This window comes from Eptesicus fuscus, chromosome 15, assembly GCF_027574615.1.
Source record: "Eptesicus fuscus isolate TK198812 chromosome 15, DD_ASM_mEF_20220401, whole genome shotgun sequence".
Classification (NCBI taxonomy): domain Eukaryota; kingdom Metazoa; phylum Chordata; class Mammalia; order Chiroptera; family Vespertilionidae; genus Eptesicus; species Eptesicus fuscus.
In genome coordinates this window covers 70,033,573-70,103,471 of record NC_072487.1, presented here as the reverse complement: position 1 = coordinate 70,103,471, position 69,899 = coordinate 70,033,573, and the positions used below count along the sequence as shown (strand labels likewise).

At 52.3% G+C, this 69,899-nt stretch overlaps 1 protein-coding gene across 1 annotated transcript; it reads left to right on the top strand.

Annotated features, from left to right (window-relative positions):
- The first annotated feature begins 25,138 nt into the window (after positions 1-25,138).
- LOC103298492 (regulator of G protein signaling 3) lies at positions 25,139-62,209 on the top strand. The gene is made up of 11 exons (XM_028130757.2): positions 25,139-25,235; positions 29,018-29,099; positions 29,928-30,033; positions 30,774-31,125; positions 31,969-32,008; positions 37,190-37,386; positions 39,919-40,002; positions 46,911-47,022; positions 51,821-51,864; positions 57,053-57,175; positions 61,529-62,209. Exons 1-11 carry the CDS (start codon positions 25,182-25,184, stop codon positions 61,634-61,636), a joined length of 1,302 nt encoding a protein of 433 aa, XP_027986558.2. The 5' UTR covers positions 25,139-25,181; the 3' UTR covers positions 61,637-62,209.
- The last annotated feature ends 7,690 nt before the right edge of the window (positions 62,210-69,899 follow it).

The window sequence follows — 69,899 nt, the reverse complement described above, 5'->3', positions numbered from 1 at the left end:
TGAGTGGAAAGAATCACCTGTAACCTGACCTCCCAGAAAAGACCATTGTTAATGTGCTGGGTTGTATCCTTCCTGACTTCTTTCTCTGTGTGTATGGGGGAAGCTGTGTCTAATTTTAACAAAATTGAGATCATATTGTAAATACAGTTTTGCAACCCATTTCTTTTTCTTACTGGCATGCCGTAACTAAAAGTGACTGGCATCCGTTCCCATGCTTCTATGGAACGAATCTCCCAGCAGATCTAGGCAGTTGGGCAGGGTCTAGCCCAGCAGGGAGGGGTGCCCTGCCCAGCCATGGCCTCAGGGCTGGGTCAGATGGGTACCAGGGAAGGTTCCTATTAACGAGTGACTGATCTGAGTGTGCATGGGGCAGGCAGGAACCTGTGGGGGGGGGGAGGGAAGGGCGGGGAGCCTCCTGCTCTTATGTATGTGTGCAGTCTCCTCTCAAATCTCTCCAAGGACACGGAGTGACACTGGAGAAGTTCTCTCCTGTTTCCTGAAGTAATGACTCTGTTTCCATGACAAAAGCCACCCATTTTCCAGGCGGCTGGCTTTCTTCATGATCTTGGCTTGAGTACTCATGAATGAAGATTCAGATCAGTGGGTACTAACCTGGCCAATTATCAGAAGCAACTGGGGAGCCTGTTCAAATAACACAGATTCCTAGGATCTTCTCCCAGAAATCCCGGTGCACTAGGTCTGGGGTGGAGCCTGAGAATCTAAAATTTAAAAAAGCCACAGAAGTACGCGGGCGATCAGGCAGGTTTGGAAGCTATGGATCCAGGGTCAGTTTGAGTCGCCAACGTGGACTCCCTTAACGGGAAAACTTGGCTAAGTTTTCCTCTGTTCACCGGCCTTTACCCAGCCTGGCAGGTAGCCTGGCTCTGTCCTGAACGAACCAGATGAAGGTACCGCCTCGCTGGTAGTTTCCTGAGCAAAAATATGTAAAGGGAACTACATTTCCAGCTTCTCTGGAATCATAGAGACAAACTGTTTTGACCAGAATTCTTTTCAGGGAGAGTCCTTTGTGGCATACGTGGTGTGTGTGTGTGTGTGTGTGTGTGTGTGTGTGTGTATATATATATATATATATATATATATATATATATATATATATATATTATTGATTTCAGAGAGGAAGGGAGAGGGAAAGAGAGATAGAAACATCAATGATGAGAGAGAATCATTGATTGGCTGCCTCCTGCACACCCCCTACTGGGGATCGAGCCTGCAATCTGGGCATGTGCCCTTGACCGGCTAGGGCTGTGGTATAAGTGGTTTTTATACTGTGTGTGCACCCTCATGAGTATAAACCCTTGTCCCCGAATAAGGTCATGTGCAGGTAACGTTCATTGGCCCTTCACGGCCTTCTCAGGAGGTGACCTGGCTTCGGGTAGGGGAAGAACCCATCTACTCCAGAGGGATTTTTATTTATGAGAAATAATGTAATTTGAAGAAGCCATTCTAGGTGTTCATCAGTTTTTTTCCCCTCCAGGATTATATCTTTTAATATTATTAATATATTTGCTAACATGCTCTTAAAAATCTCAATAACTTAATTGATATATAACTTACATACAATTAACTCATTTGAAGTGTACAATAAATGGTTTTTGGTATATTCGCAGAGTTCTGTAACCATTACCACAGTCAAGTTTAGGGCATTTTTATCACTCCAAAAAGAAACATTGTACCCTTCAGCTTATTACCCCTAATTTCCAGTTCCCCCCTCTTGGACAATCCTAAACAATCAGTAATCTACTTTCTGTCTCGACAAATGAGCCAATTCCAGACATTTCATATAAATAGAATTGTATATAGTTTTTTTGTGACTGCCTTCTTTCATTCAGCATAATATTTTTAAGATCCACTCATGTTATAGCATGTGTCAGCACTTTTTGCTGCAAAAAGCTTTATTGTGTCATTTGATCTCATGCATGGAAGAGGGCTTCAGGGTGGTTAAAGAATGGCTAGTAGTTTTGGGAAGAGGCTCGGGTAAAAGCCAGACACCAGGGGATGCAGAGGGGGCTCCAAAGGCTCCTAGTCGTGCTTGAGGGTGAGCCTTAGAAGAGATACTCGCCCAGCCCAGCCTGGGGGCCGGCCAGCCCGTGGATGGTAGTCAGGTGGTTGCCCATCTTCTTGATGAGTTTCACCTGCTCACCCCGGAAGTGGTTCTCCAGGAAGTCACAGGGATGGGGTGGAACCAGGGCCCGCAGCTCTAAAAGGGCCTGGTTCGGGCTCCTCTCCAAGGCCAGGGCGGCCTCCGTGGCGTCCTGAGTTTTGCCCACTCACCTTGGGGAGGCTTCAGCACGTCCTGGAAGAGAATGCGGCCACCGCGCTTGTTTTGCAACTTTAAGAGATGCTCAGCGCCCTCGCCCTTCTTCTCCACCAACTCGAGGAAGAAGTGGCCCATACCCTCGAGAGCCACATCTTCTGGGTCAAAACAGAAGCCTAGAGAGAGGTAGGTGTGGGAGGCCCGCAGATGCAGGTTGGCCAGGCGGTTGACCGCAGCCTCCACCTCGGTAGAATAATTCTGACGAATTGGGGAGCTCATGTTTGTTCGGCAATAAGGAGTTAAGGTAGAAAAAAAAAAACACTGGTGTGTTGGCTGGTCCTAGAGGTGGTTCTGAAGGTGGTGACTGGATGAGGCACAGGAGAGTGGCCGGAAGCTGGAAGGGGCGTCCCTGGGTCTGTTCTGTCCAAACACTGTTAAAGCAAGAGACAGATCCGAGGGCACTCACATTCATTTTTTTATGTCTGAATAATATTCCGTTGTATAGGTAGACCACATTTTGTTTATTCATTCATTAGTTGGTGGACATTTGGATTACTTCTGTCTTTTGGCTGTTATGAATAATGCTCTTTTTATAACTGTACACGATTTTGTGTGGACAAATGTTTTCAGTTCTTTTGGGTACATACCTAGGAGTAGGATTGCTGGGTCAAATGGTAACTCTAGGTTTAACTGTTTGAGGAACTGCCAAACTCGTTTCCAAAGTGGATGCACCAGTTGACATTCTCATCAGCAGTGTCTGAGGTCTTTGATTTCTCCAACCTCACCAACACCTGCTATTAACTGACTTTGATTCTAGCAATCCTGTGGGTGTAAAGTGGTATCTCCTTGTGGTTTTGATTTGCATTTCCCTGACGATCAGTGATATTGAACAGCTTTCATATACTTATTGGCTATTTGTATGTCTTCTTTGGAGAAAAGTTTAATTAGATCCTTTGCCCATTTTTTAAATTGGGCTATTTGCCTTCTAATTGTTGAGTTTTGAGAGTTCTTTATATATTCTAGATACAAGTTCCTTTTCCAGAAGCCTCATTTTTGATGAGATATAGCTTTCTTTCTTTTTTAAAATATATATTTTATTGATTTTTTACAGAGAGGAAGGGAGAGGGATAGAGAGTTAGAAACACCGATGAGAGAGAAACATCGATCAGCTGCCTCCTGCACACCTCCCACTGGGGATGTGCCTGCAACCAAGGTACATGCCCTTGACCGGAATCGAACCTGGGACCCTTCAGTCTGTAGGCCGATGCTCTAGCCACTGAGCCAAACCAGTTAGGGCGATATGTAGCTTTCTTTTCTTTTTATTCTGTTCAAAATATTTTCCAGTTTTCATAGTCATTTCTTCTTGAACCCATGGGTTATTGAGAAGTATATTTCTTAATTTCCAAAGATTGGGGATTTTCTAGTAATCTTTTTATTCATTATCTTATACAATATTTTGCTCAGAAAACATGACCTGCAACCTTTCAGTCTTTTGATGGCTCAGCACATGGCCAGTTTTTAGGAATGTTCTGTATGTACTTGAAAAGATCTGAGGTGGGTGGGTGTAGGGTTCTTTGTAGATGTCAGCTTTAGGTCAAGTTTGCTAATTATGTTGTTCAAATATTTTATATCCTTGCTGATTTTTCGCCCCCCACATTTGTTCTATCAGTTACTGAGAGAGACATGTTAAAATTCCTACTATAATTGTCAATTTGTCTATTTCTCATTATAGTTCTGTCAGTTTTTCTTTTATATATTTTGAAGAAATATTAAGAGCACACAAACTTAGAATTATTATCTTTATGGTGAATTGAGGCTTTTATTATAATGAAGCCTTTTATTATTATGAAGTCTTTTATTGTTGTGAAATCTCTTTTATTTCTCGTGGAGATAAATTTTACTTTTACTGACATTACAGAGCCACCCAGCCTTCTTTTGGTTCATAACTGCTTGACAGGTCGTTTTCCATCCTGTTTCTTCCAGCCTTTCTGTTCCTCTGTGTTTCGGTGTGCTGTGTCTATTACAGGGGGTAGGCATAGAGAGCTTTTCTTTTTCTTCTTAATGTAGACCTGAGATGATATCTTCCTTCAAAAAGGTCTTTCTTTACTTCTCTCAGGTGCTTGAGGTCACTAGCAATCTGGAATAATCTTAGTTGAATGTTAGGGATGGAGACTGTTTGAAGTTGAGCTGCAATCCTTTGAGGAACTGTTTTTCTTCTTGGCTAATTCTGTTCCTAAGGAGCAAGCCTTTATGGTTCCAGTCCAAAAGGTGGGGGCTCAGAAGGACCCCACCTCTGGGCAGGCCCTAATCTCCAACTCCTGTTCCTTGAGTCCCGAGCCTGGGGAGAAAGTGGGAACTTGAGGGGCTTGACTAGCTGGTACCTGGAGCAGCTGAAGGCCCCTTCTCCTAGTGATTTATTTTTCTAGACTTGGGTACATTCCTTGGAGCCTGCCCTCTCTTTGGCTTCCTCTTGGCTTCTTGAGCAAAGCTGTGGCACATGGTCTCCTGCCTGATGGCTCTCTCTGCTCCGGAACCCCAGAGTTGCATTGGCTGATGCAGTGGTGCGCCGTAGAGGGCTGTGAGTGTCCTAGAAGGCAGGTGCAGTTCACAGGAAACAGTGCTGGAGCTGGCACAGAGTTCTAGCCTTCATTTCTGGCTTGGCCCACCCTGGCTACTCTGGCCCAGGGCAAGTCACCTTCCTTTGCTGGGCATGCCTGTTTTGACTACCAAATGAGAAGTTTGGGCAAGACGATTTCAGGAGCCTCAGATTTTTTTTTCCTCACCCGAGGATATATTTTCATTGATTTTAGAGAGAGAGGAAGGGGGAGAGAGAGAGAGAGAGAGAGAGAGAGACAGAGAGAGAGAAACATAGATGTGAGAAACATCAATTGGTTGCCTCCTATACGTGCCCTGACTGGAGATTGAACACGCAACCTAGGTATGTGTTCTGTCCAGGAATTGAACCTGCAACCTTTTGGTGTATGGGACGAGGCTCCAACCCACTGAGCCACCCAGCCAGGGCAGGAGCCTCAGACGTTTGATGGAATTGGCTGATGCGGGGAGGACAAAGGGGCCAGGCATGGAGGAGGGAAACGTGTCATTCTTCATCTTGCCCTTATCTGTGCAGCTGGGATGGGCTAAGTAGGGTGTGCCCTGTCCCGGGGCTTGGAGCCTCCTCTGTTGGCTTTGGTTTTTCTGCTGTACCAGGGTGTAGAGACTTCCTGAAGAGACCTGCTGGTCAGGCCCTGAGGGGAGCCGCATGGAGAGATGCAGACTCACCTGACTTCTGAGTCAGATTCACCCCAGGCCTGCCTCCTCTTCCGTCCCACCCTTGGCCTTGCCTAGGCCTCTGTCCTAGCCCCCAGGTTGTGAGCTCCCAGAGGGCAGGCACTGGGCTGTTCAGATCTGCCCTCCCTCCCTCAGGGCTTCTGCAGGTGCCCGCAGGTGTCTGTTGTATGGGATTAGTGACCACTTGTGTCGGGAGATTCCTCGATGCTGGTTCCTGGGGAAGGGCCGGTGGTAGGTGATAGGAATGATCAGCACAGGGGGTTCTCATGCCTTTCGAAAGGCAAACATGTTCGGGCCAGAGCTGGCTCTGCACTGGTGATAGTTTCAGAAAAAAATGTTTTGTGCTAAACATAGATGTCTGTGGGTTGATGAGATCCAACCAGTGACTGCTTGGCCTTGTTTGTCTGTTTCCAACCTCCCTCTCCCACCCCACACCGGACCGCGCACAGTTTTTTGTAGGAGGTTTCCCAGCGTCCGGGAGTCCCAAAGTGGTCACTGCTCAGCCCTTGAGCTAATAATGCCACGGATCCTCGTGGCGCCTTTCATCCGAGGACCTCCTCACCCTCCAGTGTTATCTGATCCCCACACAGCTCAGAGCGTGCGATAACCCCTGTAATTAATTAGCTCCACCTCACTGCCGTGGACACGGTGGCTCTGAAAGAGGAGATTAGTCGGTGCGGGAACTAGGACGGGCCTCTTGGGCTTCTGAGATCAGTGTCCTGGGCAGGAGAGCAGCAGGGATTGCTGATGGGTGGAGATAGGGACCCAAGTCGCTGGAGCGGGGGTTGCCGGGCTTGTAGCTTGAACACCCTGAAGACTGAGGAGCATGTGGTTGCCAGGCCACAGTGGTTGGTGGATGACTGCAGAGTTATGGGACACGGAGCTTCCTCCCTTTCTCCACACCCCGCCTGGCCTTCCTCCAACCAGCCACGAAGCACAAGCCCAGCCACCATCCCAGTCCCCTGGGGGCATGTTCAGGGCCGAGCAGTGGGACGATGAGGGATGCCTCCCACTGCCATGAGGAACGGTGGAAGGACTTTAGCCTTTGGTCTAGAGGAGCGATCCCATACTGCAGAATGAGGTCCAGTCAGTGAAAGTTACTGAGAAGCCACTTTGGGCTCAACAAAGATGGAGCACTGAACAACCGGAGCTACCTTAAAGTCGCAAGGGCTCCCGCTTCAGGAAGTGAGCTCCTCGTCGCTGGAAGGGATCAAGCAGAAGCAGGCGACTACTAGGCAGGCTTGTCCTGGATGGAGCAGATGCCAGGGCTATCGGGTCGGCGTGTAGGGTTGCTGCAGGCTGGGAGGTCCTACCTGCCCGCTTTGCCTCCACAGTGGGTGGGTTGAGTTCAGCAGCTTCTTGAGGCTCCCAGGAGGGTTTATTGCACTAAGAGAAGATTTTTCAACACGTCATTGAGGGAGAAGAGCGAGGTCCTCTCTCTCCTCTGTCCGTGCTGAGGGCCGCTGGGTGTCTGTGAGGGCGACCTGATGTTTGTTTTGGGCTTCCTTATGAAGCAATGAGCTCCCTACCCCTAGAGCGGTGTGGAGTCGAGGCCGGAGAACCACGGCTGGAGGTATTGCAGGCGGGGCTCTGATGTGGTTGAAGAGGCTGTTCTAGGCGGCTTCTGAGTGCCCTGACAACCCAGAGGCTGTGTGGATTTTTGAATCGCTTCACATGAACCAAAGTCCGTTCCCGTCACCGTGACTCCACTTTTCACCCAGTAAGGAGACGAGGTGAAGTTGTTTCTGTTGTTGTGCCCTCAGGTCAGCTGAAGCTGTCCATTGATGCCCAGGACCGGGTTCTGCTGCTCCACAGTGAGTATGGTTACATGCCAGGCCCACCAGGGAAGGGCTGTGCCTCTCGGCCTCCTGCCTGGAGGAGGTGTTCCTATGGGCCAAGGCATCTTTTCTCACCTTTGTATAGTGTCCTTCCGTGCGTCCATTGAAAAAGAGTGGGTATTCACTCAGGACTCGTTCTAGAGACCCGCCCCTGGTCCTGCCCCGGATGTGATGGAGGTCACACAGTGGGCTTTGCGCCCTGGCAGGCGGGAGCTGCTCCTGGGCACCTCACCATCACCCTTGGCCCCAGGGGAGCAGGGCCACGGAAGGGCCTCCCCAGCCTCCCTCTCTGCGGAGTGACCTTAAGCAAGCTCAGTTTTCTCATGTGTCAGATGGCAGCAATAATAGTACCTACCTTATCGGCTGCTGTGAGGATTGAAGGAGTTCATATTAGTAAAGCGCTTGGGACAGTGCCCCGTATGTAAGCTGTCTTCTAGTGTTTGCTAAATCAGATAGAAAACCATGAATTCCAAAAATAACCATTGCGCATTGGCTCTGTGCTAGGGGTGGGACACCAAAGGGAAGCACCGATTCCTGTGTAGGCGGTGCTCATAGGATGGCAGGGAAGACTTGACCATGGGGGGTGAATGCCACACTTTATCCTGAAGGAAGAACAGGTCTAAGCCAGGCAGAAGCAGGTGACTACGAGACAGATTCACCCCAGGCCTTCCTCCTCTTCAGTCCCACCCTTGGCCTTGCCTTGAGTGATTGCTGGGCTTGTAGCTTGAACACCCTGAAGGGAGCAGGCAGGCCGGGCATTCGATGCAGGGGGAGCAGCAAGTGCAAAGAGATCAGTGAGAATACGATGCATTTGAAGGACTGTCTAACGTGACTGGGGCGTGGAACAGGATCGGGCAGAGGAGTGAGCGAGCCTGGGCCAGGTGATGAAGGTCTTAGGTGCCACCCAGAGGGTTTCACACGTTACCTGTCCATTTATCTCTTTGTTCATCCTTCCACCCAGCACACAAATAGTAATCGAGCTTCTGTTATTATCCCCTTTACTTGGACTCTTCTGTCTGGCCCAGCAGGCCCTGCCTCTCTCCCCAGCTTCCCTGGCTCCCGCTGCTAAAGCCACCCTCCACCCTCTTTTCTCTGCAGTGACGTGCAATTCCCTTGAAGGCATCATGCTTTCTAATGCTTCTGCGCCTTTGCACCCTCTGTTCCTTGTGTCTGGAATAGCCTGCCTTCTTTTTGAACTCCTTTAGGAAAACCACTCTCTCTAGAATTGTCTCCCTGAAACCTATATTAACCAATGTCACCCCAATAAATTTGATAAAAAATAAATTTAAAAAAGAAAAAGAAAAAGAACTCCCTCTTCCTCTGATTTTGCAAGACCTATGCCTGCCTTCACCATCATTAAGACTTAGCGAGGAATCCCCTCCTGGGCTGTTTGTTGCTTCCTCCCCTGTGTCCTCCTCACAGCCCTGACCACGCTGTGTCACCTTGGTCTGCCCCGGGTGTTTCTTCTCCTCCACTCTGGGCGTGCATCCCCCGAGAGCCAGAATGACCCGGAGCTCATCAAGCCTGGATCCTGGCCTCAGGGACCACACCCTTGAGGGGAAGGATGCATGCAGGAACAGTAACTAGGATACCAGGAAGCATAAACCAGCAGGCGCCTGGGATCCTGGGGTCTTGGCCTTGGTGGGCCCAAGGTGAAGTTCCCAAGGACCAGCCGAGGGGGGTTCTTTGCCCGCCAGAGCCTGACTCCAGCTGTGCAAACAGTTTTTGCAGAATGCGCGTTGGCCTCCACCGCTTCGTTTGTCCTGCACAGTTTGCTTTGGCTTCCCCCCAGCCTCAGGCCTTCATCCCGTCCAGCCTGTTGCCCTCTCTCCGTTGGTTTCCCAGGCCTCAGGCCTCAGACTACGGGAGCTTCATCTGAGCCAAAGCCCAGGGCTCCATCAAAACCGAACACACAAGAAAATAGAAAAGAGACTCAGCTTCTGTCAGGTCTGCTGTCAGATTTCTGCAGACCTCAGGCCAATGGGCCATGCTTGCTTTCATAACCAGACCTGAACCCCACCCCCACGTATCCCTTGCCTTTATTCATTATTCTTTTCTTCAACCAACAGTTGTTGAGCAGTTTTTTTATTTGCCAGGTATTCTATTAACTACTTTTGACACATTCATTCATTTAATCAGCACAACTACCCTGTAAAGTGAGTAGTATGATCGCAAACCCATTTTTTTAAAAAAAAGGCAAATTCATTCCTAGAGAGGTGAAGCTACTTGCGTGGGCTGACATGGCTAGTAAGGGGTAGGGCTGGGGTTCATCCTCAGGCCTGTCACTTCTGGGCCCAGACTTTTGCCTGTTGTGCTACACTGTTCTCCAGCCACAGCACAGATCACAGGGCAGTGTCCGTTCTCCAGCGTAGCCCCTCCATTCCCAGGACACAGTCTTGTGTGGTGGAAGGAACCACTGGCCTAAGGAATTAAGAAACATGGATCTGTCACCCCATTGCTCTGTGATTTTGAACACGTTTCTTACTGTCTTTGGGCCCCCCCCCCTCACAGCCTCATCTTCCCCTTTCAATGAGGGTTGGACTCAATAAATTTTGTTTCCTTCCAGCTGTCAGAATCAGGGGATTGAATGCACCCTATACTGCCTCGCTGAGGGTGCTGCCTGCGGGTGCGAGATGGTGGGAGTGGACTAGACCATAGAGGGGTTAATATCCAATGGTGGTTATATGCCTTAAGGGCCTGGTAATAATCTTTCCCACTCACCCACTCCAACATTTTAATTCTCTGTTTAGTCATGGAAGGCAAAGGTCTGATGAGCAAAGAGCCTGGCATCTGTGATCCCTACGTGAAGGTAAATGGAGGTCGGGGCGGGTGTGGATGCGGCTGGGGGTGGTGAAGGGCCATGCTACTGGACTGAGTCTCAAGGCCCCACATCTGTGGGCCTGGGGCCATTTGAGGTAACAGTGACTGCCGCCTCATTTGGTCAGTAGGCATTTATTTTGTTCAGGGGCGAAGCCCTGAGCTAGGATAGACCCCTCCCCTTGGCCTGGCTTGGTCCCTAGGGCGTCCTGCAAGAGTGAGAATCTTCTGGGTGATCTTGGTCATCCACACAGGTGAGCACAGTGAGCACGTGGATGGCAGAAATCCACAGATGATCTCAAGCCCTCTCATGAAAAGCAGTATCTTCACCCCTCTGGGTGGTGGAGTGGAGGGAGTGTCTCCGAGAGCTGGAAGGTCCATCCGAGTGGGGCTCTTGCAACGAGACAGAGGCCCCATGGGGTGGGGGAACTACTAGCCAGAGCAAAAGGCCAGATGCCTCCCAGAGGGTGGCAGCCTCGATGCCACGCTGGTCAGAGGTCCCTGTGGGCAAGGACTCGGTCAGGAGCAGGGTGGGAGCCTGAGGCAGGGGGTGAACGCATTAGGGTGAGAGCATGGATTGGGGGCCTTGGCAGAGAAACCTGGAGCCTCTTGCGAAGGGAGAACTCAGCAGCTGCTGGGAACTTAGAAGAGAGGAAGCCTGTACTTTGGGGGCACCCTCTCTGCTTGAGGAAGAGCAGAGATGGTCAAGTTGTACCCCATCTCTGGCTGGGCCTCTGGCTGCCTTCTTGCTACCACCCACTATGGGGCCCTGGAATCAGAGGTGCCTGAGTCCACCTCTGGCCTGGGGCTCCTCAGTCTTTCCCAGCATCTGGCTGAGGACGCCACCGTGTCCCCTTCAGAGGCTGGCGAGAGGCCCCCTGGGAAGCCTTCCCCTGCAGATGTGCAGAGTCAGCCTCTGGGCTCAGGTGACCGTCTAGCCACAAGCAATCACCTAATGCTTCCTTTTCTCCACTTTAAGATTTCTTTGATCCCCGAAGACCCCGGGCTGTGCTGTCAGAAGACACAGACCGTTCCAGACTGCAGAGACCCCGCCTTCCACGAGCACTTCTTCTGGTAAGAATCTGGTGCAGCCGGGCCCCCCGACAGGAGCGGGAAGGAGTGTTTATCTGGGAACAGCTCTGTCTGCCAAATCTGGAACTAGATCTCAGCAGAAAAACAGTGACTTCTAAAGGATGTCTTTGTTTTCTCACTCACCGTGTCCTTGCATCCCTGGCACCTGGCCCGGCCGTGAGGTCCTCGGTGATAAGGTCTCACTTGGCTGGTTCTCATAATTCAAATGCCCGGCCTGAGACTGGCAGCCCCCGAGGAGAAGGCGACTTCCCACTGTGCCGCGGGCCAAGCTTTCTCCTGCAGCAGAAGGAATTTTCCAAGCTGAGCGATGTTTTGCCTACCCACCTCCTTTTAAAACTTGCTAACCTCTCCGAGCCCTGGTTTCCTTATTTGTAAAATGAGGCCAATAAAGTGCCAACCTGAGAAAGCTGAGGTGTGGATGAGACAGGAACACGGAGTGTTGTTTGTTAGTATTTCTTTCCTCGATGCCTGACCTCGGGGGCCGATGGGAAGGTAATGGACATTTTGGGTTTTTCTGTTAGTGCAGATTAATAATATTTTTGCTTTTTTTTCAAACCTCCCAAGGTAATTTTGCTTATTATAGAAAAGTAGCAATTATAGATAAGCAAAAAGGAGAAAAGAGAAAAATCCCTCCAGCCCTACTACTCACTGATATGTCTTGGTTTATTTCTTCTCAGATCTTTGAATTTGTGGGCAGGGGGTTTATGTCTGTGTGTGTGTGTGTTTATAAAAATTGAATTGTTCTATAATATTGTGTGGGAACCTCCCTTTTGTCCTTAATAACGTAATGCAAACTCTTCTATGTATGTCAGTACTCACTTCTCACACTACTTGTGCTTGAGTTTTTCAAACAGCTCCTCAGGGTTGGAGGTGTAAGTCATTTCCACATTTTGCAGCTGGGTTGGACTCCATGGGGTCTGGTCTGGAGCTCGGCTCTGCAAACACTCTGACCGTCTGGTTTGCTTTGCAGTCCTGTCCAAGAGGAAGACGAACAGAAGCGCCTCCTGGTCGCCGTGTGGAACAGGGCAGGTGACTCCAGGTGAGGGGAGCTGCTGAGCTGGAGGAGAGAGCCTGCTCTGGGCCTGTGGGTGGCCGCCAGGTGGCCAGCATACAACAGGGGCTCAGTGAGTGGATGAGTGGCCAGCAGTAGCAAAGCCAAATGTACCACCAAGTCCCTGTCACTCCAGGTGATGCCAAGGATCGTGTTATCAGAGAGCGTTTGCTGTGCCCTTGGCATCAGCAAGACACTGTGTTGGCCACCAGGGTTGCCAAACTGCCTACATTCTGCTCTCAAGACACCTCCTTTCAGTAAGGGACACCAGGAGACAAATTACAGTAACAGCATGCACATGCTCAGCCCCACAGGAGTAGAAGCTCCATGAAAAATGGGCCCATTTCTCTTTTACGCACCCACTGTACCAAGTGCCTGGCACATAGAAGTTTAGTGACTATTGGTTCAATGAATAAAAGAATGGAATGAGTAATAGGACAGTCAATGTGGGCAGAGGGAGAGTTCATTGTAGGCTGAGGTGGTCAAGGAAGCCTTCATGCAGAAAGGGGGATTTTGAACTTGGGGCAGAGATCAAGAATAAGAGAAGGAGAGAAGGTTGGGAAGGGTCTTCCAGGCAGGGGCACAGCATGAGCAAAGGCAAGGAGGCAGGAATGTGCGTGGTGGGCTCAGGCTGCCGTGGGAGGCCAGTTCAGGAGATGCAGAAGTTTAGGAGACTCCAAACAGGCGGCTCTTGCGGCACGCTTGAGGCCAGCTACAGTCATTAGTAATTGTGCAGTGACGTGTAATTCCCTTGAAGGCATCATGCTTTCTAATGCATGGTATAGAGCAGGGGAGGAGTTCTGGGCACGGGAGGGTGAGGATCGCTGTGAAGGAAAGGGGATGAGAGCACTTGACTGATGGTCATGGCCGACTGGGAGCGGCAGGGGCTCATTCATCTGGTGCAGCCTAAGAAATCTGGGAGACCCTGTGGCCAGTAACATTTGTCAAGCAATCATAGAACCAAATGGTGACCAAGAAAGGGTCTAGGTCCGTGGTCGGCAAACTGCGGCTCGCGAGTCACATGCGGCTCTTTGGCCCCTTGAGTGTTCTAACGCCACTTCTTCAAAATAGACTCGCCCAGGCCGAAAACCGACTCCTGTGCATGGGCCACGAAGTCTCAATCGCACTGTATGTGCGCACTCGCACGTGGTATTTTGTGGAAGAGCCACACTCAAGGGGCCAAAGAGCCACATGTGGCTCGCGAGCCACGGTTTGCCGACCACTGGTCTATGTGAATGAAAATTAGCTCAACTCACCTTCTTAGGCCCAGAAAATATTTTCAGGTTGAATGCTTTTTACTACCCTAAATTTAAAAAATATATATATTTTATTGATTTTTTTACAGAGAGGAAGGGAGAGGAAGGATAGTTAGAAACATCAATGAGAGAGAAACATCGATCAGCTGCCTCCTGCACGCCCCCTACTGGGGATGTGCCCACAACCAAGGTACATTCCCTTGACAGGAATTGAACCTGGGACCTTTCAGTCCGCAGGCCGACGCTCTATCCACTGAGCCAAACTGGTTAGGCTAGTACCCTAAATTTTATAGCTAGTATGCTTTCTAAAGTTGAGCCTTATTCAACCTTCATAAGGAAGTATTTGTCATTTAATAGAGAATCTATTTTTTAAAATCATGGAATGGAGCTCATGGTGCTGTAGGCCTCCTTCATTGAGCTGCCATTTCCTGGGTACCAATGTGGCAACATTGTTGTTGGGTTCTGGGGACACATGGGGACACATCCTGCTCTCGAGAGGATCACTGATAGAGACTTGGGGGGTGTGGGTGAGGAGGAGGACATCACCTTAAAAATAGGAGCAACCATTTACTGGGTGTTGACCACAAGACAGGTGTTAGTAGTGTATTACCTAATTTAATTCATAAGGTGACTCTAAAGGGAGTACATTTTTATCTTAAGTTTTCAGAAGAGGAGACTGAAGCTAAGAAGGAAGTAACTTGCCCAAGGTCATACAGCCATTGAACAGTAGAGCCAGGATGGGAACCCAGGCAGTTAGACCCCAGAGTCCTCACTCTCAACGCTATATTGCCTCCTGGATGCTCAAGTAAAAGGACAGAAGAAAGAACCAGTAGAGTGTAGAGGGGAGGGGGCAGGGCAGGAGTGTGGACAGCTCTACAGACTCATTGGCCTTGCTGGAAGGTCAAGTACAAAGTAGGGACCGGCTAGAGGTAAGATGAAGAAGTAGTCGAAAGCCTAATCTGATGAATCTATAGGTTTTTCTCCCAAGGGCCCGTGGTTCTCAATCCTGAATATATATCAGAATCACCTGGGTTGCTTGTGAGGAACCCAGATTCCCAGGTGCCACCAAATCTTCATGGGCAGGGCCTAGGAATCTGCATTTACAAAGCTCTCAGGGAGAGCCTCATGCAGCCAGATTGGTGTTTGGTAATCCGGCAGTGGGGATGGACCGAAGGGTGTTGAGCAAGGGAATGACAGATGTGCATTCTAGATCTATCATTCTGATAGATCTTAGGAAGGTTGGGGAGGAACCAGGAGATTCTTGTGGTGATCCGTGAGAGAGGTGATTTAGGGATAGAGGGGAGGGAAAGAGACCCAGGACATAGGAGGTAAACTGATAGTACTTACTGGTGATTTGGGCGTGAGAGCAGGAGGGAGAAGTCAAGGATGACTCCTGGGTGTTGGGTGGTGTCCCCGACTAAGCCAGAGTGTGCCAGAAGGGAAGGGAGCCAGCTCTGGATTTGGTGAGGTGGAGGTGTGTGGACAGCAGCCAGCGGAGGGCTGCGAGGGGGGCTACCTTAACTCTCCTGGATCTCAGGGGAGAGGCGGGTCTGTGCCCATGCGAGCATGTGAAAGCCAGGACCGCCGAGGTGGTGGGTGCCATTCTGAGCAGGTCAGATTGCCCAGGAAGAAAGTGAGTGCCGGGGGCCAGGGGTCAGAATCCTGCCTTGAAGGGAAAGCCGGGAAGCGACAGAGGAGGGGGTCAGAGAAACACGTGGCCCGCCCACTGGGTGGGGGCAAGGAGTGGAGCAGGTGCTGGCGGCAGACCCCACACTGGGAGCCGTCGCTTCCCCCACCGGGAGCCACCCTCCTGGGAGAGCAGGGCAAGCCCAGGGCTGCTGGAGACGTCAGCAGTGCCGCTCACAGTTTTTGGAAAAGAAGGTGAGGCCGGAGAGTGAGTCAGCATGACAGCGTGACAGAGGCAGTGAGTGTCTCCACTTGTTGCCTATTTTGGGAAAGTGAGATTCCTTATTAACAAAACACAGTTGAACTTGTGGTCACAGTCCCAACCCAAAGCTCAGGAGGGACAGAGCAGGCTCAGACAGGCCTGCTTTTCGGAACAGAGGGCCCTGCTGAACAAAGCCGCCAGCGCCAGCCACCCGCTCAGCGGCTCAGCGGCTCAGCGGCTCAGCCGGTGGGAGGCGCAGTATTGATCCATCATCTGACCCAGGAGGCTTCTGAGCAGGAGGAGGCAGACAGAGCGATTGCAGGAAACCTCTGCCCTGCTCCACGCTCTCAAATCAAATTGTGCTTCTCTGAAGGACGGACATTCAACTTATCAACATGAGAGACAATTACAGGAGGAAGGAAACAAACATTTATTGAACTCTTCTCTGTGCCGAGCACTTTACATACATTATCTCATTTAACCCTCATAGCAACCCTGAGAGGTAGGAATTATTATTGCCCCTCTTTTCAGAGGAGAGGAAAGTGAGGCTTCTGAAGGCTCAGGAACTTGTCTGAGGACACATCACGGCTCATGTTTATTAAGCACCTAAGGTCCACTCCTCGTGGACATCCATCTAAGCATATTCCAGGCATTATCTAATGTAATCCTCATAACACCGTATGAGGTAGAGATTACGGCTGCTCTTTTACAGGTGAGGAAACAGAGGCACAGAGAGGTTAAGTAACTTGCCTAAGGTCACACAGCTAGGATGTGATGAAAATAACATGCAAATCCCGGCAGTCTGGCGCCAAGCTCATGTCCTGGTAACCACATTATAGTACCCTTGACAGTCTCACACAGGTGATAAATGACTCCCAAACCGTGCTTTTCCTGTGTCAGTACATGTGTCCCTCAGGCCCCGCAGGAACACATGTGCTTTCCATAGCATTTATAACGTCGTTTTACATGCCATCCAGCTGCATGTGTGGCAGTTACATTTTGCAAACAACAGGAGATAAAAGGGAGGCACCCATTTCATTGATTCTCACGATCTTTCCGGTGATGACCATGAACTTGTATGAGGGAAACAAGATGCTCTGCAAAGACGTCCTGGGGGAGGGCCGGCTGATTCCCACCCTTCCCGGTGATCACAGTGGGAGCCGAGGAGAACTGGCTCAGAACTCTAGATTTTGGCCTCGCTCAGACTGGCTGTGAGTCCGTGGCGAGTCCTTTCCCTGCTTTGGGCCTCAGTTTCCTCGTCTGTAAAATGCACCGACCGCTTAAGGTGACTTCCAGCTTTCAGGTTCTATGAGTTTTCAAGAAGGCATAGACAATTTCAAACATATGGAAGGGTAGAAAATATCACAGCATAAACCCTCCTACGCTTAGCCCGGCTTCATCCGTTGTCAATACATGGCTAGTCTTGTTTCATCTGTGGCCCCACCCACTTTCCCCTCTTCCAGTGGATTATTTTAAAGCAAATCCCAGACCTCATCTCATCTCATCTCATCTCTATATCTCTATAAAAGATGGCTTAAAAAACAAACAAACCCACAATGCCATTATCACGTCTAACAACTGACAGTAATTCCTTAATATCTCTGACTGTGGAACTGAGCTATTTAAAGGTTTTGTTGGATGGTATGGTGAAAGCCAAATGGAAGCTTCTGGTCATAGCATTTTCAGAACTTGGGGCCAGAGAACAGGCTTAGATTTGTAATGTTAAGCACCAAGTTAAAAACAGCAGCAGCAACATGCACATAAGCCCGAAGGACGTAATGGTTTATGTTAGGAGCAGCTACATTTATGGAGAGCCTGCTTGCTCCGTGTCACACGGTCATGGGTACTCTGCACGCGCTCTCTCCTTGAATCTCCTTTCATAAACAGGACCTCAGTGCCGAGTACAGTGCTGTCATGTTAGGAAGCTTGTGACCAGAGATGGGGACTGAGCCTAAGGAAAGAAATAATGAATGGGAAAACGGGTTCAATTGAACCCATCAAATTAAGAATAATTTGAGATTAAATGGAGTAGCCCTGCCACAGAAGTAGTTCAAGGTCCCTGAGATGGAAAGAAAGTGCACTCCCTCAAAACAGCAATGCCTCTTGCCTTGTGGAGGTTTCCTACTTTATGCTCAAAAGTAAACGGAGCCAAGCACTCTTCCCCATGAGTGTTCCATGAAGCCTTACCTCTGAGCCTTTGTATTGACCGTTCCCTCTGCCTGAAATGCTCTCACTCTCACTCTCACTCTCACTCTCACTCTCACTCTCACTCTCACTCTCACTCTCTGAGGCTTAACTCTTTGGGCCTTCTTCGAGCACCTCAGCCTTAAACTACCTCTTGACTCCTGAGCTTTCATCATTTGCTGCCTGCACTGTTCATCTGTCCATCTCGCCCTGTCTAGTGACATCCCTGTATTGCTGTCCTGAACTGCTATTTAAACTCCTGCATGTTTGCCTTATTTCCTTAAGTAGTGGCTCGGTGCACAAAATTTGTGCATGGGGGTGGGGGTGTCCCTCAGCCCGGCCTGCACCCTCTCCAATCTGGGACCCCTTGGGGGAATGTCCGACTGCCGGTTTAGGCCCGATCCTTCTCGCAATCCGGGACCGCTGGCTCCTAACCGTTCACCTGCCTGCCTGCTTGATTGCCCCTAACCACACTGCCTGCTGGCCTGCTTGCCCCCAACAGCACCCCCATGCTGGCCTGCTTGCCCCCAACTGGCCCCCTCTGCCGGCCTGCTTGTACTCAACTCCCCCCCACCCTCCCCGCCGTCGGCCTGATCACCCCCAACTGCCCTCCCCTCCTGGCCTGATTGCCCCTAACCGCCTCTGCCTCAGCCCTGCCACCATGGCTTTGTCTGGAAGAACGTCTGGAAGGTCTCTTGGTCTAATTAGCATATTAATTATTAGTATAGATGCTGTGGCTCCTTGCCCAGTGCCTGACAACCATGGGCATAATGGATTCATCCATTTGTCAAGCCTTCACTGAGTGCACCAAACCCTGAGCTCAGGGTTCGGCATCCAGAAGTCACCAAGGCTTGGCTCCTGGGACTTTGTGCCTCGCAAAATTTCAAGCAGTCCAGGGTGCATGTTCGTTCCCAATTTTATAAGCTGACCGGTATATTGCTGTGCACTCAGGTGACATGCAAAAGAAGTCTTTCTTCCTCCAAAGATTTTTCAAAAGCAGGTTTCAGAAGTGCCCAATTGAAGAACACTCAGAGGGAGGGTCCTGCTTATGGACATGAATTGTGACAATTTACTCTGCCTGAATTATCATGAAGTCATTGGAGGCCCCTTAGCAGGAAGCAACGCTCCTAGGAGGCTATTAACCATTTAGCCTTCTCTAAGCGCCGGGGAATGAAAATTGAACTTCCCGAAGAGCAGGGAGAGGCAGCCTTTATTACAGCTGGGGCTTTGTGCCTGGAGACTTAGAAAGTTACAGCCATGCTCAGTGTGGAAGGAACGTGTGGGCACCTAGGTGCCAGCTGGCCTGCTCTTGCATGTGTTGACAAACAAAATGAAATTGGTGACGAGGACCTTGGCAAAGTCTCGACAAGGCTTTTGTGGAATGGCAGCTCAGGTCAGCATCTGCGCTTGTGACGGTCCCGGCAGCTGCCTCTCCCCGTCAGTGTGCCTTGGCCACTTGCCAGGAGGGAGGAGTATTTGTTTTTGGTGGTGGGCTGGGGAGGGGAATGTGGAAGGGTCGCTTTACTGGGGTGACCACCCTGTCCTCTTTGGGTGGATTATTAATATGGCCTTGTATGATGGGAGAGGGCAAGAAAGAGGGGAGGAGCAGGTGGAGTCCAGGCTGCAGGAAATGGGGGCAGGGAGTGAGAGCAGGGGGCGTAGCAGAGTAAGAGCAGCCGGTGGGACCCGGCCAAGGGCAGAATTTGCAGGGCAGGCTCGCTGGTCTGAGGACCAGGCCCCAGCATTCTGCATCTCCGCCCCTCACTTGGCTTGGTTACCCTCCAGAAGCCAGTTTTATTTTGCTTAGGATTGTTAGGCGGTGAGCTGCCACCCTTTCCAGAGAATGCAAACAATATGCATTTCTAGATGCCTTCTAGACCACTGGTCCTTGACTGGGGCAGGCATGGGCAGGTGCTTTCTCCAGACTCACCTGCCTGGACCCCGCCTGAGACTGTGGGTCTGGATCTCGGGGTGCAGGCTCTGGGGCATATGATGTGGGCAGGCACTTCAGGGGGTTCTGTGGTGCAGCCCTGGCTATAGCCACCAACCTCGCTCAGGCCCCCTTAGACCAGGTTCCAGGGAAGCACATCTCTAGGGAGTTCACTGCCCATCTAGGAGCTCATGCCATCTTGGCTCTGCTATTGTGCCTTCCACAGAACATGCTAGATCCGTGTGGGTCTTTCAGACATTGACGTCAACCACCAGACAGGCATTGCTCCAGTCTAAATACCCATGTTGTTTCCTGATTAGTAGTAAACCAATCCAAAGGAGTCTGAGTTGGGGATGTGCTAGGAGAGAGAATAGAAAAGTTAAAAAGCAACTCTAGTGTTAGGATAGAGAACGATGCAGTAGAATAGAAGCACTTGCCAATACCTTTATACTATTTTTTTTTTCTGATTATAAAAGTACTGCTTGTTCCCTCTGAAAATTGGAAAACACTGAAAACCCAGAGAAAACAAAACCTCCGCTAATCCCGCCTACCAGATACAATCATTATTAATTTTCGTGGGCGTTTCTCATTAACAACCATTGTGAATATTTTTGTGGGCGTTTTCCTCATTAAACGACAGATTTGTGAATTTCCTTTTCTCTCACAGTAGCGAGATTATTTTTTGCATTTCCTTAGTATTCATCTATGCCATCATTATTGAAAGCTGCCAAGTATCAATCAGTCCCTGACTGTTGGGACTCAATAGTGGACAGTCTTCAAGGAACTTTGAATGACTCTTAGCCAAGAAGGCCCCGCCTGAACTCAGCCTTTCGCCACAGTGACATCCCCACGAGGCCTGACCCTGGTTCATGCCTACTTGTCCCCCTGGCCACCAGGTCAGGTTGCTCTCGTCGACTTTCCTGTTGCATTTGATCTTGATCTGAAACTGTCCAGGATCTGCTCAGGTCTTGCGTGGACCTGAGACAGAGCTTCTTGAGCTTGCGGTCTCGTAACCTTTGTCCTCAATTGAGCATCATCAGCTAATATGGAAGCTGCAGTTTCATGCAGGGACCAGTTCTTTGGATCTACTGGCACCAGAACAGTTAACCTGCGAGGTAGCTCTGAGCTTCTGTGGCTGGTGGAGGGAGTGCCGCCCCATGACCTGGAACACCTGGGTTTCCCACGGGACACTGCTACTGAGTAGTCCAGTGACCTTGGGAAGAGGACCAACTTTGAGCCTCAGTTTTTTCATCTGTCAAATGGAGAAATAACTTTTCTCCAGCCTAACTCATGAAAGTTGGAAAGGTCAAATGAGATGATGTAAACAGCAGTGCATCCGACAAACCCACATTACACTTGGTAATCAATTTCCTGAAATACCCCAGTGAAAAGGTGCTGACTTAAGCCTCTGTTGTTCTCCCAGACAGAGCGGACTCATCGGCTGCATGAGCTTCGGGGTGAGGTCTCTCCTGACTCCAGACAAGGTGAGTCCTAGGGAAGCTTCTGGCAGGGTCATCCCACCTAGGCCGAGCTGCTTTGTCTGGAAGCCCTTGGGCAGGGCTGCTTTCTGTGTTAGACAGGTGCCCGGTGGCCTGAATAACAATACTGTATTTGTCACCTATGTGCCAAGGGTTTGGGTCCCTTCTTGATTTATTTTTGTCGGAGAGCAGTTGTTAGGAGACCCAAGTCCTCCCAGAGACTCCGGTTCTGGTGTCTGCCATTAAGGACGTGGGTAGGTCCCTTGAAGCTCAGAGCACTCCTGGGACTTCCTGGAGGAGGAGGGCTAGGTACTTATGGTATGCTCCAGGGGTCATCGTGATGTCATCTACCATGTATTGTGTTTTTGGGCCAAGCAGGTACCCAAGGGTGGAGTGAACATCCTCCATGGAGCTATCCTTCTGGCTGGGTGAGGACTCTGGGGTCTAGAGAACTCTCCCCCGGGTAGCCAGTCCCTCATCCATCTCTACTCTGCACCGCACCCCCAAACTGGAGGCTTTGGAGCAGGAGAGGGACATGCTTCTTTTGTACATCCCTGGTGATGTCCTGATGGCCTGCCACACGATGTTGCCAGGTAGCCCTGTCATCCAGCTTAGTGTCCTGGCAGTGAGGTGTTGGGCAGGTGGCCGAGGACCCTTTATCCTGTATGTGGGTCCCAAATGTCTTGACTGCAACCTGGGCTTCCTTCCCTGTTGGGAGAAGATGTTCCGCCCGGGAGACTGCTCAGGAGCCTCAGGAGGCCTGCTTTCTGGCATTCCCCTCCATTACTCATTCCCTCCCTTCTGTCAACATTTATTGGGCTCCTACTATATACCAGGCACAGTGCTAGGCACATCATTGAGCCTGTTCACAGCTTAGTGGGGGAGGTAGGCATGCAAGTAAACTGTGCTTCAGGGAAGAGGCTGTGGGAATTCAGCAGAAGGGAGGACTAGCTCTGTTCATTGCATCAGGGAAGGCTTCCTGGAGGTGGTGCCATGACAGTTACTTTTGGGGCGGAGAGGCTGGGGTGTCCATCTCTGCAGAGATGCTGCTGCTCTTTGAGGGGTATTGGTGGCTTCCTGACCTGTGCCCTCTGCCTCCTCTGAGTGTGTCATGTCTTCTCTTGTGACAGGAGATCAGTGGCTGGTACTACCTTCTGGGCAAGGACCTGGGCCGGACCAAGCACCTGAAGGTGGCTAGGCGGCGACTGCGACCCCTGAGAGGTATAGGCACACCACCTCAGCTTCTGCCCAGATGTGCTGCCACACTCCCCCACGGACCTCCCCATTCCCTCCCTGGGTAGCAGCATCAGTGCCTGTGTTTTGTGGCAGACGTCATCCCAGCTATGATCAGACCACGGGTCCAGGAACTTTTCTCGAACCCCTGCTAGCATGTGGGCAGCAGTAGCCTCTTACCCATGTACCTTTATGTGTGTGGTTGGACTTGGATAGGGTTATAGGCCTGATCCCACGTGTTCGGTCCCACCCCTAGCTCAGGGAGGGTGGCCTTCAGGAGCTTCCCACATGGCCCCTTCCCAGGGCCAGTCGCCGCAGGATCCTCCCCAGCTGCCTTGCTAACCCACCTCTGTGGACAGGGCCCGCGGGCCTGGCCATGAGAACTGAGGTTCAGGACTTGGATTTTGCATTTCCTCTGTTCTGTCCCTCCCACACATAGTCATGGCTCCTGAGCCCCTGCCTGACCCGAGCTCGGGCATCCCCACATCCTGGAGGCCAGGAGTGACCTGGGCAGCCACATGGGCCTGGCACTCCTGCCTGGTCCTCTGGGTGGTCTGTGGAACGGACCCTTACATGCCAGCAGACACTTTCTGATGCTGCTCTGTTGCCTCCCAGACCCGCTGCTGAGAATGCCAGGAGCTGGGGACACTGAGAACGGGGAAGAACTTAAGGTAGGTGGGGACAAGCCTGGGTTGGACTCATGGGCCTGAGCACTGCTCCGGGTTAGAACCTACTCTTGGTCAGTCCCTTGGCCCAGGAGACCCCTCAACAGGGCAGCACTTGGTGCCCGGAAACTCAGCAAGCGTGCATTTTTGAGGGTTATTTCTGAAGCTCTTCTCTGGTTCCTCAAGCTTGGGGAGAGCCAGGCCCTGGCCCTGGAAATGGAGGAATCCGGATCTTCCTGACTTTCAGCCTCTTGAAGCCGAGTCCTCCCTTCCCCACAGGTCTCCTCACACGCCTTGCTTTCCCTGGAACGGAGGCCGAATTCTCCTCTCAGGTTAGGGCTGCTCCGTGTGAAGGAGCAGCCGAGAGTCTCACCCTGAGACCGATGGTTCTCGCTCCATCAGGGCTTTGAATCCAGGGAGGAGCCTTCACGTAGGGATGGGAGAATGCCCCCAAATTCATTTCGTCTCTTTGCAGAACATGGCAGGTGGTCCATGGGTTTCTTCAGCAACACAGAGAGGGAGAAACAAACTCCCAGAGACTGAGTAGCCCTGCGTGCCAGGTGCTGTTGTTACTGAATTTAATCCCGACTCCCACCTCCGAGGGGGTTGTCACTTCCCCGTCTCACAGATGAGGGGGATGTGCACGGTTCGAGATGTCCCTGCCCTCATGGAGCGTACAGTCCACAGCCATGCTTTCCAATATGGTAGCCTGCCACTGCCTACCTGTAGCTCTGGAGCACCTGAACTGTGGCTAGTCTGACCGAGGTCCTGACGTTTATTGAACTTGAACTTAAATTCACCTTGCACTTGTATCTGATTGCCACTGTGTTGGATAGCGCTGTGTTAGAGGAGCTGGTCAGTTACTGTTTTCTATGTGGCGTTGTTAGTCGTTTAAAGCTGTCTTCTAGCTTCAGTGGGGGGACCTGCAATGACCTCTCTCCCCCTCTCTGTACTTGCTGGTCACAGAGGGCAGTGAGCAGGGAGCCTCGCTGGTGACCTGTGGGGGCCACAGGGACACCAGCACTGCAGGTTTCCAGGTGGCTGGGGACAGTCCTGCCTCTGCACACAGGCCCGAGCCCAGGGCGCATGGTTCTGACGCGCCTTTGATTTTCCGGGGCGTGCACACTCGAAGTTGTCTGTAGGACTCAGCCAAGTGGGCGTGATTGTTGGAGGCTTTGTTGGGGTGGGCGAGAGCCCCCCCCCCCCACTCCAAAGTCATCTGTTTAACTTGTCCATTGTGTGGATGGGGAGATGGAGGCCCAGAAACCTGGGTGACCTGTCCACTGTCATGACAACCAAAGCTGGGCTGGATGAAGGGACCCTCTCTGGCATCCAGGATGTGGGTGGGTGGGTGGTTTCCCCAGGGACCCTGAGGCGGGTGTAGTAGGCTCACCAGGTACTATGCTACAAGACAGGGGACAGGAATGGAGTTTTGGTCCCAGCTCCATCCTACCCAGCTGTGTGACCTTGACTGCTCCAGGCCTCCGCTTCTTCCTGGGTAAAATGAGGAGGCCGGGTCATCTGGTGATTGGAAACCCTTCCCAATTTGCCTTTGTGGGCCCATCAGACCGGAAAGCAGCCCACTTAACAAGGGTGAGGAAACTGGCTTTTAAGTGGCTGCTGAGTGGCAGGCCGGTCCTCAGACTCCAAATGTTTCATGTTCCCTGCTGTGAGCTGGTACGCCTGAGGGTGCAGACCCCCGGAACCGTGCTTCGACTCCGTGGGCTGGGATGGTCCCCTGGCTTTGCGGCGGGGACCCTGGGATTTGCGGGGAGAGGCAGCACTGGTGGCGAGTGGGCCGTGCTCTCTGCCTGGCCTCCCCCGTGGCCGGGGGTGTTTGTGAGAACCCTGGGATCACACCGTGGCCCGTGGCGGAGAATGCAGCCAGAACAAAGGCGCCCTCTCCCCGCCGGGCCCGGGGAATACTAACGAGTTGACAGGAATTTTAATATAAAACTCTCCCTCTTCCTTGTGGTTCTGAGGTTTCAGGAAGCCTTCGGGCTTATCATGCAGAGGCACACAGCACAGACAGGGCTTGGGGAGGTGAGAGGTGATTTCCTGCCATTCTTCTGCGGGGCGGGCTTCCCAGGGCGGTCATGCCAGGCTGACGGGGCGCAGTGCGGGCTCCTGCTGCTGGGGGGAGAGCTGGGTTTTCATGGGGCAGCAGCGGAGCAGGACCTGCAGCCATGAACCGCTTCAACGGGCTCTGCAAGGTGTGCTCGGAGCGCCGCTACCGCCAGGTGGGTGCCCGGCCCTTTGAGGGGCGGCGTGGGGTGTCACTGGGGGGTCAGGATTGGGGGCTTAGCCTAGCAGGACCTCTCTCCCCTCGTGGCCGTCCTTGTCCCCTCCTGCGCCTTGCAGGTTCGTTTTGTTTTACGGGGAGGACCGAGGCAGGAGCTGGACCTGAGACCCGGCCTTTGCCCACGGCCCCTCTCTCTAGGGGCGGGTGGGGTCCAGCTCGGTGCTGTCCTAACCAGTGGCCGGGTGGTGTCCCTCATGAGATTATTGATGGATTTTCTGTGTTTTCTTATTTTGTGGGAGCGTGGTTGTTAGAGAGGCGTCCCAAGCCTGAGAATGGAAGTGGCTAAGTTGCTGAGCAGCTGGGTTTTGTGTGGGTTTTTTTATGCTAACTTTGTATTTTTGCGAACTTTCCCTACTTCCGACGGGACAGCAGTGCCTGTCCTGCATTGTGTGTGCGCGTGTGTGATTGTGTGACTGTTTCTGCCTGTGGCAGTGCGCGCTTGTATGTGAGATAGCATGTTTGTGTTTCTGTACGCACATACGATTTTTCTCGCACATGCTCACCATGGACATGCACACATGATTTTCCTCCCCACGGATTCCTTGAGGCGGATCTGGAGTTCTCTGGCTCCGGAGCCCAAGTTCCCCGAGAGGGTCTGGCCTCTCAGCCTCCAGTCTTAGGATGACCCGTTAGTCTCTGAGCCTCTTCTGGAACTGTGATGGACATTTTTCCTTATATATATATAAAAAAAAAAAGCCATGGGGTCAGTGAGGGTGCAGGCAAGGGATGTCCAGATTTTGGGGATGGGAGCTAAGAAACGGTTCTGATTGTGTACGTAGAGAAAGGTCCCTCTGTGTGTCCTAATGCACAGACTGAAACCTGGGTCTTGACTCCTTAGGGCAGGCGGCCTTCGGTCCAAGGGAGATGCCCAGAGGGGCCTCCTGCACGGCCCCACCCTGCCCTCCTACCCTCCCGGGGCCAGGCGGAGTGGCCCCTGCCACACCGGGGCGGCGGAGCGGTGAGGCTGCGAGGGCACTGGATGGGAGGTCAAGCAGTCCTTGGTCACCTTGGGGCGACAGGCACATTGCAGCCACAATGGGGCCAGGCACGAGTGTGGGCTGGGCCTGGGGCGCTGGGGCTCAAGTTCAAGACAAGCCTGTGTTAGTAACCAGTGCAGCAGTGAGAGCACCAGCTTTTTGTCAGACCTGGGCTCAAATCCAGCTCTGCCTTTCTTCCGCTGTGGCAAGTCCCTCTTCTTCCCTGAGTCTCAGTCTCCCCGTCGGTGGAAAGGGATGATAATGCCCAGGGATGATGCTGGGAGAATAAGTGGAATGTTGTGTGTAGCGCCTGCCACAGCACCGGGTATATTCAATGAGTGGTGGCAGCTGGAGATGAAGTCCAGGCATGCAAGAGGACCAGAAACCAGGCAGGAGGGCAGAGGGAGACGCGGCGATGGGTGAGATCCAGGAGCAGTGGCAGTTCCTGCCCCAGACAGGAAAGAGCAAGGACCACCTCCAGGAAGGACGGCAGAGCCACCGAGGTCCCGGAGTCAGGGCAGGGCTGCTCTCCTCACCTCCTGACCCTGAGGCCTGAGGTCAGAGAGGAGGACCCAGAGCTGGAGGCTTCACTTTCTTTCTCTTTGAAATGGGCGTATTAAACCAGCCCTGCATTCCACTCAGGGCTGCAGTGAGGATCAGGTCCTTTGAGCCCCGTCTTTTCAATGTGGCCAGTGCGCACGGTGGCCAGAGAAGAATTCTGTCTCCTCCACTTGGTCCCACCCTTTGCTTCCTCATACCCTCTCCTCTTCCCAGCCTTCCCCACCCCCAGCTGGTTTGGACCAGGGACCCGGCTGGCTCTACTTAGGCCGGTGCGCAGGAAGGCAGAAGGAGCTCCAGTCCACAGTGCCACCTGGATGAGGAGACCAGGGTGTGGGTGTGGGAGGCTGTTTTGCTGGAGCACATAGTTCAACTCCAGATTCCACTCTGGAGCCAGTCCCTAATTGTCAGCACCATGCCCACGGGGGCTAGGACCTGTGTCCAGAGCCTGCACCGAGGCCAGCGGGGCTGTGGCCCTTGTGGGTAGAACTAGGGAAGTGCTGGCAAGACTTTGGAATCCCCGCTTCTGCTTGGGTTTGGGTTGAGGGAGAGTCGCCAGGCCCCTAAGATCCCTGGTCGTATGGAGTGGACCAGGCTCCTGACAGCGTCCCTCAGCCTCGGCCTGGGCTTTCCGCACTTACTCCAGCGTTTGTTTTTCTTTCTTTCTTTCCATTTTTTTCTCTTCCTGTCTTAGCTGCGTGTTTTCCCAGAATTCTTATGGGAACAGGGTATTTTCCTGCCCCCCTCCCCCATCCCCTTGTCTGTCAGATTTCCTGTTTTAAAAACTCGCTTTGAATCCAGTCCCAGGGCTGGTGGGAAGCAGAGCCTCAGGGGCCTCCTGGCAGCGTCCAAGGGCCTGGGTCACCCTGGGCCCCTGGCCCTCCCCTTCCTCACGCCTGACCTTGGGGACAAGCTGGCAGGTGAATGCCAGGCCCCTAGCCTTGAAGAGACTCTCCTGACCAGCGGGCAGCCCTGGCCTTTCCAGGCTTGCTGAGCTGGCTTCTTCCTGCCTGGGACCCCCTCCCCGTGCCTCGCCAGGGCCCACTCCACGTCCACTTCCAGGGGGTCTCCTGGAGCCCCCTGGATCCTGTTTTCTGTTGCTTTCATGCTCCTGTTCCCAGCAGCTTGGAATCACTTTGGGGTGGGCCAGCCTGGGCCTTCTGCACTCCGCCCAAAGCCTAATTGGGGGAGCACGGAGCGGGGAGCACAGCGAGACTGAACTGAATTGAGTCAGCAGACTGTACTGCACCCCCGCCCCCCAGCGCCCCGCTGCAGGTGGGATGCTGCTGGGCTGTCCTCATTAACTTCGCACTTGCTGCGTTCCTGCGGTGCGCGAAGCCAAGCACAAAGGGCCACTCCCAGCTCGGCCTTCGTGTTTTGCTTCAATGCTTGTCATGTCCTGCTTTGCGTTGGAAAGATTTGTGTGCCCTCGTGTCTCTCTGGGAGCCAGAGACCCGGGCCTCATGCTCCGCGCCTCAGCAGAGCCTGGCAGGCACCAGGAACTGAACAACTGCCTTGTGAAGAGCATCCCGATGGCACAGCCCTCCCAGGGGGCTTCTGACAGGAGGGGTTGTGGAGCTGCCGGGCGCACGGGCACACGGGCCTCAGCAGGCTCAGTGAGGTCGGTGGCCAGTTCAGGCTCAGCGGGGAGGCCTGACTATGTCCTCACCTGCCCCCTCACCTGGGAGCCCTCATTGGATGCCTCGAGTTCTGGCGATGGACTGCCCCGAGACCCCGGCACTTGCCCTGTGACCTTTGACTTGAGGGTGTGAGTGTACGTGTCCCTGTCTTCCGCCTCCTGTTGTCTGGGAAGGCAGCGCCCAGGTGGGCTTTGTTTCTGGAAAGGAGAAAGGGACCGAGCAGGCAGTGGGTCACAGGCCAAGTGCAGACGTGCAGGTCCAGTGGGCCTTTGGGGAAGGGCTGCATGTAGCTGGGCCGAGGAAGGCCAGGCTTGCCCTTCCCAGGCTCTCTCCATCCCCGCCTCCGCATCGGCCTGAGCTCCCCGCTTGCCTGCTTGGCCCACAACCCAGTGGTCAGGATGCCTGGGCCGAGACAGGGACGGTGAGAGGCTGGCCAGCCTCCTTTTTGGCTCCAGTGAGAGAGGAGGGTGGCTCTGGGGTGGGGCCTGTGGGCTTCCTGACCTTGGGTCGGCTCCTGGGAGTAACTGGGCGGGGCTGTGTCCTAGATCACCATCCCGAGGGGGAAGGATGGCTTCGGCTTCACCATCTGCTGTGACTCCCCGGTCCGCGTCCAGGCGGTGGATTCGGGTAAGTGAGTGTCTTGGGTGACGCAGCCCCATTCTCCCGCCAGGCGCGTGGGCTTTGCCAGCGAGACCGCGGAATGTAAGGGGAGCCCCAGAGTGGAGCAACATGTGGCCTCGTTTTTCAAAACGAAAAGAATAATATTTTTAAATGACTGCAGATAAAATGGAGGCTTATGAAAATATACCCACTCTTTTTTTTTTTGTGTGTGTGTGTGTGTGTTTTTATCAAAATGAAAATAGATTTTTACATTTTGGCTTCCCAAGCATTTCAAACAGGAACTAAACCTATATTTTCAATAATGGCTGCATGGGGAACATGAGTCATTGCTGAACTCTGTTTAGGAATTGGTGTTTTATCCTTCTCCAAGCCTGAGTAGCACTGAAACATAGGCATTCCCTTCCTATTTTTCATAAAGACAAGATTTCTCCTAATCACAGAGGGAGCATCTCAGGAAGAGAAGTCAGTGCTCAGGGACCTGGGTGAGCCCCGTGCCTGCATGGGGTCGGGCACGAGGCTGGCACTCGATGCACAGTGCTGAGGGAGTGAAGGAAGTGTGTGAGCTGGTAACGAGGAAGGGTTCTCAGCGGGTGGGAGGCCCTGGGGCGTGGGGTGGGACTGGCTAGAAGGACAGACAGCAGAGAAGTGTGAATAGGCGAGGGTGTGTTCCTCCAAGGTCCCTGGGAGCCACCAAGGTCGGCCCCCCATTTCACAGATGAAGAAACAGAGTGGCAGTCCTTGTCCTAGGTCCCTGGGGAAGCAGAGGACCCCAGGTCCTTCCAGTGGGTTGTGGGCTTGAGGAGCCCTTGAGTGTCCCTTCTTTGTTCCCTGCAGGGGGCCCGGCAGACAGGGCAGGGCTGCAGCAGCTGGACACGGTGCTACAGCTGAACGAGAGGCCCGTGGAGCATTGGAAATGCGTGGAGCTGGCCCACGAGATCCGGTGAGAGGGGCCGGGGGCTGCCTGAGGCCCAGGTGGAGGCAGGCCTCCCCTCCCCAGCCCTGGCACGGGGCCTTACCATTCCCTCCTTTGCCCAGCCGTCAGCAAGTCACTCTGCCCCTCAGGGAATCCGCTTCTCAGCCTGCAGATGGGAGGTTCGGGCTGAGAGCAAACAGCAGGGCAGGAGCTCTCAAACCAGCCCTCTGGTTCCAGGGGGTGGCTTTCTACTTGAGCTCATTATTTCTGCCACCTCACAGCTAAGCCCATTGTTTTTAAAGGGTGTGTAGATGTTGCAAATGTGTCAATTGCCCAATTAAAAAAAAATACTCTTGAAAATGTCTGGGCCCTCTAAATTTTGGCCGGCTCGGGTAGAACCCTCATGGCCCATCGCTGGTCTGCTTCTACAATGCCTGGGTCAATGGACGCACGCAGGTGTTTGCTTGCTCCTCCTGGCTTATGTTTTGCTCACAGACGTCACTAATTGAATTTGGTACTCTTTCTTTTTCAACCTGGCCTTGGCCTCAGCACCCTTCTCAGCCTCTGCCGGTCCCTTAGAGTTGTCCTAGGAGGAACCCTGTGCTATCTCTGTTTTACGTGGTGTCTTATCCCCTTTCCTGCCCTGACGTTAGGGGCTTCTCCCCCTCCCGTGCTCTTCCTCTCTGCCCCTGCAGGCCCTAGCCCCAGCTGACTTTGGTCTCCCCCAGACTCAACCTCTCTCTGTGGATCCCCCCCCCCTTTTCCAGGAGCTGCCCCAGTGAGATCATCCTGCTCGTGTGGCGCCTGGTCCCCCAAGTCAAGCCAGGGCCGGATGGCGGGGTCCTGCGGCGGGCGTCCTGCAAGTCAGCGCATGACCTCCAGTTGCCCCCCAACAAGCGGGAGAAGAACTGCACCCATGGGGCCCAGGCTCGGCCTGAGCAGCGCCACAGCTGCCACCTGGTATGTGACAGCTCAGATGGGCTGCTGCTCGGAGGCTGGGAGCGCTACACCGAGGTGGCCAAGCGCGGGGGCCAGCATACCCTGCCGGCGCTGTCCCGGGCCACTGCCCCCACCGACCCCAACTACATCATCCTGGCCCCGCTGAACCCTGGGAGCCAGGTATGGACAGCTGGTTCGGGGAAGGTGAAGGGCATGGGTCCCTGTGTGAGGCCAGGAAAAGACTCAAAATTATGTGGGGAGGAGCCTGCAAGGGGATGGGAGTGTGTGTTAGTTCCGCTGCTGCAGGGCTGTCCTGGGTGCAGAGAGCAGGTGGGTCTTTGTGGCCTCAGGGCACAGACAACAGAACCAGGGGATGTCACAGGGGAGAAGATTGCTGCTCAGAAGAAGGGAGAGCTTTGTGCCAGCCTGCATGGTTCCACAGTGGGATGGGCTGCTGTGGGTGGTGGGTGGTGAGTTCCCAGTCACAAAAGGTGTGAAAGCAGACAGTACATGACGGCAGGGTGGGATGAGGGAGTGTGCGCCCCAAAACATTGCCCCCATGAGATATTTTTTTTGAGGGGGAAAGAGTTCTGAAGTCACATAAGTTTGAGCAATATCCCCATGCATACTAGCCCATGGGAGCCTGCTCTGGTCACCCTGCACTGGAGACGGGGGTTTAACCTTGTTTCCCAGACTCCCCTGAGGGTACACCCTGTGGCAGGGTTGTTAGCATCGCTCAGTGCCAATGTTCCATGGAACATTTTTTGGAACAAGCTGCCTTCAAGGAAGGTGGGGACTTGGCCAAGGGATTAGACTTGTTGACAGCTATAGCCTGTTCAACTCTAATATTCTGGAGGTTTCTGGGTTTGTTTCCAAGCCCCCTCTCAGCTTGGTAGCAGGACTGCTGTTTTCCCTAGTGCCCTGAGGTGTTCGCCTCCCATCCCCAGGCTGGGGTGAGCAGCCTGCCGGGTTGTCCTGCCCCGTTCCTGGGGCTGAGGTGGCTCTCCTGTCTTTGCCTTGCAGCTGCTGCGGCCTGTGTACCAGGAGGATGCCATCCCCGAAGGTGAGTTGATCCTCTGCTGCTGTGCCCTCCGAGCCCTTGAGAGATTGCGAAGTCAGCCGGGAGGCCGGGCCCAGCCTCCTCCTCTGAGGTTGGATGCCTTCTCAACAGGGTCAAGATCCCCCCGCACGTTGACGCAGACTCTGTTTCCTCGTGTGCATTTTCTCCCACACCGAACCCCAGTGTCTTTCTGCCTGGGAGTCTGCCTAAGGAGGAAGAAGGGGTGGAATCTTGTCTAAGAGCTGGTGTATAGGACTCGGGCATTCAGTTGAGAGTCATCCAATTTGTACTAAGCCACCAATATCTGATAGGTGCTGTAGGCAGCATGGTCAGGTCTGCATGGAAGGGAGGCATGGAATTTGGAGCTGGAAGGTCTCAAATTGGAGTTCTAGCTGTGTGACTTTGATCAGCTCATGTGCCCTCACTGAGCCTCAGGTTCTTTATCTATAAAATGGGGCTGATAATTTCCACCTCAGAGCGTTGTGGGAGAGTTAAAGAAGGTGGTGGTTGTGGGTAGTAGCCTGTATACGGAGAGGTGCTACACGGAGGGTGGTTGTCTTTGAAGTGCAAATGTCTCTGCTGTTTGAATGATTCTTCTCCTTTGGCCTTCAAACCCTGGCCCTATTTCTTTTTCTTTTCTTTTCTTTTCTTTTCTTTTCTTTTCTTTTCTTTTCTTTTCTTTTCTTTTCTTTTCTTTTCTTTTCTTTTCTTTCCTTTCCTTTCCTTTCCTTTTCTTTTTAAAAAAATATATTATATTGATTTTTTTACAGAGAGGAAGGGAGAGGGATAGAGAGTCAGAAACATCGATGAGAGAGAAACATCGATCAGCTGCCTCCTGCACACCTCCTACTGGGGATGTGCCCGCAACCAAGGTACATGCCCTTGACCGGAATCGAACCTGGGACCCTTCAGTCCACAGGCCAACGCTCTCTCTATCCACTGAGCCAAACCGTTAGGGCCTGGCCCTATTTCTTAAGGGCCAGGGAGAGAAGCGGGGCTCAAAATCAATTCCTCCTCTTAGGAAGCCTGAGCTGTCAGTCTTGGTGCTGGAACTGGCTGGGCATTCCTTCAGGCCCCCTCTGCGCCTGCTGGAGACTTCTGACTAGAATGTTGAGACCAACCTTGCCAGGTGGTTCTTGATGCCTACCTTGGGGGTGCCTGAGCCCTTCCTCTAGTGCCCGCAGGATGCCCTTTGACCTTCTTCCTTGAGAGTGGCCTTCTCCCAGCCACTTGCACTTGTGCCTTCCATCCCCTCCATCAGCAGCGTGAAGATGATGCTTGCTTAGAGCGGCTACTTGGAAGAATGCCTGTGCCTCTCGGGGGTAGGGGGATGGGGGTGGGGAAGGGCTCCCGTTGGGCTCCGTGCTGCTGATGGACATCTTCATCCTCTCCAGGCGGGGCATTTGGGTACTTAGGCCTCTTCTGTCGGAAATGAATCTGTGTTCCTTCTAGAGAGGAGTCTGATAGTGACTCAACACTGAGTTTTACCAAAGCTTTTAGTTGGTACATTAGGTTAGAGTGGAGATGCCGCTGCTAAATGGTGACTTCATTAAGGGCAGGGCCTGGGCCGGCTCATTTGTGTGTCCAGCGCCAGACGTGTGACCGAGGGCAGTGGTCAGTAGGATTTCTGTACTCAGCTGACTGAAGGAGAGTGGCTCCGGTTGCCTCTAGGGGTTTGCAGACTGGCCAAAGAGCGAGCTGGAGAGGCGAGTCGCCTGTGGGGGGCTAGTGGTTGGGAATCGGTTCCCTCTCTGCCTGAGAGTTGCCTCCGAGTCGCCCTGCTCTCCTCCCAACCTGTGTCCACATTGCGATTCCCCTCTGAGAATACAGTACTTAGGGGCCCAAGAAGGGCACAGCCATCTCAGCTGTGGGGAGAGGGACAAGGAAGGCAATGATGATGATGTTAGTAATGACAGTAACTTTCTGAATGCATTACACGAAGAACTTGACCGTCCTTCATAATAAACATCCTTTTGGTCTCCAAGAACGTCTTTGCTCTTTACCAGGCATCGAGTCTTCATAGCTCCAAGTCCTGGGGTTCGGAGGAAGGCGTGGAATCCAGGGCACAAAGCTTCCTTTAGACACACTCAGGTTCTCCAGAGGCTCAGGCTGTCACCAGGTGCCTGCTTCTGTCCCCGCCTCTGGCTGGGCTGCCTGACCGACCTCCTTTCGGGAAGGAGGATTGAACCATCCTGTGTTGAACGGGGTCTGGTGCCCTTCTGAGGCCTGGGGTGCCTGCCCACTTGTGGTTGGCATGTTCCCCTGGGCTGCTGTGACCCTCAGCATTGTGCCTGCCCTGTGAAGGCGGCCCAGCCTCAGATTCACCACTGCCGGGGTGGGATGGCTGCCAGGAGCAAAGCCGAGTGATCCCTGTGTTTGGTCCGTGAAGCAGGTGTTAGAGCCCAAAAGGGCGATATGGGGGTGGTCAGAGGTAGCAGGAGGGAAGTCAAGTAGCTTGCCTTCACAGAGCTCAGTATCTGGGTTGCAATCTGGATTTTTTTTTTTAGAAAGATACTTCAAAACCCAGTTTGGAGAGCTATGCCCATTTGCCACACATTATCCTGGGGTGTGTGGAGAGGGGGCTCGAGGGCAGGACAGCCACATAGGTTGGGTTGATCCTGCCATGTACCATTTATTGGCCAAATGACCTTGGGCAAGTCACTCAACCACCCAGGCCTCAGTAGCCTCGTCCATAAAACGGAGCTGAGCAAACGCTTTCCACCTGAAGGCAGAGGTGTGTGTCAAATGGCTTATTCGTGCCTCTCCAAGGCCGAGAAAAAATTCTGTGGCTACCCTGTGCAGCTGGGCTGGGGAAGGGAAGAGATGCATCCTTTTAAACAGCTGAGATGGGGGGGAGGTGCGGGGGGAGAGGGCCCGGGGCCAGACTGGCTAAGGGTGCCCTTTCTTTAATTTCGGTCTGTTTTGCCTCAGCCCCGGGCTTGGCAGTCCTGTGTGGATTGCCTTCTGTGGTCTCGGCTTGCCTGTGTGAAGTCTAGTTCCAGGCTGCCCCTGTCAACCCTGTCACCCCAGTCACAGCATGTCTGAGGCCCAGCAGTCCTGTCCTAATGCCAGCCCTGGTGGGTGGATTATCTGTGGGCTTGGGGTTTGTAATAGCCCCTTGTGCACTCACCACTCACCAAGCCCTTCCCCATCAGGTCTCTCCTGTGTGCCCCCACACTGGCCCTGGGACAGGCAAGGCAGTGGCCCGTACAATCCCCACTTTGCAGTGGAGGTAACTCTGGCTCAGAGGGGAAGGTACCTCGGAGAGGGGGTTCTGGGGAAGCCCGTGCTCATGTTCAGGTGTCTTGTCCAACTGAAATCCTGAGAGACACAGGACAGGTTTTCTTTTAAGCTTTTTTTTTTTTCAATTGCAGTTGACATTCAATAGTACATTGGTTTCAGGTGTACCGTACAGTGGTTAGACATTGATATAACTTACAGAGTGATCCCCTGATAAGTCTAGTTCAGGATGGATTCTTCCAGCAAAGGGGGCCAGGATCTTGCAGATGTCTATACCCTCCACCCCCATCCCTGTGCTGGACTCAGGCTCTTTCTACTCCTCTCTGAGCACCTCCCCGAAGAGTCAGGAAGTGGTTTAAGTGATGATGGTTTGAGTGCTGCCCCAAGACACAGCAGGGGTAGGTGGTCACTTGTGGGGGAGGTGTCGCCTTGTTTTTCTCACCTCGCTTGGGAGCAGGGGTGTGCGGTGGGCGTAGGAAGCAAGTGTGAAACCTTCTGAGCTGAGTTTTTCCCCTGAGGCCGTGGACCTCGCGTTGGTGGGGAGCTTCCCCGCGATGTGGCGGGGTCAGGCCACCTGTTCACGCTCTGGCTTCCAAGACTGGGGGTGGTGGAAGGAGACCTTGACCCCGGGACATGCAGGTCAAGGAAGACTGGTCAGGTGCCCAGCTGGCAGCAGGAACCCTTGGAGGGGCCTGGGCTGCATGGAGCCTGAAGGCTCCAGGGTTTGCCTCCTGCCCGCTTGCGTCCTAGAATCCCTGACGTTTTAGGAACTCTGTGTTTCGCTCCTCTGCCCATTGGACGGGACATGATAAAGCCCCGTGGGCCACCGCTGTTCAGGGTGAAGGTGTGTGCCCAGCGCTGTCTTTTTCAAGAGGAACCCCCTGCAGTCTTCTGCTCTCTTTCCTGACAGTGTCCCTCCCCTACCCCCTTCCCCCCGCCCTTGTTCTCCCCTTTTTCTGATTAAAATAACTTGTGAGTTGGTGGCACAGCTGGGAGGACCTCCTGGCTGTGACAAAGCCATGGTTAACCTGCTTTTCCGTGTGGAGGAATCACAGCCACAAGAGCCCCAAGTCAGCAGCTTTCATTGCATGCCTGTAGGTCCCAGGCACTGTCCTAGGGGCTTTACTTGGAGCATCTCATTTAATCCTCGCAGCAACCCGGTGAGCTTGGTACTGTCGTTAGAGTTGAGGCAACCAAGACCCTAAGCGGGAAGTGAGCTGCCGAAGGTCACCCAGCCAGCAAGCAGAGGGTGCTCTTCCCCGAGAACTGGGGCAGCAGGTGCCACTCCTCGTTCTAGACTGACTTAGGTGAGCCCGGCCGCCCCAGCTCCCTTGACGGATAGAGGCTGCATCTCGATACATCCCGGGCAAGCCCACTGTCTCTGCTGCCACCGCAGAGACTGGATCTCTAGACCCTTAGCCCCTGGGGCCTGGGAGGCGATGGACTGGGTGCGCTGAGCTGGGTGTGGCAGGGGGTGGTGGGGATGGTGGAAAGCGGAGAGCAGGTGCTCTGTCACCTGGGCACTCACTGCTGTGCCCCAAGTGATGGTTCTGCGTGGGACTGTGGGCCTGGTGAGGTCAGATCTGGTTTTTCAAATACGAGCGATTTCCTGATTTTAATAAGTACGAGGCCAGACCGACAGGTCTGATGTGGGCCCTGGGTCACCAGGTGGGGTCTGCACCCCCGTCTCAGTGGGTGGTTCCCAGCTCCGTGCTCGCCGTGGGAGTGCTTATGTACCTGTCAGTATCTCTCATCGATGGCGAGGGAACTCCTTGAGGCCCTTCTGAGGCCTCCCTATAGTCTCAGCACCTTGCACGGGGCCTGGCACGTAGCAGATGCTCACAGCAGATGGCTGTGGACCGAGTCTGTTCCCTATTTCTGCAGAGGGGATGCCTTGGCAGGGGTAATGGAAATGCCTCACGGCCCCCCATCTCTGCTCTACAGAATCAGGGAGTCCCAGTAAAGGGAAGTCCTACACGGGCCTGGGGAAGAAGTCTCGGCTGATGAAGACGGTGCAGACGATGAAGGGCCACGGGAACTACCAGAACTGCTCAGTCATGAGGCCACACCCCCCACACTCGAGCTATGGCACCTACGTCACTCTGGCCCCCAAGGTCCTGGTGTTCCCCATCTTTGTTCAGGTGAGCTGGTGGCTGGTCACAAGCACTCCCTCGGGGGGAGGTGAGGAAGAGGAGGGTCCTGGGCCCCAGGACTCGGGGATGGTGCCTCATTTCCCCCTTTAGGGAAAGACCAGTCGCTTCAGGTGCTCAGGATTCTGGGGGGTGATACGGAGGGAGCACAGGTCTTTGAGAGGGACAACAGGAGAGTTGGGGCAGGGGAGCCCACAAACAAGGGGGGGGGGTCCCCTCCTCGCTTCTCCCCCACCCCCTCTTTCCCTGGGGCCAGGCCAGGCACACTCCAGCCACTTGTGCGGTCACAGGGCCTGGTGTGCGGAGGCCTCTGCTCGCTGTCCCATCCAGTGGTTCATTGTTTGGGAATGTCCAGACCTTGAGGTCTGACATCTTGTCTGGTCCCCTCAGCCTGAGCAAACATGTCTGGCCAGTAGCAGCGGGTGGCCTCAGATTCACTTAAATCTCCCTTCTCTTCCTTTCCCCTCCTCTTCCCTCACTTCCTCCCCGTTTCCAAACCTTTATTTCACCACCGAGACATCACCAGTGTGAGCATTTACGTGTCCTTGCTGTGTACATATACACATTGGAGAAAACAAACACCAAACAGGCCTTACTGTACATTTTATATCCTGTTGCTCATTTATGTATTTATTTAAAAATTTATCTTTATTGTTGTAAGTATTACGGCTGCCCTCCTTCTTCCCCCCATTCGTTCCCCCCACCCACCCCTGCCCCCCAGGCCTTCACCACACTATTCTCTGTGTCCATGGGTTATGCATGTAAGTTCTCTGGTTAACCCCTCCCCCCCCCCCCCCCCCACCTTCCCTCTGAGATTCCTCCTGTTGCTTTTTTAAAATGAAAATTGCACAAACATTTCCCACATCATTAAATACTCTCCGAGCCGGTGTTTTGTAGTGGCTGCACACTGTTGTATTATATGGACGTACCCTATTTATTTAACCGGTTCTCTATGCAGACACTTATGTTATGTCTACTTCTTATTATAAATAACCCTGCGAGGAAAATCCTTGTGCATGATTTGCCGCTCTGATTGTTTTCCTTGGAAGAGATTCCTAGGAGCGCAGTGACTGAGTCACAGGCCATAAACTTCTGAAAGGCCCTTTATACAGATGGACAAATGGCTATCCATAACGACTTGATTAGTTTATCCTCTTGTCAGCAGCTTAGAGGTGACGGTGTCCCAAGGGCTTCATTTCTTACCACTATTTCCTTCTCTGGCCTTCCTGGCATCTGATTCTAGTTCTAGTCCTGTCACTGTCTAGTGGGTCTTAGGCACACTGCTTGGGGCGCCCCGACCTCTGGCAGGTGACGGGCCTCTCCCAGACAACTCCATCAGGAGGGCCGCCCTTGGCCTTTCTCTTGGTCTCCTCTCTTTCTTGGGATGTAACCACAAAGGTCTTGGCATTCACAGGGGTTATGTTTTGTTTTCATTTTTAAATGTTTACAAAAGAACTAAAACGAGTTTTTAAAAAGTTATAAAAATTTTAACATTATAAAATACATATACCAAACAATGCCACAACACTTACACGCACAGTTGAACAAATACTTCTAAAGCCGATCTGCGCTAAGATGAAGGAATCCACCCTTGCCGCCACTCCAGAGGCCACTTGATCTCTCGTCCATCAGAATGCCCGCCTTCCCAGCAGACATACCCTCTAGCCCCACGTTACAACAATCATTTCCTTGCTTCTCGTTAGTTTTACCATCTATGCGTGCTTTCCTAAAATAACGTATTTGATTTGGCCTCTTTTTGAATGTTATTTAATGAAACCATATCGCATGCATTTTTGGGGGGCCCCTGCTTCCTTTGCTTCACACATTTGTAAGATCCTTCCAGGTTGTTGTGTGCAGTTGACATTGGCCTCATTCTCTTTCCTCCAGCACCTTGCTTGGTGTCAGGTGCCTGGAAGCCGTGTTATAAATATGCATTCATGAGGCTAAGTCCTGCAGGCTCGTCCAGAGCTTAGGGAGCTCTTCCCGAGCTGGGCAGGGACGGAGCAGGGTGATGGGGTAGGGTAAGAGGTTTGGGTGAGAAGTGGTTCCTGGGAACTGGTGGCTGAGTGTGTCACGAATGTAGAGCAGGGGCTGGCCTGGCTTTGAAGGGACTCAAGTGGCCAAATCTGGTCCAGTTTGGTATCCTGAGAGCCTGGACCTGACAGCAGGGACCATCCCTTCAGGCATGAGCAGGACAGACGGGGGAGTGTGGGGCCTGGGAAGTCCCAGGAGCCCAGTGCAGTGGAGGAGCGGGGGGCGGGGAGGACCGCAATGTGTGGTTGGACTTCCTGCCAGAGAGTGCAGCTTTCGCGGGGAGGGCTGGTGGTGAAGGTGGCAGCGATAGTTCCGCCCAGGCCCAGAGCATTTGCCTTTCTGTTTCCATCTGCGTCTGAGGGGGCGTGTGGGTTCTTGGGGAGCGGGCAGGGCTGGCAGACTGTTCGGTGTCTGGCTTTGTCAAGCTGTGACCTCCTTACCCCCAACCATCTCCATCAGGCCTCTTTGAACTGCCCACTCTGTTTTCAGCCTTTAGATCTCTGTAACCCTGCCCGGACCCTCCTGTTGTCAGAGGAGCTGCTGCTGTACGAGGGGAGGAACAAGGCTGCCGAGGTAAGGCTGACACACGCCGTTCCCAGGCGGGGTGCCCTGGGGGGCTTCCGGGGCCATTCTCCAGGCCCCTAACTTTTCTGTCTTGCTTAGAACTGTACAATCTCAGGGTAGAAAATACCTGAAAAGTCTTCCACCCCCCCTCCACGCCCTCCCCAAATGGTGACCCAACTTTTTCTTGAGCATTTCCAGCGATAAGGAACTCGCTACCTCTCAAAGCTGTTTAGTCCACCTTTGATGGTTAGAAAGTTTCCCCAGCCCCTGAAGACACCCCATTGTTTGTCCTAAATTCCTCTAAGGAACAGAAGAGGTGGCCATTCCTCCAGGTGTAATGAATGGCTTCGTAGGTGAGAAGATGAAAGCTGTCAGCCAAAGGGAATTTTTAGAGGAGCATCAGTTTCGTAGGTTTTGTGGGTCTGTATTAACCCAAATCCTCTCCTAAGGGATAAGTCTGAAATTTCTCCTGGGCTTTAGCTCTGCCCACAGAGGCCTGGGGATGGAGATCATGCCACCCTTCCTGGGAGCTGGCCCCTGCTGATATCTGACTCGGGGAATTTCACTCACCCACACAATCCCCAGAGCTGGCCAGGTTCCAGCTCAGTCCTGTGAGCTTAAACCTACCGGGGCACAGAGGTCAGAGCCCTGGGATCTTCAAGGCTACCTGGGAGCCTGGAAGAAAGGGCAAGGGGCTTGCTGCAGATCAGGCCCTGACTCAACACTGGCAGCATGGCTGGCTGGGTTGAGTGACAGCTTGGGGTAGTGTGTGGAAAGATCAGGAGAGTTGGAGGCAGGAAGCAGATAGCCAGCTCCTTTTCTGCTGCTGGACTTCTTCCTTCTTCCTCAGCCTTCTCATCTCAGCAGTGGGTGTGTGTGTGTGTCTGAGGCAGCTGTTGTCTAAGGGCCCTTTCAGCCAGGCATTCTGGGACATTATGTGTACTTGTGGCTAAAGCAGGAGGCTGCTTTTGTGTTGTTGTTTTTTCTTTAACAAGCAGACCATAGCTCATATATTCCAAATGAGCATCATCGCTTTCAAAGGCGCTCCCTGGGGAGACTGCAGGCGTATTTCTGCCGCACTGGCGTTGCTCACTACATTTCTAGACCTCTTCTTGGGGAACTTCCTTAAGAACCTTGGCATATCTTCTGAGTTGCCTTCATGGGAGTAAAGCCGCATCTACTAGTATTGAGCGGGATTTGAATTTTAGGAATAAGTCACCTGGAACTGTGCTTGGTGAAGAAGGGTGTGGGGGAGCTAAGTCAGGTGGCCAGGGTCAGAAAGTGAGGTGGGACTACAAACTCCTAAGATTTCAAGGAAGGCACTCAGAAATGGCAGCTGCCCTGAAATACATACATGCGTCTAAATGTGCTCTTGTGTTTGTCCACGGACCATGAAGTCTGCAAACACTGAGCATTTATATTACCCTCACTGTGCGTGCATTTCACATACCAGATCTCAAATCTTTGGCTGCTGAAACCCTTTGAAGCCGCTGATCCTGCTCAGGAGACAGTCAATAAAAATATATATAAAAAACAAACAAACATACCAGATCTCAGTTAATTCTTATAGCATCTCAGAAGAGGCACACTGTCCCCACTCTACAGATGAGGAAACTGAGGCTCCAGTGAGATTAATTGGATCTTAAGGCTATAAGGGATGGAGCCAGGTTAGCACTCAGATCTCTGGCTCAGCAGTGCTTCCCACAATCCCGTGCTGCCTCTGGCTTGTTTGTTTAAAAACAAACTAGCAAACACAAGCTGAAGTCATAGCCTGGTTACAGTCTGTTCCAAAGCTCTTTGCTAGTGGATCTTTGGAGCCTTAGAACCAAGAAGACTCCCTTTTGAAGATTGAAAGAGGCAACTTGAAGACAAGTGAAATAAATGTATTTGTTTTTCTTGAACTATGCTAGGAAGCAAATGTGTGCGTCTTGGCATCTGTTATTCAGGCCCCAAATATAAACCAGTCCAAGGGGGGCTTGAAGAAGTTCGCAGAATCGCAATGCTGGTTAGTCCTCAGGAGTCGTCATTCTGATCGCTTCCCTGTAACGTCCAGCTGGTTTTCTAGCCAGTTGTTGAGTCTGCAGAGGTGGTCCCTGCAAACATTGTGTGTGTGTGTGTGTGTGTGTGTGTGTGTGTGTGTGTGTGTGTGTGTTTTCATGGAGAGTGCTAAATTGTAGAAATCTCTCCCTTGTGCTCAACAGGAATCTTTATTCCCGGATATTCCCCCTTGGTTCTTGGTCCCGCCTCTGCTCTGAGCATGCTCCGGTTTGCTCACGTCTGTGAGCTGATCCAGACCCACACCCTGAACTGCCCTCCTCACACCCGCTCCCGGAAGTCACAGACTTCATTAACGTGCCGTGAGATCAAATCAGCATAATGGAGTAATCTGATTTATGCATTCAGACAATAGGTACTGAGTGTCTACAGTGTAGCCAGGCCCTGTGCGAGAGCTTCCAGGAGTACTACAGGGTCCAACACAGACACACCCTCATTTACACACTGACTCACCGAGCTTACCATTAACTAAGGCGCCAAGGTTCTCTCTGCAAACCCTGCCCCTAGACCAGATTCCTGGAGGAGGCTGGGTTAGGTTACTTGGGAGAAGTGACCCTCCAAGTTGCAATGATTCCCTAAGCAATCCCTCCACCCTTGACCCTCTGGGAAAACAGATGTGTCTCTGGAGCAAATGTGGAAGACACCTGGTAGGCAGCAGGTAATAGGGCCATGGAGATGGGCATCACGGCACTGTGGGCCGCTGCGGCTTCTGCGGGAGCCAAGTCCGCAGGATTCTGGTGAGATGGGAGAGGGGCCCACCTGCCTCCCCTGGCACGCTTGCTCCTCTGCCCTGCCTTCTGCTGTGTGCCAGCTCTGTCCTTTCCCTGACCCGACCTTTGGGGAAATTCTTCGTTCATGCCTTAATCACTTCCTGTCTAGACCACATTTCCAGCTCTGGGAATCGGGGCCAGGGCAGCAGCCTGGGGCTTTTTGTACCTTACCCATGGGCTGTTACCCTCTATCCAGTTCTCTCTGGCCTGGGCCATTTTTTGACTTTATAGGCTCCTAACAGACTGTCTTCTCCAATCCTTCCCCCGCCAGCTTCCCAGGGGGTCCGCAGGTGACTACCAGGTTTCCCTTGAGTGGGCCGGGGAGCCTGGCGGTTTGCCTGTGTTGGGTGTTTAGAGCCTTCTTCTTTTCACTGTTTGGACTTTGAAGCTCTCTCCTCAGACAACCAACCCCTCAAATCCTTCTGAATTGTCAGTTCATTTTCTTCCCCTCCCTTAATTTCATTTTTTCCCAGTCTCCTTTGCTCCTCTTTTTTGGGTCCCTGCTTGGATTTTTTTATTTATTTCTTTATTGATTAAGGTATCACATATTTGTCCTCATCCCCCCATTCCCATCCCACCCCCCTCCCCACCCCCCTAATGCCCCCACCCCACTGTTGTCCTTAACCACTGGTTAGGCTCATATGCATGCACACAAGTCCTTTGGTTGATCTCTCCCCTTTACCCCCAACCTCCCCTACCCTCCCTCTGAGGCCCGACAGTCTGATCCATGCCTCCTTGTTTCTGGGTCTGTTCTTGTTCATCAGTCTATGTTGTTCATTATTTCCCCTAGATGAGTGAGATCATGTGCTATTAGAAATACACGTATAAGAACCAAAAATGAGACAAGCAATAATGGTTATGCTTACAGGCAAATGAATCAGTCTTAGTGAGTTTCTTTCTGGGCCAACAGTTCTTTTGAGACCCAATTTCAATGTCTAACAGTTCCTTATGTGTACATGTCAGCACTGACATTTCAGTTCTGGATGGTGGACAAATGGTGGTAAAGCAGGTCCGACTCTCTCTGGTTTGGTCCTGGGCAACCTGCAGTGACGCACAGCTGCTAACTGCTAGTATGGCAAGGCGACGTCAGCGTCTTCCATCTCTGGACTGCTTCTCTTCTGTCTTCATGGCTGGAGTAGTCCTGTCGATTCCTCTCTGTTGCTGGAATCCACATGGTCTCGGAGTTGTTTTCTGAAAATATACAAACATATTCTTGACCAAAAGTTAATAAAGGAATATTTTCTATAAATTTGACTTGGGATCCTATTTCATTTTTTGCCCAAATAATTTTCCTCTGGCTTGTTTTGACACCTTGTGTGTTTTTCATGGGTGTCTTGCTTTTAGCCTTACAATTAATTTTCTAAAGTATTAATTTTCTAGATGTAGTTTACTTACAGGATATTTTTCCTTACATTATATTCTTCTACTATCCCCGCCTTTTTTGATTTAAATGTTAGGAGGCTTTTGAAAATTTTATAATGTAGTCTTGATGGCTTGTAAATTTTAATTTTTTGCACTATAATATTACTGTTTTAGGTTCGTTACATGGTGCACAATTTTATCATGAGATGAACTACCAATAAAAATTTTAGTTAACACTTTAGGAACACCTTTTTGTCCAGTACAATTAATTTTTCTAGAATATTCGCTTGTTTCAACTAGCCAATTTAAATTTGCCTGAAAACTTGACTACTATTTTACTGTCAAATTTATTACTCTAACAACAATCTTATTTTACCCTGTAAATATTAGTGGAAAGGATTATTTGCCTTCTTGAGTAGGTCCTGAGCATTCCTGGTGGTAGGCTGGATTTAGATATCATAAACCCACTTCCCCACACCATGCGTACAAGACACCTGCTTGGATTCTTTCACATTCAGGGACAGGATGACTAGGCATATTGCTACAGCGCTCTGTAATAGTGAGCGCTTCGGGGCCAGCCAGACCTGGGCAACGGTCCCTGCTGTGTTACTTATTAACCTCTCTGAGATGCAGTGTCCTCATCGCTATAACTGAGGGCAATGATGTTATTTACAAGTGCAGATCCACGGAGCAGAAATCTAAGTGCTTAACAAATGGAGGCTTTAGATGGGTTGTGTTGGGGCAGGGCTGTGGTGGGAAGGGGGTTAGATAGCATCATCGCCAGGACCCCTCCCAGCTCATGATTCCAGGACCCTCAAGTTTGGTCCCATTATAGCAGCCAGAGCCCCTGAGAACCTCTTGCCCAAGGATGCCTCCTGTGGACTCTGTGGCCCAGATTCCCTCAGACCTCTGTGTTTCTGCTATGCTCAAGAAGCCGAGTGGCTCTTTGAAAAATATTTATATGTTTTTTTAAATTATAAAAGTAACAGATTTTCATTGCACAACAATGCAAACTAAGCAGAAATGTATGAAGTAAAAATCCACTCTCCAGAGTGAAGAGTGTGGCATGTTAGACATTCAAAAAATGTTCAGTATAGACTGATTTAGAGTTTCGTTTCACCAAATTGGATTATCCTCTTGGTATTTTTACACATGGCACTATTTTGACAGATTTCAGCTTCTGTCTACATAGCTCTACTTTATCCTTTTAGTCGTTGCATAAAATTCTGCCTTATGAAGGTAGCATGATTTATTTTATCCGTCTTCTCTTGATGGGCACTGACGCTTTTTTTTTTTTTTACCCTTCTCTTAATTATTTTATTCTTTGTTTTTACATCATCCCCATCCCAGTAGTTTATGTGCTTTTTTAAAAAATGAAATGTATTGGTGTGACATTGGTTATAAGCTTATGTAAGTTTCAAGTGTACCATTCTATGACACATCCTCTGTACGTTGCATTGTGTGCTCACCACTCAATATCTAGTCTCCTTCTGTCACCGTAGACTCCTTTCACCTTCTTCAACCTCAGTTTATATCCTTTTCTTATTACAAAAATATTGCTGAGAACATCCTTATGGGTCCATAATGTATAGCCTTGTAAATGTTTCTAAAGGGTAGTCTCAGAGGTACAGTTGTTAGGTCGTCCTTAACGGTTTGATAGCTAAATGTCAACCTGTTGGCTTCTTAAATTTCAGTGACAATCCAGCACACACACTCATTGTGGCCCTTAGTAGCACATGCCAGGCCCTGATGGCAGACTCTTCTTACTTCCGAAGAGATGAAGCGTCAGATTTTGACACCTCCAAGGGAAGTTCACATAATTAATCATGATCTGTTTTCTTTGAAGGATCTAAAATTGGAAATTATTGCTCTTGACTAGAGGCCACTGCAGGATTTACACAACAAAGAGCAGCGTAATCTTTTGTGGCATTAGAGGATCAAGTGGACTTTTGCAGCACAAAGATATGCTGAGCATGCCTGTTGGTTTACCTATAGTGTCTAAAAATAGCCTTCTCCTTTATTTTTGGAGCAGCTAGTGCATGAAAGAGATAAAAGTTATGCGCATGTCTGTATTGGAGTATACGCAACTAACTTCTTAAACTGATTGCGTATAACTGCAGTTAAAATTACTGCAAGGAATTTGGTAATAGTACCTCACGTTGCACTGCGCTTCAATGCACCGTCTGCTCGGAGCTTGTGAGGGAGCCGGGCAGGGGCTCTCACCCTGTGTGTGCAGATGAGAAAACGCAGGAGACTTAACCAAGCTTTCATGGCTCCTTAGGGGAGAGAGCCTCATGACTTCTCAGTTCAAGTCCAGTGCTCTCCCAGCCAGATGTTTAGAGGAGAATACAAGCAGATGCAGGACATCCTGCAGCTCAAGGACAGCTCTAAGCCAAGGGCTGGAGATTCCAGGGCTCTTGGACAGAGCTGTGGGCCTGTGCAGCGTCAGGCTGTGGCGAGGCTTGCAAGGGCCATCTGCCAGAGACGGTGAAGCTGGGCTTTTTTGTTCTATGTTCTCCTACTGTGAGGAGTGGAGCTGTAGCAAACTGTAGGGCAAAGGGATGGTCTTGACTGCAGGTCAGGTCTCTGCCCTTGGCCGAGGCCACATTGAATCTGCTCCTGGTTCTGCCTAAGAGACAAGGACTCCTTTCCCGGGCCTTTAGGGAGGTCGTGGCTCCTGGCCTGTGGGCCGGCTGAAGGGCCCGTTCTGTTCGCTCTCGCCTGACGCAGGTGACACTGTTTGCCTATTCGGACCTGCTGCTCTTCACCAAGGAGGACGAGCCGGGCCGCTGCAACGTCCTGAGGAACCCCCTCTACCTCCAGAGTGTGAAGCTGCAGGAAGGTAAGTTTATGCCCAACGTGCCCCGGGCCCTCTCCCCTCTTGCCCCAGGGCCACTGCTCCGGGCAGCCTGGATGCTCAGTTTGGGTCCAGCCCCTCTGGTGCTGAGCTGCCAGCTGGTCAGTGGGGCATGACATGTGTGGTGAGGTCCTGCCCCTGGGCTGGAGGGCTCTCCCACACTGGTATCCCATTCTAGGCTGGCAAGCCTCCCTGTATACCCCGACCTTTGTGGGAGGTTTCTGTTCCAGAGATGTTTAGGGAGGCTACGGAGTGAAGTGGGAAGAGCTCTGGACTTGGATCTATGTTCAGCTCTTGGCCCGGCCCCTCACTACCTGTGTGACCTTGGGCAAGTTACTGAACCACTCTGGGCCTGTTTCCTTATGTGTGAATGTGGGAGACCAATAGTATTTCAGATGGTTGTTGTGAAGAGTAAATTAGGTCACATGTGTAAAGTGCCGGACCCACTCTAGGTGCCCAGTAAATGCTCGTTGTCACCGCACTCACCACACATATCCGGGACAAGAGACCACTGCTCCTTCCCCATTCTGCTTTATTGCTTTGGAGCACACGTGGCCGGGGGCTTGCAAGCAGGAGCACAAGGGAGTGTGGAGTGAACCTCTACCCCAAACTTTCCATCGACGGGAAGCCAGCTGGGAGTATCTGCTGCGCGGTTTGGTTTGGCGCCTGAGGTCTCCGCTGAAAGGGGCTTGATTTCCTCTCCCAGATTATGAAAACAACAACAGACCTGTTTGAGTGTGGGTGACAGGGGCAGGGAGGAAAATATTACCCGGCGAAAGAATTCTGTTTTGATGGGTTTTGCTCCAGGAAAACTTCCTGCCTGTTTGCAACCCAACCTGTGTGCTCAGCCCCGGCTGGCCTTCCTCCTCAGACACCAGGCAGTGTGAGAACCTCCACTGCCGCCACCCCACAGGAAGTCTTACAACTTCTTCTCTGCCTCTGCCTTCCTCCTGCCCACTGACCGGGGCAGCCGCTGAGGGGAAACAGCAAGTCACCTCGCTCAGAGGCCACCCCTTCCTCGGGGCGGGCTCCCCTGACCAAGGTCAGTGGTGAGGAGCAGCCCGCTGAGCAAGCTCAGCTCAGACCCTGGCATTGCAGGGTGCTCTCCTGGGAGCTGAGAGCTACTGCCCTTGGTTTCCTGCTGCTCTGCCCTTTCCTCCCTCCCTCTCACCAGCTTCCCCTACATGCCCATTGTCAAGTCCCTCCCACCCCCTGCATGCACACACGCACGCACACACACACACACACACACACACACACACAGTGCAGTCTCTTCCTTCATGCATCTGCCCACCCCCAGCTTAGACAGCTCAGCTGTGAGGAGTACTGGGGAGCAGTGTTTGGTAACATGGACTGATTGATTATAGAACCGAACTCTTATTGGGTGACAGGGCTCATCCTTCTGTGAAAAGGAGGGAGGGGAAAAGAAGGGGGGCTCAAACTGGCTGTGCTTTGCATAGGGGTTGGGATGGGAGCGATGAGGGCAGTGGAAGAGCCAAGGGTAGCAGCTGCGAGTTTGGGGTCTGGGCTAATGTGCCATGTGACTTCAGCTGGCGCTTCCTATGTTCTGGACTTCTTGGGCCAGTCCTTTGTGTCCGTTCCCAGCCCTGATGTGCCCAGACAGACCCTGAGGTGGCTGTGGGAAGCTAGACAGTGCCCGTATGTCCAGCATCCACCCCTCAGGGGGCCTTGTCTGGAAATCGGTTGGATCTTCCCCACCTGAAGCCTCCAGCCCAAGGTTTGAAGTTCGAGGCTGGGTGAGCTCCGTCCTCCACTGGGTGGCGGATGGTCATGGTAGGTGGTGCAGGGCCTGAGGCGTTGCACCCGATACTTTTCAGATGCTGAGCCCATGTGAGCTACAGCCTCGTGCAGGCCTGGCTTCCTCAAGGCTGGAGACCACACCCTCTCCCTGCAGATGGCAAGCTGAGGGTGGCCAAGGCCAGCACTCCTCAGGAGAGATGACCATGCTATTAGAGCTCATTTGGATTGGCATGGGAGGTGTGTGTGTGTGTATATGCATGTGTGTGCACACGTGTGCTTGCATGCCTGCCCTGGGTCTGCTGGGCAGATGGTTTGGAGCAGACAGATTGCCTTGCCCTTTTCCAGCAGTGTCGGTGAGCAAACACTGAACATGGCTCTCCAGGGAGCCCATGAGCTGCTGAGAGCAACGGAAATGGCTCAGTGACATTGAGCACTCAAGGTGCACATTCTGTTGCTTAGATTTCTTTCCAGGCATTGGCGGAGCCCTCGCCTCCCCGCTCCTCCCCTCCCCTGAGACAGCCCTGTGGGTCCTGCCTGGGGTTCTCAGAGTCCAGTGACCCCTTCTCCTGCAGTCAGAGCTGGAGCTGCAGGACCCAGTGTCCCGAACTCTGGCGCCCGATTTCCTGCCCGCCTCCCTTGTGCCCCCAGAGACCCGCTGCGGAGGCAAGGGCCTGAGTGAGGCTTTTAAGAGATGCATTTGGGGCTCAGCTGGAGCTTCTGTTGCAGGAACAATTAACATCGCGCACACTCCTAGGTTTCCTGTTTCTTTCAAGATCAACATGTGTGAAGAGTTCAATTTGGGGCAAAGAAGATGGTAAACAAGGAACACACCCAGCTTTTCCTGCGGGCTGGGACTGCTGAGGGTTGCCCCCCTGGCCGGGGGGAATCAGCCCCGCTCAGGGACCAAGGACTCCCTGGGATGACTTGTCTGAAGGGTGCTTACCTCCGCTGGCAAAGCACATTCCCAGCGTCTAGCAGGGGGCCCAGAACGTTGTGGGTGCTCAAGGGATGTTTGTCGGGTGAACGCATGACTGACTGAAAGGAGACCGGAAGCTCTGCCTCAGCTTGGGGGCCGGGGTGCTTCTTCCTCGCCTGCCCTCCTGTCCAGCTCTCCCCAAGCTCCAGCGGGGCTGCACCCCAGTGTAATGGGAACAGGCGGAGAGCTGGCGCTCACAATTGGGACATCTCCGGTCAGCCAGGGCCCATTGTGGTCTCTTCCTGTTCTGCCACCCACTGACTTTGCGGCTCTTTGTGTTTCTGCCTCCCGGGCGGCCAGCATCCCGCCCACAGCGTGTCTTCCTGGCCTGCTCTGCTCGCTCAGGACGGCCTGGAAATATCTAGCTGATTCTTGGGCTCTGTAATCCAACCTGGGGAGCCAGGTGTGAAAGCTCAGCCGCTGAGGTCCCAGCCACGGGAATGTTGGGAGAGAAATTTAGTCGGTGACATTTTCTGAGCATATCCTCAGAGTCCACCTCAGTGCTGGCTGCCAGGGCGAGTGGAGGAAGGGGGGCATTCCCACCTCGGGAGCACACGGCCTGTGGAGTAACAGAGAAGTGACCTGGTTCGGGGGCAGAAGTGTGACATAGGGGTCAGAACACAGGCTTTGGAGGCAGGTAGTCCTGGCTTCAGATCTCAGCTCTCACTTCCTTACTGTATGCCGTGTACAAACTGTGTTCCCTCCCTGGGTCTCAGTTTCTGCATCTGGAAAACGGACACAATAACCCTCTTGGCTTGTCTCGCAGGGTGGACAGGCCTTGGTGAATGGCCGAGTTTGGGATCCCAGTCCAGGCCTGAGAGAACTTCGGGAAATGACAGCAGGGTCAGACCTGGGTGGGAAAACCCAGTGGGGCCCTACTCAGCCCCGGGCTGGGGATCCTCCTAACAGACCCACACAGTCATTAGTGGGAAGCAAGGCCCACCCAGGAACCACATGGCTCCTTGTTACCTTTCGGCATGGCAAAAGCATCTGGAGCATAGAAACCCAAATGTCCCTGTGCTTTTCCTTGACGCTCACCCCATTTCCACGCTCTGGGGAGTCCAGAGCTCAATCTAAGGTTCAGAAGGGTGTCTGGTGGAATGTGGTCCCTCCGGGGTCAGCCACCTTGCAGCCTGCTCTCCCACAGCTGCAGCTCCTTGCCGGCACCCTTGGCTCTGGAGGCACGTCACCCTTTTAGGAGGCGCTGAGCCATGCTGAGCACTGCCCCCATTCTGTCTTTCCCTCCCAGTGCTGCCAGCACAAGGCTATGAGGCAGAGTAGACTTCAGTGAAGGGTTGGGGTCATGCGGGAGGGCGGAGGTGGGGTGTCACAGCACGGAAATGCGGTCAAGGCAATCATCAGCTGTCCCTCCTCATCGGGACCGTGTCCTAGGCTGCATTCCCCCAACCTCGGCCTCCTGTGCCCCTGAGGCTCCCAAATCCTGGGCGTTCCCCTCCCTGCTATATGGAGCCTTCTCTTCTCTCAGTGCCAGCTTCTAAACCCAAATTTCTGTTATTCTTTTAACTTAGACCTCTTTGTTTCTCCCTTGGCACTAAGGTCTGCTCTGGAAAGTCAAGGAAACATCCCAGCGTGTTTTAAACAAAAGAAACCAGCTCCTTTTGTCTCCACCCTCAGCAACACAAAGAGCTGGCAGAAGCTTGGAAATGATGGGGTCCTTAAACATGACAGATTTCTTATCAGGGCTCCCTCCCTCCCAGCGGCATGGAGAGGAAGAGGCCTCCTGGGATGGATGATAGCTCCCTGGACCTGGCTGTTTGATGCCCAAAGCGGGCTCCTGGCTGCCTCGTGGGGGTGCGATCCCGGCGTTCCTCCAGTCAGGCTGACCTGCAGGCAGAGGCCGTCCAGCTGTGTCTCAACCTGCTAGTTCCTAAGTGGCATTTGCTCCAGAGATGTCCCTGTCTCCTGGGCCTGCTGCTTTCTCTTTCTCCAGGACGCACCACACAGCCCTCCGGGTGAGACTGTGCTTGAACAAACTGCTGAGACAGGAGCCAGTTCTAATGCAAGTCTTCCTTTTTGTTCCCAAAGGTCCTTCGGACGACCTGAAATTCTGCGTGCTGTATCTGGCAGAGGTGAGTCCTCCTCTCCGCCTTTGAGGAGAGATCCGTGACCTGGTGCTTGAGAGGAGCTGCTGGGATAGGTTCTAGTGCAGGGTTCTGATGCCACCTCCATCCCACCTCAGGCAAAGTGGTCCCGGGCAGGTCTGGCATTTGTACCTTTACCCGAGCCAGATAACACAGGCTAAAGAACACATCACGTGTCTGTGTTTTGGGCTCCGTGTGATTGGCAGGCCTGGTTATCTCAGTCTGAACAGAAGCTCTGATGGGCAGTGTAATGCCTTTGCTGAGCAAAATGGGGCAAACAGCTTATTGCTTAATATGGTTTGGGAGATAAAATATCATCAAACCAGGGCTTTCATCAGAGGTTCTTGGTGGTGAAAAAAAAAAACTGAGAGCTACTCCTGAGCCATCAAATTCTTTTCCATTTTCAGCGAATTTTTTATTCGCCACCTGTGTCTCTGCTAATATGAGCAGGGGCGCTCTCTGTCCCAAGCAAGGGTTCATTAGACCCATTCCTGTCCCCTGCTCCTGCTTTGGTCTGTCCCACCAAACAGTCCTGGGAACCTGGGAAAGTCTACACTGGCCACACCCTGTGGGTGGGGCATGGTCTACTCTGGCTGGCTGAGAGGAGGCCACCCCTTTGAGAAGGAGTGTGTGTCATTTGTGATTGAAAATCATTCCTTCAGCTCCTGGCTAAGATAAGAGGTGCAGGCCTTGGAGAGGGTCCCCTCCGGTGAACAGACCTCTGGGGAGAAGATGATTTGATGTTAGCTTCAGGGGAGAGCAGAGAGTTTCAAAGGACAGTGCACGTCATCAGAACTGAGCCGGGGATGCTGGCTGCCTAGAATGGCAACCCGAGGGCCGGACAGCATTGGACATCCTCCCCTGTGTCCGCACAACCCCCAGGTCCTGAGAGTAGCTGGCGGAGGCACTTCAGAGGTAGTGGGTGTTCAGTTCAGAGCACAGTGAGCAGCTTAGAAGCTGCGAGCCAGGCTGGGAAGAGCCAGAGCATCGGCCCCTCCATGCCCACCCCTCTGGACCCCCATTCCCTCCGGCGGGGTCTGAAATGAAGCTCCTCGTTCTTGAATGCCAAGAGGGCTTCCTGCCAAGCTGGGTTTGTTTTTCCCAGAGAAAAGCACTTCTGCTCATTCGTTTCCCGGGAGCTGTGACCTCCTAGGCTCCAAAGACTGATGAAGGGGTATTGATCGGGGGCCTTTTATTTCAGTAAAGTGCCAGGTGATCTGACCCCACGCCAGCCAGAAGCCTCTCTTTTCTCTTAATTGGGCTGCTGTGGATGAGAGGCATGTCCATGATGAAGGAAGACGAGAGAGGGCTGCTGGCTCTGTTCTTGGGACAGGCTTGACACGGTGGTTCTGGATCCCACGCAGAACCCAGAACTCACATCTGAGTTGGAACTTGTGACAAGTGGTTTCTTTCCGTTGCCTAACAGGCAGGTGGTACCCAGAGAAGAAACCAGGGCCAGAGAGTCGGGATTTGGAGAGGGTTTTCCATGGCCCTGAGAAAGCCCCAATTGCCTGGGTGGCAGCTGCTCTGACTGTGCCCCAGCAGTAGGCCCTGGGTGGGTTTCCCCTAAGCCAGTGGTCGGCAAACTCATTAGTCAACAGAGCCAAATAGCAACAGTACAACGATTGAAATTCCTTTTAAGAGCCAAATTTTTTAAACTTAAACTTCCTCTAACGCCACTTCTTCAAAATAGACTCGCCCAGGCCATGATATTTTGTGGAAGAGCCACACTCAAGGGGCCAAAGAGCCACATGTGGCTCATGAGCCGCAGTTTGCCGACCATGGCCCTAAGACCCCATTGGCTATGGACCAACGTAGAATCTGATACTGACTCCATTAATTTCAGTCTGCACTTGGGGTTAAGAAGACCTGGATTCGAATCTTGTCTCTTCCATTTCCTACCTGAGTGAACTGGGCAGGTTACATACTCATGTCTGAAACAAGGCCAATGAGGCCTACTTTGTAATGATTAAGTGAGATGCAATGAGATACTGTGTCCAAGGCACTTAGCTCAGAGCCTGGCACACAGTAAGTGCTCAATAAATGGTAGCTGTTATTTTGTCAGCTCCATAACGGGAGGAGAGCTTTTCATATTCATTTCCTCTCCATTAGAGTCATTGACCTTTTAAAAGTTAAGAGGACTATCTCACGTTCTTTGTAATTAATGTCCATACGCAGTTATACAAATGTGGCAAGGTCACAGGCTCTGGGGGAGGCGGAAGACAGACTTTGCATGCCTCCTCTCCTGAGAGCTCCCGGAGCAGCCAACTTGACCTCTCTGAGCCTCTGTTTTCTCATCTGAAAAATGGTAGCATCTGTGCCTCCCCTTCCTCGCTATGGGATAGGGTCATGGGGAGAACTGAATTAAAAGAGAGCACGTTTGTCAAAGCAAGTGAACAAATGAAAATAGGAGAAGAAGAGGTTTTAGTTTTTACAAAGATAGTAATTTAGGAACAAGGCGGTGAGGCAAGACGGGGGTTTGAAAGAGGCCAAGAGGTGCTGGGTTTCTGGTTGGCTTTGGGATGCTCATGTTCGAATGGAGAGGGCTGGGCCCGGTGCTGCTTGGCTAACCTCCCTGAAGCCAAGAGGCCCCCCCCTGTGAATGAGTTATGTGAGAATGCCTGCAGGGTAGCTTACACCCTTGACCCTGGAGCCTGGTACTGAGGGCAGTGTGTGCATCAGCTTGTAACTGATGGGCGAGATCACACAATGGATTAAGAGCAACAGGTTCGCATCCTGTGGGGGCAGCACTGGGGTCCCCGATTTAGAGAGACTTAGGCAGATGGCAATTCAGCCTCCCTGGCTCCGTGCTGTCACTCTTGGCCGGGCCAGCCTCAAAGCTTTAGGCAGCACCTCAAGCAGAGCCTGGGGAGCAAGGGCTTCCTAATAATGTGTACCCGTCTAAGACCACTAGCCACTGGGCCAGGCCTAGATTTAGGGCCTTAAGAGGAGACGCTTTTCTTGAGATCGTGGATGGTAACGTGCTTTTTAAAATTGGTAATGAGATAGAAGGAATTATTATTAGGACAGAATTTCTGCTTCAGAGCTGAAAGAGACTCAGGGCGATTAAAGGATATGCTGAAAATCCAAACAGCAAGGTAGAGGCAGAACCCAGGAGGCTCCCGCCAGGGCCAGCTTTGTGGAGTGATGGCCTTTTCCCTGCCTCACCCCTCCCCTCGTAGGGGGGACACAGTGAGACTGGGCGCAGACGGCCTGTCTGGTTGTCTCCCGCTCCACCTGACTTCTCCATGGGGGATCTTGGGGTCTTTTGCTGGGTGTGTCCTACCCTGTAGTGGGCTGGGGGTTCTGGGAAATGGAGGGAACCTGTGGTTAAGTGATAGGATTGCCTCACCCATCCACCCAGTTCCCAGAAGCCCCGGGGGCAGGGCTTTCTTCTCTTTCTCCTCTGATGCTTTTAGGTAGATCAGCTTCTGAGCACTTTTGAGCTGGAAAGTAATTGCTACACCCAGAGAACACTTAACATGGGAGCTGTCCTCACCCTGGAGGGTGGCATCCCCGAGGGTTGCGTTGGATGGCGGGGTGGAAAATGTTCCTCAATGCTGTTAGATGAGGCTGTAACCACCCAGCTTGGAGCTTTGCATTTGCTGTTCCTTCTGCTTAGAACAGTTTCTCCCCAGCACTTTCGTTGCTGGCTCCTCATTGCTCCAGCCTGGCTGGACTGCTGCCCCTTCAGAGAGGCCGTCTCTGGCCAGCGGGCTCAAGTAGGCCCTCTCCCTTAGTCGCCTTTTCACAATTTGTAAATATATTGTTTATTCGTTTATTGTCTGCCCCCCCCCCCACCCCCACCCCAACCTCAGGGCAAGAGCTCTATTTCTCCTTTACCCCCAGGGCCTAGTACAATCTCTGACACATAGCAAGTACTCAACAAATATGTATTAAATGAAGGAGTGAACAATAGCTGAGCAATAGCAGCTGTTTATTGAGGCCTGAGATGACCCTCGTCACTTGCCTCCCCAGAACCCTGAGACGTGGGCGATGGCATTATCGCTCCCATTTTACAGACTTTCCTGAGGTCATCAGCTAGGAAGTGGCAAAGCTGGCATTCAGACCAGGCCTGTTCAACCACACAACAAGGAAGGACTGCATACAAACGCTGTCTTCTCTGTTTCAAGCCGTCCAGCGTGTGCTCTTAGCTCCCTGGCTGAGTTCATCTCCTCGCAGCCCTGGGAGGTTATAATCAAATTCCAGCGGAGTCAGAAAGCTCCTAATCCCCTGACCGGAGTGTGCTGCAGTGGATGAGAGCCCTGGGCGTGCTGCACCGCCCCTCCCCACTCAGCATATTCTGACAACCCAGGGCTCACTCCCTGAGTCTCCGCAGCCCGTTGGTGCTCAGGCCGGGCTGCCCTGGCTTTGACCTCCTCCCGGAAGTCCCTCCAGGGAGCCAGAGCTTACCGGAGCATTGCTTGCCAAGCCCTGTGCTAGGTCCAGATGAGAAAGGCCTTCCAAGAAGGAGTTTCTAGTCCAGTTGGGAAGATAAGACTGCAGCACTGAACGAGGTTAAATGGCGAAGCGGGATTCACAGGACAGCAGTGCCAGAGACTGCTGTTGCGCTCGGGGGAGCTGAGCAGTCCTGGATCAGTCCCAGCTCACAGGCCAGGCGGCAGTGGGGCTAGAGGCCACAGGACGGTGCCTGCCAAAGACTTTCCAAAGGCTTCTGTTGGTGTGCCATCCAGTCACTCATCGAACCTTGGCTTGGTGATTAGACGAGTGTGCCCTGGGTGGGAGAGGGGGTCCTGTGAGCCGGGGGAGCGGGGATCCTGGCTCCACAGAGCATCAGAAAGGCAAAGACCTTGGCCCTCTGGGTTCCCCACATGCTCTCCCAGCTGCTGCTTTGTGCTGCCTGTCCCCGGGGGTGACCTCACCATTTCTGTTCTGTGGCTCTCCATAGGCCTCCACTGTGTTGGGAACCACTGCTTCCCTCCCTTCCCCCAACCTGTGGGCACAAGGCTCGCCAGCTGGCCCCTGAGCCAGCTTCCCTGCTCCTCTGGTTGCCTCGATGCCACTGGGGATTCGTGTGCATTTGTGGCTTTTAGTGGGCACTCCCCTCCCTGCTGCAGCCTCGCCCTCTGCAGCCCAGGGATGGGCTCGGGCCTGGGAGCCCCCAGAACCAGGGAGCAGCCCTGACCGTCCCTTTCTCTATTTTCCCTGACGTCAGAAGGCAGAGTGCTTATTCACTTTGGAAGCGCACTCGCAGGAGCAGAAGAAGAGAGTGTGCTGGTGCCTGTCAGAGAACATCGCGAAGCAGCAACAGCTGGCGGCCTCGCCCCCACGGAGCAAGGTAAGGGTGTCGCCAGTGGCTGCCGCCCCGGCTGCCTGGCTTCCCCTCAGGGGCCTGGACCCTGGAGCCTCCGAATTGAGCTTGGGACCAGTCTCAGCTCAGGACTTGGATCTGGACCACGAGCTCCTGGCAGGGAGGCCTGTGCTTGAATGTCTCTGCCCCTTGGCACCTCACTGGGGCTACTGAGTGGGTTTCATATTGCTCGGGTAGAGTGGCAGAGCCAAATTGAGCATGACCCATCAATTCTCGGCTCTGTTCTTTGGTTTGCCCATGGCAAGGTCTAATTTGGACTGGCCTCCCTGCTGCTGCCGGGCATGTGGCGCCCCTCTGCCATTGGCGAGCTGTGCCAGGCGCAGCACACTGGTGTTTAACGCTGGCCCAAGGCAGACATACTTGGGAGGGGATGTTTGCAGCAGATGCTGTTCTAGTTTGAGCAGGTCACAGCTCATTGGAGCCAAGTGGAGTTTGCTGGGGCGGGGGCGAGGGGGGGGGTTGGCCAACTGGAGCATCAGGGGAGATGAGAGACTGCCATCTGAGACTGCTCTGGAGCAGGCCCCTCAGCTGGCCCCGTGCCTGTGGAGGGGGTAGGATCGGAGCTGGACCCTTGTCACTCGGAGGCCAGCCACAAGGCACGGCTGTATTTCCCCATTTGTGAGTCGCTCAGGTGCTTCTCTTGCTAAAGGGTTGGCCATTTTGGGATTTGGTCTGGTTGGCTGCAGGAGCCAAGGTGGGGGAGAAGAGGATAAGGGAGGGTAGCTGTCTGTAAACTCCCTGGCCTTGTTTCTTCCTGATGCGGTTAAGCCCATCGTGCCCTGGGCAGCAGTGGCGTCTGCTGAGGGCAGCAGGTCGGGGAGAGGTGTCTGGGCAGTGGTGCACAGCCTGGGTAAGCGCCTGAGAACTATACGACCTCAGACCTGACCGTTATCTTGTTTCACACTAGCCGGGGGGCAAGAATAACTTTGATGAGGGAGGACTATGGGAAGCGCATGGACTTTGGTGTGGCAACCTGCTGCTGACTGGTGGTGTGACCTTGAGCAAGTCACTATACTAACTTAGAGCTTTGCTATCCTCATCGGGGGACAACAGTTCCTCCCTCAAAGGGTTGTTGTGAGAATGAAAGGAGACGTTGCCCATACAGTTCACAGCCCAGTGCTTGGTATCCAGTAGGCAGTGCACTGCCCCCACCTCCATCAGGGCCACTTGTTGTGTGCTGGCTGGCTGGTTCCCACTGTCAGATTCTCTTACTGAACAGAGAGACCCATGGAGGCTGGAGGCTGGAGGCTGCCTTGAGCTCTTGATCCCGGGTTGGTTATAGTCAGAAGCCAGGCCACTCCCTATTCACTGGGGCAGCCCCAGGGATGTTGCATGGCCGAACTCATGTCCTCCAGGTTTCTATGTCTTGGGCTTAGCTCCTTCTGGTTCAGGGGAAAGAGTTCTTTCTGCCCAGCTTCAGGGTTCCTGGGCTTGGAGTGTGTTCGCAACAGCCTTCCCAGTACCTTGGGGAGTCTCGAGACTAAAGTAGCTTGCGTTTCTGAGACACACTCTGGTCCCTGCAGGGCTGCGGGCTTGGCTGACTGAGCCTGGAAGGCCCCAGGCTTCGAGGCCTGGCTTCTGGGCCACACCAAGATATATGAGCATCCTGGGCAGGCAACAGTTGGTCGCCTCTTCAAATCAAAACTCCGTAAACGTGTGTCTGATGGACAAGTTGTATGCTGGGCGGGAGAAAGGTAAAGAAGGAGAGGCTAACCACGGGGATGGTCTCAGAACTGCCTCTTCCCCTGAGACCCAGCCTTGCACACCCCACTTGGCCCACCCTCCTTAGAAGACACTTGTGTAATCATCTTATTCGACTGGCCCCTTGGGGGTCTCGCCGCCCAACTTTGCCCACTCCCACCAACACACTAAAGCGTCTTAGCAACTCACTCCTTCTGGTCACTCACAGAATGCTCCTTGAGGAAAGTTTGGTCAACATGATTTTCTCCAGCCCCATGTAGTTGTGGGAGGGCTTTAGGAACCTTAAATGACGGTCCAGGTGGCTGTCCCCCTGGGCTCAGCTCCATCAGGTCCTGGCAGGTGACTGTGAACTCTTTGCCAAGGGCTGGGCCACAGCCTTTCCACGAGGGTTGCTGTCCTCCAGGGGAGAGAGAAGAGGGAAGGCCAAGCAGGCCTCAGACATTGACTTCTTGATTTTTAAGCAGAGTCCTGCTTGACCAACTTGTCCTGACTGAGTAGCACGTTTTTCTTAACGTCTTTTCTTTGTTCTTTCTGGAGTGCTCCGCCTTCTGCTGCATAATGGAAGCCACTGCCCAAGCCACCCGCCTCCCAACCCCCCCGCCCCCGAATCAAATGCCTCTCTGGGGAAAGAGGGATTATCAAGGCAATTCCACAAACTCCTATGCTGCCCCTTCTCAACCTCATTCCTTTCGCCAGTATTTGTTGACACCTTTGAATAGAGATGCTTCAAACATTTCAAAGAATGCAAAGTTTTCACCCAAATTTGCAAAACATAATGAATGTGAGGTGCCCTGAACGCGAAATGCTCGTTGGGAAGGACGGAGGGCATTGGAGCAAGATGGAGTCAAAGGAGGATAGAGAGGTACTGCCTGCGTGTGTCCTCCCGCAACCCCTTCCCGCTCGGCCTCTGGGGTTCCATCTGTGCATCGGTCTGGTGGCTCTTTCCAGCTCTTCAAGCTTTGCGATTCTGGTCACTCATGAGAGCCGAGGACCTGGGGTCATCTGGTCTCCAGTAGGGAATTATACCCTAAAGATGTTGCATTACTTGACTGCCTGTGAAATCTGCTGTCTTAAGGGCCAGGTCTGTTTCTCTCTTGGAGGTGGGAAGGGGCAGGCAGGCACAGGCTTTCGGTGCTGTCTTTGAGGTGCCTGTGGCCTGTGGACTGCAGGGTGGGGGTTCCAGCTGTGGCAGGGTGGACACAATGAGGCCGGCAGCAGGTGGACTGCATTTCTTCTCTGGGGAATCCATTGCCTTTTTCTTGCTCACTATTAGCTGACCACAGTAGGTAGGAGGCTGCTGGGGCTGGCCTGCATGCTCTCCATCTTTCTGTAGAAATAAATGGCCCACTCCCTCCGATCTCCCAGCCTCTGTCTTCTGCTCACCACTCCCTTCTTCCTCATTATCTGTCCCCTCTCTTGCTTCATTATCTATCCCTGGAGGGAACCTATCTTTCTTCTTCTGCCTGGGATAACTTTTACCAAACTCCCTGTGCAGGGCATGCTGCCATGCATCTCATCTAGAACTCAGAGGTGGTCTTTCTTCCCTGTGGCCATGGAGGCTCTAAGCGAGTAGGGCAGACAGATACACATGACTTTGGTTATTCAATCAAATATACATAATAAATGCCTGCGCTGTGCCAGACACTTGTTTAGGTCCTTTGGGGTCATGGAGATGTACAAGACCGGATTCCTGTCCTCTGGAATTTTCCTTTAATTAGACAGACGTGACAGGGACCAGAGTGGCAAGCTGAGTATTAAAGGCGGTGCCTGGTGGATCCTAAGAGCCATTTAGTGGGGTCGCGGCTGCACACTTGCCGTCCATTCCGTGAACCACCACTGAGCCCACCGTGTGCACAGCTTTGGGCTGGGCAATGGGAAGCCTCTGAGGAGGGTAGGCTTTTGACTGAGCCATCAGGGATGAGAAGGGGGTGCAGTACAGCCTGTTCTACCCTGTTCTCAGGGCACGCCCTGGGCCTGATGGTGGCAATGCACAGACGAATCTGTCACGCTCTTTCCTGGGGAGATCACAGTCCAGCGGTGGAGACAGATATGCCAACCGGTCATTCAAAAATAGCATAGCAAGCGATGAGGGAGATACAAACTTTCCCGCTCTGCGGCCTCAGGCAAGACACCGAGCCACTCTGAGACTCAGTTTTTTCATCAGCAAAGTAGATGGGTTAATAGGGTTCTTGTGAGGATTGGGCTCATGCCATGTGCTTAGCAAAGCGGCGCACGAGAAGAACTCTGTGAATTATGATGATTAATAAAGTCATGTCTATATAGGAAGATTCCTCTAGTGGCTTTGTTTATTGAAGCTGAATGCTGCTGCTCTGAGCGCCTGTGACGACTGCTCCATGTCACTTCCTGTACCAACCGCTGTATTCCAGGGCTCAGGCAGGGAAACTGAGGCCTCCTGGGTCCGTTCTGGCTGTGAGACTTTTTCCAGATGTGATGCTGAGGTGTGCCACCTTGTCATCTCTACTGGGAAGCTAGACAGGGCCCTGGAGATGGCCAGGGTCTGTCTCAGCGCCTTAGAAAGGAGCAGGGGCAGGTTCTGGAGTCGGGCAGCCCAGGCCTGAGTAGACAGCAAGCTAATTCCAGTTCTGTCTGGTTCCACAGAAACTCCACCCTTACGGCTCCCTCCAGCAGGAGATGGGGCTGGCCAACTCAACCAATGCCACCCAGGATAGAAGCTTTACCTCATCAGGACAGACTCTGATTGGCTGAGCAAACCCAAAGGCCGGACTCTGCTTCTGGCAACTTAACCCATTCTTGGGCATCCCCTACCACACAGTAACCTCACCTCAACTGGACCCAAAACTGAGGACCAAGATGGTGGGCCTAGGGTCATCTGAAGGGAGCAGCCCCACAGGTGTGTGTGGACTGGCATCAGAAGGACTGCCGTGGTGTGAGAGGCCCTCAGGGCGCCTGCAGACTGGCATCAGAAAGTCCTAATGGAGAAGACTCAGAAACTTACTTCCCACAAGGAAGAAGGAGGTGAAATAGCATCTGGGCTTCTGGTGGTTCCAGCGCCTGCCTTGGGGGCAGCAGGAGAGGCTGGGAGGTCAGCCCTGGTGGAGAACAATGCCATGACCCTCCACTGCCAGAAGACATCGTCACCCACTCATTCATTTGTACTCACTCATTCATTCCTTCATTCAACAGATATTTTGGGGGCATCTACTTTATGCCAGGCTCTGGGCTAGGACCTGGGGATACTGCGGAGAATGAGATGGACATGGTCTCTGCTCTTATCAAGATTTCAGTCCTAGTAGGGGAGTCGCATTAAATAAATGAACACACACACACACACACACACACACACACACACACTCATGTGATTACAAACTGTGATAATCTAGGAAGTAAAAGAACAGATTCCTGTAAGAGAGAATATTTAGATCATGTGTGTGTGTGTAGTGTGTGGTGGGGGAGATCATAACTCTTAAGCTGGGTCCTGCGGGCCAGAAAATGGACTTAGCCACTCAAGGACTTTGGAAAGAGTATTCCAAGCATAAGAGACGGGCTGGGTAGAGTACCTGAAATGGGAAGCTTGGCGTTCAGGAGGAACGGGGCCAGGCCCCTGTGGCTGGAGCTCAGTGAAGAGGCAGTTAAGCGGGTGGGGGCCATATCGCACAGGGCTCTGGTGGTTCATGTTTTATTGATTTTGTTCTAGATACAATGGGAAGCCAGTGAAGGCTTTCGAGAAAGAGAGTCATAGAGTTTCAGGAACATTTCTAGAAGATCAGTTTCAGGAGGGGCCCAACTGGCTCTGAGGAGATCAGTCAGGGGTCCCCTTAGACCTCCAGGTGAGGGGTGGTGGTGGCCTGTCCTAGATGGTGGCTGGGGAGGTGGGGATGTGGTAGAGGCTCTGGAATGAGCACAGAGAATTTTCCCATTTCTTCGCCCCTCCCCCATCCTCCGCTGTGCCTTGCTCTCTCAGTGGATGCAAGAGAGGATTGGGGCCTTCCTCCCAGACCCCCTCCTGGTCAGGCCTGGGTAGGGACCAGTGCTGAGTTCTGGGAATGTCTCTGGGAGTTGGGAGCAGTAGGTGCTTTTGCTGGCCAAGGTGGGACATTCACAGCCCCCAGGGTTTGTTTTCTGCAGAGCTCCTCAGGTCAGGGCCCAGGGCGAGGTGTGGCTCAGCACTCTACAGGAAACCGTCTTGCCTCAGGGCTAAAGAAAGGCCTATCAAGGGGACGGTGCCTAGAGCTCAGCCAGCTGGCTGCTGGCTGCACCCCCACTGGAGCCCAGGGTTGGGCAGCTCTCACACATTTCCTAACTGCCGAGACCTGGGATGAGGACAGCCCCAAGGCTGCAGGGGTCAGTGACATAGCTTATGCATGAGGGAGGTGTGTAGGTCAGGCTCACTTGCAGGGAAAGGGGTCAGAGAGGCCAGAAGCTCCATAGCCCGGATAGTCTGCGTCGTGTCCTGTAAGACCTCTTCCATGTCTTTAGAGAGGGGCCTGTGCCCTGGTGAGTTTGCTTCACTGCAGTGGCCCCTGGAACCCCAAGAAGGGTGGCCCCGACGAGAATTCTTCCCTTACCCCCCTCTCAGTCTAGGAAAGATCGGGCATGTGGCCTCAGCAGTCTAACAGGAGATGGCACGTATCTGCTCATGACCAAGCCAGTCCCCCCCGCCCAGCAGGGAATAGACCGGGGCTGAAGTGGGACAAGGGATGCACACGGTCTGTCAGCTAGGACTCAGCCGCGGGGTTAATTCTGAGAGGCTGCGCAGCTGGGTCTGCACAGACAGTTCTGCAGCTGCACTTTGATTTCATTTGATTCCCTTACAAAATGACATTAAGGGGAATGTGGGGCACAGGAGATTCGCCTGTCTGGGAAGAGAGCAAGCTTGCCTCTCTGGGACCTGGGACCTACCTCTGTCCACCAGACAGGTGCAGGGGACAGGAGTTCTGGGCACAGGGAAATGGTGCATCCGAATGCAGCACCCAGGCCTGGGACAGGGCTTCTCCCCCAGCTTGTCTCAGTGAGCTGCTGAGTTGGGTGGATGCTCACATGAGGGTCCTCGGTCCCCCCAGCTGTTGGGGAAGCAGACATCAGCTCCTGAAGGACCCCATCTTTCCAGGGACGGTGGTCAGAGTGCCATGGCTGCTCTGCCTCTCAAATCGAGGACATCATTAATTTGACTCCGGGAGCTTGAGAAGATGCAATTTGACCGGTGGCCACTGCTCTTCAGCACCCCCATCCATCCCAGCAGTCCGGGAAGGCGAACAAGCTATCAAAATTGCATTTGAGAGTCATAATCACGGGAAACACAGCCGAGCCCCTCCCTCCACATAAATCACCCAAGAAGCCCACACAATGGTCTCTTTCCTGATGGGCCAATTGTCTTGGTTTGGTGTCTCAGGGCCTGCGAGCTGGGAGGATGGGAGCACAAGCATGTATTGTTGAAAAGGCCATCTGTGTGATTTGAATACAAAGTGATCCTTCAGTTCCCTCCGTACCCTCTTCTGTGTCTCAGGTTCTGGGTCTTTTGAAACTCTCCTCTCTTCTGTGTGCAGTCATGCCCGGGACTCTGCTGGCCCTGGGTCTTTTTGGCCCTTTGGGAGTTGGGACCTGTTGGAAATAATGAGGACAATTATTTATATCTAGTATTTTTTATTCTTTGTTTAAATTTTTTTTTAATATATTCTGCCCCCAGAGTCTTCATTTTTCACACATGTTACCATGAGCGTTCTGTCAAGTGAGGTGCAGGCGGTTTCCCAGTGTGGGAGGGCTCCCCACAGTGAGAGCATGGGCTTTGGAGACGGTAATCTGGGACCCTAGGCATTCTCTCCCCTAGGCCTCCCAGCTCTCAGATGAAAGGGACTAGGATTCAGAGATGTGAAATGATTTATCTAAGGTCACACAGCTGGTAAGAGGCTGAGCTAGTTCTCAAGCCCAGGCCTTTGAAGCTAATCCATTGCTCTTTCCAATGTAAAAAAAAAAAAAAAATTGTCTTTTTGGAATGAGAGTGAGAGAAATCTGTCATCTCCTCCAGGAAGAGGCAGGAGCGGGCTCTCCTGCATGTAGAAGTTGTGGCCTTTTAAGCTTTTATTTGTCCTAAAGCTTAGGACAAATAAGTGAGATACAATATTCTCTACACCATGGAGAATGAACTTCCAGCGTTCATATTCCTGAGGGGTGGCGCAGGCTGAAAGATTCAGTAGCTTCACACAAGATTTGGAAAGTCTGGTATAAAAGACATCGTGGAGCTCCTCAAGACAGGCTGGGGGTCGGGTGGGGGCTTGGCACTGGGACTGTGGGGGGACTCCCTTCCCCTTCTGAGTCTGGCATTCAAGAGGACCAGCAGACACAGCCTTGGGGTACCCGGCAGCCATGGCACGTGGGCCAAAGGCAGAAAAGGATGGCTTCAGCTTCAGGCCGGGTGCACGGAGCAAGAGCCGGGAAGGAGGCCTTTGACCCAAGCCCTGTGGAGGGCGGGGAGAGACTGTTCCAGGTTCTGGGCCCAGATCTTGCTAATTGACTGGTTTCAAATCTCAACTCTAAGTAACTGGGAATCAACTGGACAGGATTTCAGATATCCCCCCAAAGAAGCAGACGCTCCAGCTCCCCTCCCACCTCCTTGCTGCCTGTCTGCCTGTGGGTAGACTGCCTTCTTCGAGTCTTACCCTTGGACTCGGCCATCTTGTCATTCCTTTTTTAGCTCTTAACAAAAGACAGCACAACCTGACCGTCTGTCCTGTCTTGACCTTGTCTCCCCTCAAGCCTTTCTCCGAATAGGGCCAGCATCCTCCGAATTGTTCCCAGATCTTTGGTTTAAGGGTAGAACAATAACACTAGGTAATTTGGTGAGCATGTGTACTGTGAACCTGGCCCAGTGCCAAGCTTTGGACCTACATTTGTCTCTTCAGTCCTCATTTCAGCCTCATGGGGTTCATTATCCCTGTTACACCTTTACCCTCATCATACCCAGTTGATATATGAAGGCGCTATCTTAGAGAAGTTTAGAACCTTGCCCAAAGTCACACAGCTAGTGGGCTGCTGGGATTGGAACTTGGGTGGCCCAACTCCAGAGCGCCTGCTTTTGATTGCTCTGTTTGTAACTGCTTTCCAGCAATCATGGACCATCCAAGTTGAAGGTGAAGGGGAGGCTGAGCAGCCACAGTCCTGCTTCAAGGCCAGTGTGGGAGGCCCTTGTCTTCAGAATCAAGCTCAGGTCTCAGCTTGGTTCTCAAGGTTCTCCCTGGTTGTACTGTGCTCCTGCTTTGTGCTCGCACCCTGGCCACACTGGACTATTTCCCCTTCTCCAAGTCCCCCCCACACATTCATGTTTAGACTGCTTATTTTGCCTGATGTTGCCTGCCTTCCTTGTTGTCTCTGCTGGATGCAATTCCTGACCTTCAAGGCTTGGCACCTCCCTGAGACATCTTTCTCAGACGTGCATCCCAGGTCGTGGCTTCTTCCCCCTCCGCATTTCCATAGTATCTGGTTCATTCTCATCACAGTGTGGCAGGCAGATGTGTCTCACCTGTGAGGCTGTGGGCTCCTTGGAAGCCAGTGGAGGCTATATCTTATTTATTTTTCTGTTACTGCCTGGTCCTTAGTAGATGTTGTAGAATTGACTTGGGTCACACAATTCAAACCTCTCATGTTCTAGAATCTAGATGAGGAAACTGAGGCTCACAAACAGGAAGTGGCCTGGCCAAGGTCATGGGACAAATCAGTGGCAGAGCTAGGACTAGAACTCAGGTGTCCTGACTCTCTTGACTCCGAGCTGTTTCTGTTGCACCTCAGCTTTGCAAAACCAGAGCCTGGGTCCCCACTTGGTTTATTAAGCAACCTGTCCAGGTTCACTTCTGGGTCATGGATTCCATCTTATTCCATGCTGATTCCTGTTTATCCTCAGAGAGAAAGAAGTCCTGATCAAAACTGTCCCTGTGGTTCTCTTCCCCTCTCGCCGAGCCCATTGCCCTCAGAGTAAACTAGCATAGGATTCTGAAGACCTTGGTTCAAATCCTGATTTTCTGGTAACTCACTGTGTGACTTTGGGCAAATTTCTTCCCCTCTCTTCAACACAAAACCACAATTGGGAATATAGTATTTATTTTATGAGTGATTAGAAATTTGATCGAACCATACACAGTCTTTGAATGTGGAACTGAGAAGCTACCCCCACGGAGATCAATTGATTAACAAACTGATTTGTAGACACTAAGACCAAGAGAGGCAAGAACTTGGCCAAGGGCACATGGTTGGCGCTAGAGCTGGAACTAGGACCCAACCCCCTTAACCTTGTGGGCCAGCGCTCCTCTTGAGTGACTTTTGAAGTTTGCCAGGTTGGGAGGAGGGAAGGACTCAGATTGTCTTAGACAATCTCACTCCGCTGGGTTGTCATTAGGAAACGTAAGTCACCACCTTGGGCTGTAAAGGAAACAGTGAGAAATGGCCCGGCTAAAGGCGTGGGCAGCGGCTGTCTAGGAGGCTGAGTTGTCTCCCAATTCCTGGCGTGTTCTTGCTGGAGTGGAATGAATGAGGCTGCTGTATTTCACCTGGAGGTTGGAGCCTGGCAGGACTGGCGGAGAAGCTCCCTTGGTCTGCTCTAAAAATAGCACTGGGATCAGTGCTGAGGGGAAGAGGAGGGGGCTCCTTCGGGAGCTGGGTGGGACCTCGCCCCCTTCCTCTTCCTGCCAGGCCCTTTGTGAGGAAGTGCCGTAGATTCGGAGGATTTCAGTCTGGGAGGGTCCTGGAGCATCAGCCCTCACATCCCCTTCTCATACAGAAGGGGAGGCTCTGGAGGCCGGGAGAGGGGAAAGGACTGGCCAGCAGCCACAGAGTCCCGGGAGAAGGCCCCGGATGGCAGGCTGTCTTCCTCCTGCTGTTTCAGCAGGGCGGCTCCAGGCCTGGTGAGGTTTTTCTCTCTCTGCCTCTGGGCGAGCACAGGGCCTGGGAATTCCTGGGGCCGGATGTGGTTGGGCTTCCTGAGAGTCGCCCAGCAGGCGAGGAGTCCCCCTCTAGTCTGCCCTAAGCCCTGACCTCAGCCAGCTGGCCTTCCAGCGCCATGCCTTCCCTTTACTGGTGGCCCTATCCTTGCTGATTTGTCCTCCTGTCGCCCCCTGGACTGTCTGCAGGGAGAGAGTACAAGGCGGGGATATAAAACTGGTCTGCAGGAGAGAGGGTCTAGTGGTCTCGGACCTCTTTCTTTTCTGCCCTGCCCCAGGAACAAGCAGAGGCAGCTAAGGTGGAGAGGCAGGGGCCTGGGTATAGAAGCAGGCAGGCCAGGGTTCAAATGCCAGCTATGCCTCTCACCAGCTGTGGAATTACCGGTGGACCACCTAGCATCCGTCCGATGAGACGAGGGCACCTATCTCACTGGTTTCTTGTGAGGATTAAAGGGCGGGGTGTGCAAAGTGCCTGGCATGCAGAAGGTACTCAGTAAAGGTGCTGTCATCACTAGGTCAGGCATGAACATGTGCTCACCTCTCTGCAGCCCCTCCCTTGCGGCCTCCCCCATGGGGCGTGCAGGTGTTTGCTTTTAATGCAGTTGGCGTTTTTGTTGTTGTGTCGTTGCAAAAGTTACGTTTATCATGCAGAAAACGTTTAATACAGATGAACCAGGAGAAGGAAATGAAGTTCACCCTTCATCCCAACACCCAGAGATAGCCACTGTTAACATGTTTGGGTGTATCCTCGTCAGGCAATTGTTTATACCCACATATATCTTATTTGCAAATTGTAGTTACTAGTGCACACAATTTTCAAACTTGTTTTTTCCCCATTTAACCATGTAGTGTATCCATGTTTCCATGTCACTAAATGTTCCTCTCCAGCATCATTTTTAGTGCCTGCAGAATATTTCATTATGTAGATCAGGGGTGGGGAACCATTTTTCTGCCAACATCATTCTCGGGCCATACAGAATTATCAACTTAAAAATTAGCCTGCTATATTTGGTCAAAAATTTAATTAACACACCCCTAATGCCTTGGCAGGGCCAGACGAAATGATTTCACAGGCCTTCTACGTTCCCCACCCCTGGTGTAGATGAAACAGGCTTTATTTAAATAGTTTCCAGAAGTTCAATATTTAGGTAGATTGTTTCCATTTTTTCATTTTTACAAAAACTTGATATTTCACAAATCCTTGTGGGTATATATTGGTATCTCCAGCATCTAGTGAAAATGATTGACCCTCCACAAATATCTGATGAATAAATGAACATTTTGTTAGAATAAATTTCTGGTAGTAGAATTTCCATGTCAAAGAGTGTGTGTTTGTAAAAGAGGTTCTTGATATCTGTTGCCAGTGACCCTCCAGATCGGTTGTGCTATATAACCCATACTGTAGCAGATTGACAGACTTATCCTGCTTTGCCCAGAACTTTGCCTTTTTACCACGGAAAGTTCTGCTTCCTGGGAAACCCTTTAGTCCTGAGCAAACTGAAACAGTCTGGGTAAGAGAAGGACCATTCCCCACACCCTCTCCAACACTGTGCATTGTTACATTTCTTTTAGTAGGTTCGTTTTTGGATTACTAGAGAGGTTGAATATTTATTTATATGCCCTTTTGTTACTTATGTTTTGTGAACATGCGTTCAAGGTATTTTTTGCTTATTTTTTAATTGGGTGGTTTATAGTTTAATCAGGAGTTCTTTATCTAATAAAGACATTTGTGTTAGTCTTTTATTTTATCATTTTTAAAATTACAAATGTTTTTTTTATTTATAGGTAATCATATCTCTACATTGCTTTGATAGTTGCTTTATCAAGAAATTATCCACATAAACAATTTATCTCCTAAAAGTATACAATTCAGTGGGTTTTTAGTACCATTACCACAATCAATTTTACAATATTTTCATTATCTCCCAAAGAAACTATGCCCTTTAGCTATCAACCTTTATCTAGAGAAATAGAAACACCAATAATGAGAGAGTATCACCAATTCTCTCATCTCCTCCAGCCATAAACAACCATGAATCCATTCCTGTCTTTATTGATTTGGACATTTCATATAAATAGAATCA

Bases quoted from the DNA above. Each gene is read 5' to 3' on its own strand.
- LOC103298492 (XM_028130757.2), top strand. From the start codon at position 25,182: ATGAACCGCTTCAACGGGCTCTGCAAGGTGTGCTCGGAGCGCCGCTAC. The intron at 25,236-29,017 runs GTGGGTGCCCGG...GCTGTGTCCTAG, and splicing joins CGGAGCGCCGCTACCGCCAG to ATCACCATCCCGAGGGGGAA. The intron at 51,865-57,052 runs GTGAGTCCTCCT...CCCTGACGTCAG, and splicing joins GCGTGCTGTATCTGGCAGAG to AAGGCAGAGTGCTTATTCAC.